General features: G+C 41.1%; 2 protein-coding genes across 4 annotated transcripts; both read left to right on the top strand.

Moving 5' to 3' along the window:
* Nucleotides 1–31741: 31741 nt before the first annotated feature.
* IBSP (integrin binding sialoprotein) lies at nt 31742–45058 on the top strand. The gene is made up of 7 exons (XM_072126608.1): nt 31742–31821; nt 34712–34772; nt 35213–35263; nt 37895–37975; nt 39913–39951; nt 43222–43368; nt 44066–45058. The coding sequence occupies exons 2-7, from the start codon at nt 34719–34721 to the stop codon at nt 44456–44458; spliced, it is 765 nt and encodes a 254-aa protein (XP_071982709.1). The 5' UTR covers nt 31742–31821; nt 34712–34718; the 3' UTR covers nt 44459–45058.
* Nucleotides 45059–51185: 6127 nt separating this feature from the next.
* Nucleotides 51186–71600, top strand: LOC140070429 (uncharacterized). Of its 3 annotated transcripts, XM_072116954.1 has the most exons (5): nt 51186–51235; nt 53116–53180; nt 53821–53853; nt 63927–64007; nt 69772–71600. In XM_072116954.1, the coding sequence occupies exons 1-5, from the start codon at nt 51229–51231 to the stop codon at nt 70555–70557; spliced, it is 972 nt and encodes a 323-aa protein (XP_071973055.1). In that variant the 5' UTR covers nt 51186–51228; the 3' UTR covers nt 70558–71600. The 3 variants fall into 3 exon arrangements, with proteins under 3 accessions (XP_071973055.1, XP_071973064.1, XP_071973072.1); XM_072116963.1 differs by lacking the exon at nt 63927–64007 and having other exon boundaries at nt 51198–51235; XM_072116971.1 differs by lacking the exons at nt 53821–53853; nt 63927–64007 and having other exon boundaries at nt 51198–51235.
* Nucleotides 71601–72089: the final 489 nt, after the last annotated feature.

Here is a 72089-nt window from a genome sequence, read left to right as displayed (position 1 = left end):
CTGTCATTTTTATAATCCCTGTAAATCCCTTTACTTTTTATTCTTTTTGTTCGAGATTCCTAGACCCATTGGCTTTTTTCACTTTTAATAAAATTGTCAAACAGGGATCTGGGGGAGTTTTTATTTCAATAAAATTATTTTTGTCTGTGTGTGTATTATTTTTTTAACCACTTTGTAATGGTGAAGGGCAAAATAGGGGGGCTCCTACACTTATTTAACAATTATTTATTTAACAGAACGGATGTGTGCCCCCTATTCTCTAATGTGTGCTGGGTCTATACAATGAAGGAGGAGAATGCTATGTAAAGCAGTCTAAACCTGCTGGAGCCCTGATATCTAGCACTAGGACATGCTCTATTTCCTAAGGGATCAAATAAACTGATGTGTACATGAGCCCTGTGCAATATTTCCATTAAATTTTGGAGTGTATGTTGTAAACAATCCATTTATCACAGGTTCAAACATCCTGAGGGCTAGAAAAAATTGAAGGAATAAAAATAACCCACCGTTCCTCATTTCATAAATAATAATGTAAAAATTTTTTAAAAATCATGTATCCTATCCATTTCTCATCTAATATTGTTTTAACTAAGTTTATATAACACCATTCAATTATTATGGCAAACGATCTGACCGAAAAAACCCTGCAAGAATAGCCATTTCTTGGTCCCTTTACCTCTCAAACAAAACTATATAAAAAGGCATCAACAAGTAATAAGTACCTAAAAATGGTATTATTTAACTATAGGAGGTCCCCTACTTAAGGACACCTGACTTACAGATGGGCCCCAGTTAAAGACAGACACCTCTGCCCACTGTGACACCTGGTGAAGCTCTCTGGATGCTTTACTATAGTCCCAGGCTGCAATGATCAGCTGTAATGTGTCTGTAATGAAGCTTTATTGATAATCCTTGGTCCAAATACAACAAAAAATTTTGAAACTCCAATTGTCACTGGGGCAAAAAAAAATTTGTTTGGAGCTACACTTATAAACTATACAGTTTCGATTTACATACCAATTCAACTTAAGAACAAACCTAAGGAACCTATCTTGTATGTAACCCAGGAAATGCCTGTACAGATAATCCCACAAAACTTAACCCTACACATCTTTATAGATGGAAAATTGTAAAAAAAAATCTTGGTGATGTGAATACCATTTTTTATATTAAAATATAAGAAACATTATTTATATTTTGATATTGCAGTAATCAATAGTAACCTGCAAAATATAGGTAATGCGCCATCATTAAAGTACAGTTAATGCTAGAAAAAGTAAAGCATACAAGAACATGCAATTACATATTTTGCCAATTACAGCTACACTTTTTTACAACTACACATTTTTTTAGCTTTTAAAAAATTTGTATAGAATATTATGAAAAACTTAATGATGTTATAAAACATTATATTGTTTTCCCCAAATCCCTCATCAAATGTACTATATTTATCAGATAAATATAAAATAATAAATATAATAGTCCAATTGCCTTTCACAATGGGTTTTCACAGGAAGGTTTGTTTAACTTTGATAAACCCTATTGATGCATTCTCCTGACTGTTCTTCATAGAAGGCCAGGGCGATAGAGTGCTTGATTTGATGAATTTGCCAAAAAGCATAATTAAACTGTACAGTTCTTTGGAAAGTAGCCCATTGAGTAATGCCATGCCAGGAAGCAAACAATGGAAATGATTAGTACGTACAATGTGCTGCTCTGACTGGACTATAACAATGCTTAACAAGCCAATGGGATTGGTGGATGGGGAGATTACACTGAGTTTAAATCTTCAGTCCTACCTGTAGAAAACCAGAGTGTATCTAGCACTGCAAATGAGTAGAGCCAGCACCGCCTGTAGTGTTGGGTGATCAGGTATGTAGATCATAACTTTCTAGCTACTGAATGCACTGTTATATGTGGAGTTTTTAATTACAGACAGGTTTTTTTTTCAGACTACCATACTTATCTAGCAATAATGAATATTTCTTAGATATTGTTACTAGCAAGGTTATATAGAGCAGCTAAAATAAAGCATATTTGCACAAGATTATACTAGATAAAGGGTTGGTGGGTTGAAAGTGGTTATTTAGGCTAAGTAAACAGGTTGTTGATTAAGATCAGAGGTGGATCACAATATAGGCTATTTGAGCAGTAGCCCGGGACCCAAAGCTTCCAGGGGACCCATTTGGCTAACCAAACGTTATACTGAGGTGGGCCTTCACCCATGAAATCCTCATACATCTGTTCCTGCTCTCAATACACCTGTATACAAGAGCCATTTCAGGACCTTTGAAGGTCCTCCAAGGAGAGGTAGTGGTAGGTTCAAGTAAAGGTTTCATATAGAATTATTCTTACCTGGTGATCTGGAGCCACTTTGTCACCATTTATGGTCTTGCAGTGGTTAAGGCACCTCACAGTAGTCCAAGTATCATGGAAAATACATTGCGACCAAACAGGGTGAGCATGTGACAGTTTGTCAACTTTTGTCATGTGTGCAAAACCACTGGACATAAAGAGCACATATACACCAATGAGCCAAGGTGTAGCTATATTTTCTATATCATAATTAATAATTTTAAAGCATCCAGTTCTGAAATTCATTTTAATATTTTTATACTGACATCTGAACTTCCCAGAGAACTGGAATTTTAGTTTCAGGAATACCAATATATTAGGAGTGTAAACATATATTTCAATGGCTTTATGATTACACCAAGTGGTCAAGTAATTGGTGGCATTGCCCTATAATAGTCTTGACAGTGCCACACACAAAGTAGTTGTTGTGTAGTTCTAAGGATAGTCACTGTAATTACAGACCTCTCTGTACTAGTTCTTAAAGAGACAAAAGTTAAAGTGTGCATATAAACAACAAGATCTTTGATGTTGTATATCATATAATTTTAAGAATCATCTCTGATTCCAATAAGGAGTATACAAAAAAAGTGACTGTAAAGAGGACTTAATATTATACATTGGATTCAGAAGTATACACAGGATTTTGTCCAATGTGTCCAAAAAGGATTACTACAAAAATTTTTTAGTAAAATGTAGCAAAATCATTGTTAAAACATAACAATTATTGTAAAAATTATGCAATATATAATACTATATGTGGTAAAAGTATGAAATATGTCCATGACTAATTGAGTGAAATGCACGCGACCACTTCCTATTCAGGCGCACAAAGTGGTCGCGCGCATGGCGTGCCGAGCGCAGACCACTGTGCGGTGAAGCTTCTTATATATAAAGATTACTAAAGCGTTTAAACACTTTACATCTGTTTAAAAACATAACAAAAATAAGCGCCGGCACCAGCTCACCCTGAGCTGGTGCACGCCATTTGCAGCTTATAACCAGCATCGGAAGTGGTAGGTTTCCTTTAAAAGATCATGACCATGGCCCCTGCATGTGAACACATTATATTAATGTTGCTAGACAGCAATCTCATAAATATGTCTGTATACCTAGTGGTCTGGGTAGTAAACATATATGTGTCAAAATACCTTGTGATGTAAGGTAGCGAAAAACTTTATGTCAGTATAAAAACTGTTCTAGGACAGTGAATGGTTAATGCCTGTATACCTGAAGCTGTAGGGAAGTGATTGTGTTAGCTTAACCATACTTAGAGGTCAAGGTAATGAAGGGTTTAATGTAAGAATTCTTAGTGGGAGGTAGTAGAAGGATAAACTTCTTTCAGGTGTAGTGCATAGTGGAGATATGACTTTTTATAAATTAAAGAGAAAGAAGAAAAAAATCTCAGTTCTCAGTTATTGTAATAAATCATTTATTTATTTATTTACAAAATGTAATTGTTAAATATTTTTTAGATTCCTATTTCAAAGATGAAAACCTTTTTCATTTATGGATTTGTCCTTGGTTTAACATTTGCTTCGCCAGTAAGTATAAAAATTAAAACCAAATAAGTAAACATTCCAATATTGCAAAGGTTGAATTCCACCTAAAGAATCTGTAGTAATAAGATACGATTATTATGCTGTAGATTCTTTTTTTAAATGTAGTATGTAGATTGTAGTAATTTTATTAATCCCATCCACTGTGACTGTGAATTAAATGCGGGTTAGTTGATGGAGATTTAGCTGCGATTTGCTCACAGGGATTATGCCACTTGTGCCCTCTGCCTAATGTATCAGTTTACGTGACAATATTGATAATTTTACCTACTAAATCACCCTGTTCAGATAATGCAGATTTATAGGCGATGGTAAAAAATAAAAATAAAATAGATACAGCGGTTATTGCACCATTTACACCAATTTTCTGGCACACAAAGCATGAAAAAGTTGCAATTCCTGGCCCTTGGTCAGGAATTTGCGACTTTTCCCTCTTTGCGTCCTTGCAAGGCACATACTATAGCTAGAATCTTTGTCAGGCAGAACTTGTGTGCCAGTGCGGGAATTATCAAGACTTGCGCACAGTATATTCTGTTTGTCAATATTTTAGTCTAGGTAATATATATCTATCCAATTTTATTTTAAAGATCACAAGTTTTCAAGAATGCAAAGAATGCCTAAAGAAGGTTGGTTATGCTGAGAATAATGGAGATCAACAAGAAAAAATGTCTTACATACAAATTCCACGTACTGCAGAGACAGCTAAAGTCAATTCAGCAAAGCAGCAATTAATTAATAATACTGTAAAGAAATACGAGTCAGTGGTTAAAAAACAATCATCGAACATTGAGATAAAGCACCATTATAGACGAGATTTAAATCTCTTCAGAAAAAAGCATAACGGTGGAAAGAAACATAGGCCAAAAAAAATTATTCAAAGTAGCAGTGTTTATAACAGATCACGTAAAATACAAGACCTTGACACTTCTAAACACAGTTTTGTGAAAGGAAGAATCATGAAACACTTACAGAAAAGAAGCATTGACTATGAAGATACTGCCAAAGATCCATACCATTCTCCAGACATTTCGTATGAATGGGATACACAAGAAGACTTTAGTGAGAATGATCATTCCCAAGAATCTAATGATTCTGCAGGCTTAACCAAAAATACTGATGATTTTACCCCAAGTTCCATTGGTGAAAATAATGATCCAAATGACTCAAGTCAATCCAAAAACACTAGTTCAATTGAGTCAAGAAACTCCAATGGTTCCCTAGAATCCAGCAGTCCTGATGAACCAACTGATTCCAATGGTTCAAATGAATCAAGCGAATCCAACGGTTCCCCAGAATATAGAAGTCATGTGGGTCCAATTGAAGCTGATAGTTTGCATGATTCCACCTACAATAATGAAGGGGAAGAATCCATCAGCAATGTCACGAATGAAGCAAGAGATTCTCCAGAATCTCTAGCTTTTACAACTCCAGGACCCCAATGGGGAAATGACCTAAGTGAATCTAGGCTATTAAATGAGTCATGGAATCAAGATAACTCAAGTCAACATAATGAATCTCGTAATTCAGGAGACTCTAGTTCCAATGAGTCTGATGACTCATGTAATTCAGACACCTCTTGCCATTCTCCAGAGTCTACCATACCCTCCCAAAACAGCACAGAAATAAGTAGTCAATACATAAAAAGGCCAGTGATTACAGATGACATTGAAGAAAATGAGATACATTTTTAACTTGCTACCTGTGTTATCAATATTACTTTAAGTCAATGGGTTAAGAAAACAAAGTAACAACCCTATACTGGATGATTGGTTTGTAGTAGGTCATAATTATGTAATTAATAAAAAATTCTCTGACACTACTGTAATATATCTGACATAATATCACTATTAATAAACGCATTTCATAAAGTTAATACATTTTCAGGCAATACTGAATTTTTTGCATACTATTACTCACCTGGAAATATACTTCTGCTTTTTTCCAGTTTAGTGGCTCTTAGTCCTTTACATAGTATAAGAATTTCCAGCTCACCCAATTAACCACCACTGATGGTCAAACATGGACCGAGTTCCCTAGCTGAACTCCCTTGACAGATTCCACAATAGAAAAATTGGATCCGGCTTGTTCAAAGTCAGAATGCTTCTTTATTCAAGTTATCACATATGACATTGGATACATCAAGTGTAAAAAGGCCAATGTGTTTCCGGTGAACTATACACCATTACTCATGGCTGAAAAAGCTGGATCCTATTTTTCTATTGTTGGCTCTCCTAGTCATCCATCCAACTGCAAAACACCTCCAGGTATGATAACTGGGGCTGTGTTCTTGATTCCTGTTCCTTAGGTTGATGGAGGCACAATGACTAGTATTGTAGCCGGTACAATAAAAACAACATCAGAGGTGAGCTGAAATTTTTAAGGACACATGATCCACCACTTTATACAGGCCACAACAGAATGGCCTTCAACTAGTACAGAAGTGTTTATTAGCCCTTAACATCTCAATTAAATCAGTTATTTTAGAGGCCATTTTGTTCCCTACCTTTGATAATAGCTCTGTTCTATGTCAAATGGTAGGTAAGCCTTTAACCAGGCTCACCACGACACAGAAAATTAAGCTGTTTTCTAGCTTTATTCTCCGTGTCTCTTTCAGTGCCAGGGGCGGAAGTAATCAACTGACCAGTTGAAACCAATTGGTCTGATATTGATGATGTATCCTGTGGTAATCAAGTAATCAATATCATTAAGCTGTATTATATTCAATTAAATTAGAACACCCATTTCCTTTTCAGCCAAAACTGCCTCAACTCTTCTGGTAAAGCTTTCTACCAAATATTGGACTTTACCTTTCGGAATTCTAGAGCATTTCTCAGATTGGCTTGCAATCTTCATTCTTTAAAGATTAACCCCATCAACACTGGGCAAGAATGTATGAAAAGGGCTCACAGGCCCGGCCCTCTTTATACATACCATTTGCTTTCTGCATAATGCAGCAAACACCCATCAGTAACACCTATGGTTGGTGTTTTGTCATAAAAATAAACAAACAAAAAAATCAGTCCCAAAATGGTGATCTTTAAAAATAAAAAAAAAGTTATTCCTGGTGGTGATGCCCATAATGGAAAATAGCACCACATGTCTAAATTGCAACTTTTTGTCAGTTTGCAACACATAAAATTTGGAATGAAAAGTGATCAAAAGGTTGTACAGTCCAAAAAATGGTAGCAATGAAAACATCATCTTTCCTTTCAAAAAATTGGTCTGTACACTGAAGTATGAAGAAGTTATTGACATCAGAGTATAATGAAATGAAAAAATGTACAAAAGGTTTTAATTAGAGATGAGCGAACATACTCGTCCGAGCTTGATGCCCGTTCGAGCATTAGCGTACTCGAAACTGCTCGTTGCTCGGACGAATACTTCGCCCGCTCGAGAAAATGGCAGCTCCCGCCGTTTTGCTTTTTGGCGGCCAGAAACAGAGCCAATCACAAGACAGGAGACTCTGCACTCCACCCAGCATGACGAGGTACCCTTACACGTCGATAGCAGTGGTTGGCTGGCCAGATCAGGTGACCCTGGGATAGACTAGCCGCTGCCCGCACTGCTCGGATCATTCTGTGTCTGGATGCCGCTAGGGAGAGAGCTGCTGCTGGTCAGGGAAAGCGTTAGGGTGTTCTATTAGAATAGTGTTAGGCAGGAGTGATTCAACAAGAACCCAACAGCCCTTCTTAGGGCTACAATAACGTTATACTTTTTTTTTGTTTGTTTGCTTGTGGCTGGGCTTGCTGGCACTAGTAGTGCAGCTAGTACCATATTGTGAGGAATTTGCAGGGGGACTTGCTACCGTTGTGTTTAGCTCTTAGTGACACACATATCCACCACAAACACCAAAGTGGGAAAATTTATTAGGGGTTGGATTTCAATTAGGCACAGTCTGGCAGTTTCTTTTTATTTTACGTTTATTTTTTCATAACTCAGCGTCATCTCATCAGGGTGCTTTCATACTTGGCTAGAAAATAGCCAAAGGAGAATCCAAACGGCTTACTTACGCCTACAATAGCGTTATATATATTTTATTTCTGGTTGATCTGCTGGTGGCTGTCCTTGCTGCAGTGCATATACTAGCCAATTGTGAGGAATTTGGAGTGAGACTTGCGACCGCTGTGTTTAGCGCTTAGTGACGCACATATCCATCGCAAAAACCGAAGTGGGAAAATTTATTAGGGGTTGGATTTCAATTAGGCACAGTCTGGCAGTTTCTTTTTATTTTATGTTTATTTTTTCATAACTCAGCGTCATCTCATCAGTGTGCTTTCATACTTGGCTAGAAAATAGCCAAAGGAGAATCCAAACGGCTTACTTACGCCTACAATAGCGTTATATATATTTTATTTCTGGTTGATCTGCTGGTGGCTGTCCTTGCTGCAGTGCATATACTAGCCAATTGTGAGGAATTTGGAGTGAGACTTGCGACCGCTGTGTTTAGCGCTTAGTGACGCACATATCCATCGCAAAGACCGAAGTGGGAAAATTTATTAGGGGTTGGATTTCAATTAGGCACAGTCTGGCAGTTTCTTTTTATTTTACGTTTATTTTTTCATAACTCAGCGTCATCTCATCAGTGTGCTTTCATACTTGGCTAGAAAATAGCCAAAGGAGAATCCAAACGGCTTACTTACGCCTACAATAGCGTTATATATATTTTATTTCTGGTTGATCTGCTGGTGGCTGTCCTTGCTGCAGTGCATATACTAGCCAATTGTGAGGAATATGGAGTGAGACTTGCGACCGCTGTGTTTAGCGCTTAGTGACGCACATATCCATCGCAAAGACCGAAGTGGGAAAATTTATTAGGGGTTGGATTTCAATTAGGCACAGTCTGCCATTTCCTTTTTATTTTACGTTTATTTTTTCATAACTCAGCGTCATCTCATCTGGCATAGCAGTGTGCTTTCATACTTGGCTAGAATATAGCCATAGCAATAGGATAGCATTGTTTGGTTTTAAAAACTAAAAAACACAAAAAAAAACTAAAAAACACAAAAAAACACAAAAAAAAGTTAAAAAAAAAATTAAAGTTATATAACTTTCATTTTCAAAATGTTTAACCCGAGGGCTAGGGGTAGAGGACGAGGGCGGGGACGTGGGCGTCCAACTACTGCAGGGGTCAGAGGCCGTGGTCCTGGGTGGGGTAAGACACCACCTGCTGATGAGGGAGCAGGGGAACGCCGCAGAGCTACACTCCCTAGGTTCATGTCTGAAGTTACTGGGACTCGTGGTAGAGCACTGTTGAGGCCAGAACAGTGCGAACAGGTGATGTCGTGGATTGCCGACAATGCTTCGAGCAATTTGTCCACCAGTCAGTCTTCCACGCAGTCCACCCATGTCACCGAAATCGGCACTCCTCCAGCTCCTGCACCTCAGCCTCCTCCCCCCCAGTCTGCCCCCTCCCATGAAAATTTGGCATTTGAACCGGCATACTCTGAGGAACTTTTTTCTGGACCCTTCCCACAGTCACAAACCACTTGTCCGGTTGCTGCTGAGCAATTTTCCGATGCCCAGGTTTTCCACCAGTCGCAGTCTGTGGGTGATGATGACCTTCTTGACGTAGTGGAAGAAGTGTGTAAAGAGGTGTCCGACGATGAGGAGACACGGTTGTCAGACAGTGGTGAAGTTGTTGTCAGGGCAGGAAGTCCGAGGGGGGAGCAGACTGAGGGATCGGAGGATGATGAGGTGACAGACCCAAGCTGGGTTGAGAGGCCGGGTGAACACAGTGCTTCTGAGACGGAGGAGAGTCCTCGACCAGAACAGGTTGGAAGAGGCAGTGGTGGGGCCAGACGGAGAGGCAGGGCCAGAGCAGGTGCATCAGCGCCAAATGTGTCACGTAGTGAAGCTCCCGTGGCGAGGGCTCCCGCGGCGAGGGCTAGATTTTCAGAAGTCTGGAGGTTCTTTAAGGAAACACCGGATGACTGACGGACTGTGGTGTGCAACCTTTGCCAAACCAGGATCAGCAGGGGTTCCACCACTACTAGCTTAACTACCACCAGTATGCGCAGGCATATGAATGCTAAACACCCCACTCAGTGGCACCAAGCCCGTTCACCTCCGGCCGTGCACACCACTGCTCCTTCCCCTGTGTCAGCTGATAGTCAGCCCCCTGCCCAGGACCCTGGCACAAAAACCCCATCGTCGCCTCCACGATCCTCCACAGCATCCACCAGCGTTCAGCTCTCCATACCCCAGACGCTGGAGCGGAAACGGAAATATAGTGCAACCCACCCGCACGCCCAAGCCCTTAATGTCCACATCTCCAGATTGCTTAGCCTGGAGATGCTGCCCTATAGGCTAGTAGAGACCGAGGCCTTTCGCAACCTCATGGCGGCGGCCGCCCCTCGGTATTCGGTCCCCAGCCGCCACTACTTTTCCCGATATGCCGTCCCAGCCCTGCACCAGCACGTGTCAGACAACATCATCCGTGCCCTGACCAACGCCGTTTCTGACAAGGTCCACCTGACCACGGACACGTAGACGAGTGCTGCCGGGCAGGGCCACTATATATCGCTGACGGCACATTGGGTTAACTTGGTGGAGGCTGGGACCGAGTCTGACCCTGGGGCTGGTCATATACTGCCGACGCCGAGGATTGCGGGGCCTACCTCGGTCCAGGTCTTTTAGGCCTACTATGCCTCCTCCTCCTCCCACCCCTCCTCCACCTCCTCCTCCGAACTACCATCCGTGGGCATGGCGCCATCAGTCGCTAGCTCTAGGCACAGCAGCAGTGCCGTCGCTAAGCGACAGCAGGCGGTGCTCAAACTGCTGAGCCTAGGCGATAAAAGGCACACCGCCCAAGAGCTATTACAGGGCATCACGGCGCAGACTGATCTGTGGCTGGCACCGCTGAACCTGAAGCCAGGCATGGTTGTGTGTGACAACGGCCGTAACCTGGTGGCGGCTCTGCAACTCGGCAGACTGACACATGTGCCATGCCTGGCCCATGTGTTAAATCTGATAGTTCAGAGTTTCCTCAAGACATACCCCAATCTGTCTGATTTGCTCACGAAGGTGCGCCGCATCTGTGCGCATTTCAGGAAGTCCAGCACAGATGCTGCCACTCTCAGGGCAGCGCAGCGCCGCCTCCAACTGCCCGCTCACCGACTGTTGTGCGACGTGCCCACGAGGTGGAATTCAACATTAACCATGTTATCCAGAGTTTACCAGCAGCGCAGAGCGATTGTAGACTGCCAGATGTCAACTTCCACCAGAACTGGTAGTCAGGTCAGTCAGCTTCCTCAAGTCTACAATGAGGAGTGGACGTGGATGTCTGATATCTGTCAGGTGCTGAGTAACTTTGAGGAGTCAACACAGATGGTCAGTGGCGATGCCGCCATCATCAGCCTCACCATCCCGCTGCTTGGCCTGTTGAAAAACTCTCTGATCAGCATGAAGTCGGAAGCTTTGCGCTCGTCACAAGAGACAGGGGAAGAAGATTCCCTTGTTGATAGCCAAAGCACCCTTAGGTCTGTTTCTCAGCGCATATCGGAGGAGGTGGAGGAGGATGAGGAGGAACAGGAGGAGAATGTTGGCGAGACACAAGAGGGGACCATTGTTGAGTCCTTCACTGTTCAGCGTGTGTGGGCAGAAGAAGAGGAGTTGGAGGAGTTGGAGGAGGAGGAAATGGACAGTCAGGCCAGTGAGGGGAGTGAATTCTTACGCGTTGGTACTGTGGCGCATTTGGCAGATTTCATGCTAGGCTGCCTATCCCATGACCCTCGCGTTCAAAGAATTTATTCCAGCACCGATTACTGGGTATTCACTCTCCTGGACCCACGGTACAAGCAAAATCTTTCCACTCTCATCCCTGGAGAGGAAAGGAGTGTGAGAATGCATGAATACCAGCAGGCCCTGGTGCACAAGCTGAAACACTATTTCCCTTCTGACAGCGCTAGCGGCAGAGTGCGTAGTTCTGCGGGACAAGTAGCGAGGGAGAGTAGGCGAGCAGGCAGCTTGTCCAGCACTGGCAAGGGTACGCTTTACAAGGCTTTTGCCAGCTTTATGTCACCCCAGCAAGACACTGTCACCTGTCCCCAGTCTCGGCAGAGTAGGGCTGATCTTTACAGAAAGATGGTGAGGGAGTACGTAGCTGACCATACCATCGTCCTAAATGATCACACAGCTCCCTACAACTACTGGGTTTCAAAGCTGGACATGTGGCACGAACTGGCGCTGTACGCCTTGGAGGTTCTTGCCTGCCCTGCCGCTAGCGTCTTGTCCGAGCGGGTTTTCAGTGCAGCTGGTGGCATCATCACTGATAAGCGTACACGCCTGTCGACTGACAGCGCTGACAGGCTGACGCTTATTAAGATGAATAAAGCCTGGATTTCTCATAATTTCCAATCTCCACCAGGTGAAGGAAGCTCAACCTGAATAATTTATCCACTCCTCCTCCTCCTCATTTTCCTCCTTCTCCTCCTCTTTGTACACTAAAGCAGAGGAAACTGGCTATTTTTTGACAGGGCCCACTGGCTCTAGCTATAGTACTTTATGCATTTAATTTTTCTGGAGGGCCACCTACCCGGTCCTCTGTTTTAAACAATTTTTGGGAGTGCCACATACAGGCACTCAATCTATTCAATTTTTCTGGAGGGCCACCTACCTGCTCCTCTGGTTTGAAAACTTTTTTGGACTGCCATATACAGGCACTCAATCTATTTCATTTTTCTGGAGGGCCACCTACCTGCTCCTCTGGTTTGAAAACTTTTTTGGACTGCCACATACAGGCACTCAATCTATTTCATTTTTCTGGAGGGCCACCTACCTGCTCCTCTGGTTTGAAAACTTTTTTGGACTGCCACATACAGGCACTATCCAAATTAAATTGTCTCCATAGCAGCCTCCACACGTTGTCTCCATTGCTACCTCCAAAAGTCGTCCATATAGCTGCCTCCATACATCGTCCCCTTATCAAACGAGGTGTGTCAGGCAGAAATTTGGGTTGTTTTCATGGATTCCACATCAAAGTTGTTAACTTTGTCGCCACCCTGCTGTGTTATCCACAAAATATACTGGCAAACTTTTACCATTTACGGATATTATTTCAGCGCTTCTTGCGCATCTGTTTACATTCCCCTCACCCGCCATATCCCAAACTTATAAGAACGCTACTACACTTAACTTGGTGCAGGCTGGGACCGAGTCTGACCCTGGGGCTGGTCATATACTGCCGACGCAGAGGATTGCGGGGCCTACCTCGGTCCAGGTCTCAAAGGCCTACTATACCTCCTCCTCCTCCCACCCCTCCTCCACCTCCTCCTCCTCCGAATTACCATCCGTGGCCATGGCGCCATCAGTCGGTAGCTCTAGGCACAGCAGCAGTGCCGTCGCTAAGCGACAGCAGGCGGTGCTCAAACTGCTGAGCCTAGGCGATAAAAGGCACACTGCCCAAGAGCTATTGCAGGCCATTCCACATCAAACTTGTTAACTTTGTCGCCACCCTGCTGTGTAATCCACAAAATATACTGCCAAACTTTTATCATTTACCGATATTATTTCAGCGCTTCTTGCGCATCTGTTTACATTCCCCTCCCCCGCCATATCCCAAACTTATAAGAACGCTACTACACTTGATCTTATACAAAAGGTTCTTAGAAGTGCTGTTTGGGGAGTAGCCTAGAGACAGGGGCTTGGATTGGCGAAAGCTCGCCTGGCAGCGGAGCGCCAGCTCCATGCCAAGATCCAACTAACATAGTTTTAACTGCAGCACCTTTAATCTACTACTAGTTCACTGCCTCCATACATGGTCCCCTTATCAAACGAGCTGTGTCAGGCAGAATTTTGGGTTGTTTTCATGGCTTCCACAACAAACTTGTTAACTTTGTCGCCACCCTGCTGTGTAATCCACAAAATATACTGGCAAACTTTTATCATTTACCAATATTATTTCAGCGCTTCTTGCGCATCTGTTTACATTCCCCTCACCCGCCATATCCTAAACTTATAAGAACGCTACTACACTTGATCTTATACAAAAGGTTCTTAGAAGTGCTGTTTGGGGAGTAGCCTAGAGACAGGGGCTTGGATTGGCGAAAGCTCGCCTGGCAGCGGAGCGCCAGCTCCATCCCAAGATCCAACTAACATAGTTTTAACTGCAGCACCTTTAATCTACTACTAGTTCACTGCCTCCATACATGGTCCCCTTATCAAACGAGCTGTGTCAGGCAGAATTTTGGGTTGTTTTCATGGCTTCCATGTTAACTTTGTCGCCACCCTGCTGTGTAATCCACAAAATATACTGGCAAACTTTTATCATGTACCGATATTATTTGAGCGCTTCTTGCTCACCTCCTTTGGTTCCTCTCTGCCACCCATTGGTTTGAAGCCTGAGTCCATTTAGGGTATGTCGCCATGCCACTCTCTAGCCTGCCACTGCTGCCGCTGCCTCTGCATGCCGTCCCCTATAGTGTCAGGGTCAATTATTGGATGTTTTAGATGCTATCTAGCTTCATTCTGTCACTCTGTCATGGCCATGTTGTTGCCCATAATTTTGGCATAATGGTGCGATTAAGCAGCCTCAGAGGCATCCATGCATGCTGCCCCTGCTGTTTCCTGTCCATTTCCGTGGTGTTTCCATCCTTTTCTGAGGTTCCCAGGTGTTTGGCCAAGCTTCCCTGTGCAGAGCCTTGGTCCCCTTGAAAAATGCTCGAGTCTCCCATTGACTTCAATGGGGCTCGTTATTCGAGACGAGCACACGAGCATCGGGAAAAGTTCGTCTCGAATAACGAGTACCCGAGCATTTTAGTGCTCGCTCATCTCTAGTTTTAATATTTAAAAATCCATTAACAAAACAACATAATAAAACTTGGTATACCTGCCATTCTACTAATGCGCCCACAAGAAAACTGCAAATTCTTTTTTTCATCAATTTGGCAGCATTGGGAATTTTTTCCATCTTCCCTGTACACAGCAAATATTATTTAATATTGTTACTTGTAAGTACACATTTTTACACAGGAAATAAGCCCTCACACAGCTCTTTACAGAAAAATAAAAAACTTATGGATTTTTGAAGGTGGGGAGTCAAAAATGTAAACTCAATAGCAAAAACAGGCTGTATGCCTGAGGGGTTAAAAGGATAAAGTGCCAACCACTATATAGTACTACACAACCAGTCTTCTACAGTAAAAAGCTTGATAATGATAGTGCTTCTAGTAAATATAGATTTAACAGTGTAACGTATGGACAGTATGTTAAGGAGGTCACACTTGTTTCGGACGCCATCTTGACTACTGTCCGCCATCTTAGATACAGCGGCCATGTTCCCTGACCATTGTCAAGTTAATGTCATGATTCAAACTTCATTTTATGTAACCTGTTTGCTGGCCTGTCAGCTAATACCCTTTGACATTTAATGAGAAGCCAGTCTGTCCTCGAAGCTGCATAATAATATGATTCTGGAGCCACTTATCATCTTCTTCTCAGCAAACTAGTATAAACAATATCTGTGTACAAGGTCTCTGAGAACTGAGCACAATTAATTCACTTTTTTCCCAGAATATGCTGATGTCCAATAGCTTTGCAGTATACTATTCACACCCCTTTGATGACTCTTCTGTCTGATATATATTATGCATTTTGATTATTAAAGGGGAGAAGATCTTGACTAAGAGATTGACGTGTGTGGCTTAGTCTTTATGTTCAATCATGAAAGGGTTAATTAGGACTCACCTTACAAAAGTCAAGAGGGCTGTTGGGGCCCTGCATAAAAATCCCTAACAATATTTGGCGTCCTTTCCTGGGTGGGCTTAGAAGTAAACAACAACAACACCGAGACAGCCTCCGTGAAGTGTCCCCGCCGGCTTGGTGAACAGAACTGACCAGAGCGCTCTCAGGGTAAGATATTAATTTTTTCTTGTCTACCTTAATATATCACTTCTGGTTCACTGGTTGGACGGACCGGGTAAGACTGTCTCTGTGTTATGTATTTGCCACTGTTGTTCACTGTAACCTAAGCTCATAGTTTTTGGCAAAGAACCACTTTGTAAGGTGATGGACAGAGACTGGACAGAGACTGATGGTCAGACAGTCTGTGATGTTAGCTGAAACTGTGGGACGGGAGGGAGTAGCCCTTAGAGGTCCGCACTGCTAAAGTAGGAGATACTTTGTTGTGATTGTCAGATTATCATAGTGTCTATAGTACTGTTTGACTAGTGTCAATAGGGTTACCCATAGAGGTATAGAGCTCAATTTGTGCACGTGCAGCGGAGACCCACTCTGATCAAGTGTGCGTTTAGCTTCATTTTGGAGTCTGAACGACTTTGTGGATGACTGTAAGTACTAGAAGTGACTTGGTAAAGAGTCAGTAAGAGAGTTGACTTGGTAAAGAGTCAAGGAGAGAGTAGTTCAGTAAAGAGAGTTGACTTGGTAAAGAGTCAATAAGGGAGACTTGGTAAAGAGTCCTCTGTGGAAGTCTGGTATCTAGTTTCTTTGGGGTCGGTCACACAAGGTGTCGGATTCGTTGTATCTGTGGGGGACAGGTTTGGCAGTGTTGCAGTTGTAGACATTTGTGATGGGAAGTAAGCAAAGTAAAGTAAGCCAAGGGTGCGGACCTAGAAAAGCTACTCAGATTGTGTCCCACATGAAAGGGAAAGATGCACAGAGACAGGTTGTTGAGTTAAGTAGGACTGATGGAAAAGTGCAAGTTGACATGATCGGACATAAGGGCTGGTAGTTTTGTGTTGAAATGAAAAGTAATATTGAAGGTTTGAAGGTTTTGGGATGTGTCAGATGATCTGATGATTGTACAAGTGGGAAAACTTGATTTGCAAACAGACACTTATAGCCTCTGACTGACGGACGGACCAGGACAGAGTGACAGGAATCCTTCAGAGTGCCCAATGAAGAAAGAGACAGGCGATAAGGGACATTTCAAAGTTTTTGATGTGGAAAGAATTTGAGAAAAAGAGATTTTATTATATTTTCCTTGGAGTGAAAAATGGCCCCTGTAACCCAGACTCCACCCCTGTAGCTGGTGGTTAGAGAAGATGACACGCCCTACCGTCCTTCAGTGGCGGCCATCTTAAGTCAGTTTATTTTTCAGTGGCGGCCATTTTAAGTTATATTCCCTTCAAGTCGATGAAAGTTGATTGCTGTTGGCAGCCATAAAAGCTGTTGTGGGGCTTTGTAGGATAACAGCTGACCATGCTTGGGGCGTCTGCTAGAGGTCTTGGAGTGAGGGATGGAGGTTGTTTGAGTATTATTCAAATTTATTGATCCCGACAATTAGAGAAAAATTACTATGAAAAAGTGTTACAATGTCTCCGGTACCTGCTTTCTGGCATTTAAGGGGTTAACAGAAGGGTGGGGGCTGTTGGAGCTGCGTTTTGTTTTGTGAAGAACTGACATGTGCTGTGTCTGTCTTATCTATGACAGAGACGATAGTGACCTTGATGTTCACGGAAAACTGAATTTCTCCATATTGAGTTGCTTGGAATCTGTGTTCTGTTATCTCGTGGTTTACAGGCTAGTGAGAACATTTACCTTTGGGAGGGGTAGATCGCTGCGTTTAGACTTCTCCCTGACAATCTAAAAAAAACTTGAAGGAATTTATTTGATTGTGGAACAGGGATACAGTATGATGTGATGTCCTCCTGTGTACCCCATGAACAGACTAAGCAAGAACGAGCCCCCCAACTGTATTACAGAGCCTATGACTGACTTTTGTTCCTTTTTGATTAACAATCAACACAAGTGTACCTGGATTTTATTGAGACGTTGGAGTCTGGCCAGAACTTTATAGGAAGCACAGAACACTGGGCTGGAGATGTGGTGGAGGGACTCTGACACATTGACGTACAGAGGGAATAGAGGATGTTTCACAGACCACGCCAAAGTGAGATTGACAACATCTCCGGAAGTCTCAACCGGCCAACCCAAGTGGGCGTTGCGGGGAGGAGACATTACTGTAGTGAGTGGCGGAGACGGCCCCCACAGGGCAAGACAAGGGGTGGTTACGGACAAGGATGTTAGCGAGAACAGTCCCCCTCCTGAACGCCCCCCCAAAAAGAGTTATCGTCTTTCATTGTAGAACTCTCCCCTGCTAGTCCGATGATGATTTTAGCCCATTCCCGGTCAAGAAAGAACAGCCGGATACATGTAGGATGGTCCATGATCTCTAAGCTGCCAATGAGTGCACTGAAGCCCAGTGGTCCCTAGCCCAAACTGGCAGCAGTTCCTGAGAGTGACATATTATTCACTGTTATTGATTTGGCAAATGTTTTCCTCTCTGTGCCCCTACATGAAAATTGCCAGGACCTATTTGCCTTTACCAGTCCAGTATTCCAGTACACCTGATGTAGATTCCCACAAGGCGGGGGGGTAAAACTCACCCAGCCAATACCCCACGGCCCTACAGGGAGTAGACTGGCAGACTAGCCCCTTACTGGATGTTCTCCTCTTCAGTATGCGGATGACCTACTGTTTTTGTTTGCCAGGATGCATTTATTGATCTTATGTGTTTTCTGTTCCAGAAGGGTTACAAGGTTTCCAGAGACAAACTCCAGTACCGCCAGGAGAAGGTGGTCTTCCTAGGTCACTGCTTCTCAGCCACAGGCAGATACCTGACAGAGGGAAGAAAGCTGGCAGTCCAGAATGTGCCCCTGCCCTGAGGCCCTAAGCCTCTTCACATGTTTCTAGCACTGGCCAGCTCCTGCAGGCCTGGGATAAGGTCTGCTGCCCCTTTCTGACTGAATTGCCTCTTCCCCATTTGCCCTTAGTCAGGAGGCAATTGAGGCAATTGATGCATTCCATAGCCCTAAACTGGCAAATCCTGTCTGCCCCGGCCCTAGGCACATGCCACTGAACCAGACCTTTTGTTTTATTTTGCACGGAGTATCTAGGAGACGGGTGTATTAGCCCAGGAACGTGGTGGCCTCCCCAGTGGCCCAACTATTAGGCCCGGTTAGACTCAGTCGTGTTGGGAGCCCCTCATGTGTTAGTAGCTGCAGCCAGCAATCTGCTCAGCAAGGCCAGTGAGTTGATCCTAAGAGACCCTAGATCACTCAGTTGCAGTGCAAACCCCACATACCTTGCACAGTGTCCTCACCCAAGTACAGCCCAAGCATCTGAGCCAAGGCCAGACAGCTCAGACTCCAGTGTGCACTCCTGATGCCCCAGGATACACTGATAAGGTGCACAGCTCTGAATCCTTCATTCTATCGCCAGTCTTCCAGGATTCAGAGAGGGGGGAGAGAAGGGTGATTAATGCAGATGTTGAGTTTTTTCTCATAGGTGGCTCCAGGTCTGCAGGAGAAGACAGACGGTTCTACACTGGATATACAGTGGTCAGTGGTGCACATGAGGTAGTACAAGCAGAACCATTCCCTCCACACAGGTCAGCGCAGGAGGTGAAGTGATGGCACTCAGGGAAGTGCTACAGCTGGTGGAAGGTAAAAGGGCGAACATCTATACTCAAGGTATAGTTCTGGGGTCTTAACACGACTATGAACCCTTATGGAAGGCTAGAGATTTCCTCACCTCTGCAGGGACCCCCTCTAAGCATGGCACGCTGGTTAAAGAGCTCATGGATGCTCTCTTACTTCCACGAGAGGTGGGGATAATAAAAGTAAAAGCACACACAATTTGGTAACTCCACAAGCCAAGGGCAAGTATGTGGCTGACGGGATGGCGAAGGCAGCTGCACAGATGGAGCCCAGAGACTGTCCTGAAGTCTCAGAAGTGAGTTCTGAGCTAAAAGTTTGATCCACAGGTGTTCCAGTCCCTGGTGGCCCGAGTGTCATCAGAAGTGAAGGAGGAGTGTGGAGGAAAGCTGGAGCCCAGATGCCGATGAGACCTGGATGCTGGGAGAGAGGGTGTGCCTGCCCAGAGCCCTGCACCCGACAGTAAGTCAAGTAGCCCACGGACACACACACATATTCCAAATGGCCATGCTAGTGCTCATAAACCACCAGTGGTTTGCCCCGGGTATTACTACCCCTGTCACTAGACTAGTGAAAGCCTGTATAGTCTGTGGCCGCCACAACCCGGGTAAGGTGGTAAAGACCCCACGGAAGGTGACACCCAAGCTGCTGTATCCCTTCCAGAGACTGCAGATGGATTTTATCCAGCTACCAAAAAATGGTACGTAGGAGTACGTGCCTGTGTGCATTGATCTCTTTCCAGGGTGGCAAGAAGCTTCTCCCATGACCAAGGCTACTGCCAGAGCTGCAGCCAAGAAGTTGGTGAGTGAGATTTTTCTGCAGGTTTGGACTTCCAGAGACCATAGAGTCGGGTCGCAGAACCCACTTCACTGGACAGGAAAAGACCTGAAACCTTGTCCCTCCTGGGTGTAGAACAGGCCCTGAACACCCCATACCCTTCCCAAGTTGGTGGTGCGTTTGAGATACTTTAAACGGCACTCTTAAGTTAGAGATCCAGAAGGCCATGGAAGAAACAGGGAAACCATTGCGGACCACACCCAACAGAAAGATGGGATTGTCCTCCTTTGAAGTACTTTTTGGCTGTGCACCCAGACCAGGCCCCTACTTTCCACAGACCCTAGAGATCATGGCAGGAAACCAGGTGGAACGTGCCACACAGTTGAGCCAGGCCTTGGAAAAGGTCAGCAAAAGTGTTTCTGATTCCTTTTTCAGATTCAGACAGAGACCTCAGGATGCATAACCTGAAGCCTGGAGACTACGTGGTGGTGAAGAGAGACACCAGAGAGAGAGTCTGGAGCCTCGCTACGACGGTCCTTTCCAAGTCCTGCTGACCGGTGCCACGTCTGAATCTAGAGGGAAGCCAGCATGCTTCCACGCTTTCTATTGCAAACTTACTTATTCTTCTTGCTAGCTGGTCTCTTCTGACTGACTGTATGCTCAGGGACACCCCAACCATGACTATCACTGTATCTATAGGGCTGACCAGGATGCCCCCAGGGTAGGAGACTTTACCTACGGTTGGTGCAACACGACAATGACCTTCTTTAACATTGAGAGCACAGGTAACCCTGTATTAGCAGTGTCTGATGTGTACTGGATTTGTGGGGATAGGAGAGTCAGGTCAGGCCTAGAGGCTGGGAAGGTGAGTGTACGGTGATAAGGTTTGTGCATTCCTTCCTCGTGATCCCCAGGGATAAGGTTGATCAGACACATAAGAAAAGGTATAGAATCCCAAAGGATTCTGGAGGTCTGAGAGAAGCACCTAGATGACAACGTTTATATGGATACAGTGGGAGCACCAAGGGGGGGGGGTCCCAGATGAGTACAAGGCCCACAATCAGATATGGGCAGGTCTAGAGCCAATTTTTACCCAGAGAGCTATGAGCAAAGATGTTGGTTGGGTAACTGTTTTTTATTGTAATCAACAGAGATTTGGGAATATATTCGAGATGCTTCCCAGAACCGCATGGCTTTGGACATGACCCTTGCTGAGAAGGGAGGAGTCTGTAAGATGGTGGGAGTGGCTTGTCGCATATACATCCCAGATGACATCGCCCCCTATGGATCCATTACCCATGCTCGTGAAAAGATTGTAGGACTGTCCAGGGACCTCAAGAGAAACTCTGGGGTGGACACTTTGTCCTTCATTTTGTGGTTGGGGGAGTGGAAGGGTTTCCTTTAAGTGGGGGTGATATTGGGGATTGTGATTTTGCTCTTGTCACTTATTGCGTGCTGTGTGGTCCCCCTCATCAAGTCCACCATGTCCCAGATGTCCGTCCACGACAGGAGAAGTGCCCGGAGAGGAGGATGATGCTGCCTGTTTACAAACCTATGGACTATGGGGACTCAGTGATGTGATTTGAGTGTGCGGGCCTGTAGCCCCTGAGTGACCAGCCTCCAGGGGATCTGGTGAAGAGTTAACAAGTCCAGCAGGTACGGGCTTAGCCTATCTGTGGGTACCTGGAGCTTGAGGAGGTCGCTCAGGATGGAGTTACAGGCCAGCAAAGCTCAAAGGGGGGAATTGTTAAGGAGGTCACGCTTGTTTCGGACGCCATCTTGACTACTGTCCGCCATCTTAGATACAGCGGCCATGTTCTCTGACCATTGTCAAGTTAATGTCATGATTCAAACTTCATTTTATGTAACCTGTTTGCTGGCCTGTCAGCTAATACCCTTTGACATTTAATGAGAAGCCAGTCTGTCCTCGAAGCTGCATAATAATATGATTCTGGAGCCACTTATCATCTTCTTCTCAGCAAACTAGTATAAACAATATCTGTGTACAAGGTCTCTGAGAACTGAGCACAATTAATTCACTTTTTTCCCAGAATATGCTGATGTCCAATAGCTTTGCAATATACTATTCACACCCCTTTGATGACTCTTCTGTCTGATATATATTATGCATTTTGATTATTAAAGGGGAGAAGATCTTGACTAAGAGATTGACGTGTGTGGCTTAGTCTTTATGTTCAATCATGAAAGGGTTAATTAGGACTCACCTTACAAAAGTCAAGAGGGCTGTTGGGGCCCTGCATAAAAATCCCTAACACAGTACAATGCTATTTGTCTTAAATAAAGATGTAAAATAAATTGAGCCCTATGTAAATCTGTGGCACAATAAATGAAGCAATCAGAACGAAACAAGGGCTATATGCCGCCCATGGTTGGCACTATTTCTTTTCCTATATTGACAATCTCTATAGAGAAAATGGGACAAATTGACAGCTTCTGTTTATTAATCACTTTCAGCGTACAGAGAGTGTACAACCGGACACACTAAGTGGGACAGGATGTTTGGCATTACACATGCTTCATTTAGCCTTGTTTCTATGTGTCATGTGATACCACTAGTGAGGTGGCTCGGCGCAATCCGAATCAAGACCAGAACGTCTGAATGGAAGCCTAACTCAGTGTGCGGTAGGAAAAAAAATACTGACATTTCTTTACGATTATTCAAACCCAAATTACCTAAAGCTTCTGTTCTAAGAATCCATTTGGCTCCACATTGATGCAATTCTTTGGGGGAGATTTATCTGTCATGGTTCAGGGTCTGTGAACCCCCTGGACCACCGAGAGAGATGGTACTAGCCAATACCCTGGACCGGAATCTAAGTGGCACCTGGTTTTCATCAGTGCCCGCCGCAAAGCAAGATGGTCTTGTTGTGCCACCAGGTCATTCCACAGGTGTGACCAGCCCAAGGTGTCAGCCAAGGTTGCGGAACAGAAACTAGGTCAGGAACAGGCACGGAGTCAGCGCAGGCGGCAGAGATGCAGACGTCAGGTCTGAGGTCACAACAGGAATACAGGCAGAACAGCACAGAGAACAACGCAGGGACAAGGAAGCTTTCTCAATGGCAAAAGAGCTCAAAGATCTGGCAGGGAATCCTGGGAACAGCCAGCCTCCTAAGAAAACCCGGGAGTGCCAGCACCAATCGGATTAGCACTGGCCCTTTAAATCCTAGAGTGCCAGCACACGCGCGCCCTAGGGAGTGAGGACGCACGCATGGACCAGGCCAGATGGGAGCAAGAGCATGGAGAGGACAGTGTACTGCTGAGGCCCGGAGGGCAGCGCCACGGAGAGGGGCATGGGTGTCCCTGCGATCCGAGACATGGATTGCGGGGGCACCCATGACAGTACCCCTTCCCCTTCGGCCTCCTCCTCTTCTTCTCAGTCCCAAGAAACCTCTTCCGAAGAGCAGGTTGTACAGAACAGATGATATGCCGAAGAACTGGCCCTTCTCCAACAGCATCCGAAGACGTCAGGACAGATGGAGGTAACGCCATGCAGCGTGAGTGGCAATCTGGTTCCCAACGCAGGATCTCACCTGTCTCCCAGTAGAGGATCATGGGAGACTCAGAAGGGCAGGTGAAACCAGTGTACAGTTGAGTCTCCTTGGTGCAGGTCCAGCGGCACCGTTTCAGCTGAGGAAGCTCGCGCAGGTTCCTCAAACCTGAATTGATGTATCTGAGAATTTCCTGTGCAAAAATATTGCAAAAAAGCTGAAATTTAGCTGATGTTAAACGTATGTGCGACTGGTGCAGTCTATTCACCTACAGTCACATCAGAAGGCATTTAACACTGCACATACACCGGACTATAAATCCGACTGTTGGAAACCTGCCAGTCTAACACATAGACAACTGCTCAAAATCCTGCCTAATGATAAATCTCCCCCTTTATGTTGATCTCCTCCTATCATAGGAGTCACTCTTTCTATACCTGCAAACTAAGCATATCTGGGTTTTCTGTACGTTCCTGTCTTATGTGTGCTGTGAGTCTGTGTGATCCTTGTCCTGTTGTTATAGATTGCCGATGTTCTCTAAACCTGATGTACAGTTGTCTAATTATCTTGCCGATCTATTTTCTAAATTTAAATAAAAACACACTTATGTATTTTTTTATGTAAAAGGAATTCACGCTTGACTGATCTTGCTTTGTTTAAAGCCTTATCTAATTCTTTCTCTGGATAGCCTCTTTCTAGAAGTCGATTATTGAGATCCAATGCCTGAACAAAGAAATTTATTTCTGTACAGTTTATTCTTTTCAGATGTAAAATGTGTCCATAAGGGACAACTTGCTTAACATGTGTAGGGTATGAACTATCAAAATGCAGTAAAGAATTTGTTGCTGTAAGTTTAGGGTAACCTTTCATTTTAATTTCATCATTCTTTACATATACCTCTACATCCTAAAATTCTAGAACCGAACCACTAAATTTAAAGGTAAACTTCATGTTCTTAGTATTCTCTTTGTTTAAATAAACCTTACGAATTCTTCCGCACTGCCGGTCAAAGCTATTAATATCTCTTCGATATACCTAAGATACTTAAAGATATACCATATAAACAGATTCTTTACTGTCATGATATATCAAGCTTCAAAAACTGTCAAAAATAGATTAACAAGGGTACAAGCCACGGGGCAGCCCATAGCTGTCCCGGTTTCCAGCCTATACCACCTGTCATTAAACATAAATGCATTATATGTAGGAATTAAATCTAGAGCTCCGCATATAAACTCAACATATGATGGACTCTTTATAATGCTATTAAGCACCCTCCAAACTGCTTGTATCCTTCATGATGCCTTATATGAGTATATAAATTTTCTACATCTACATATGCCAGACTACAGTTCTTATGCCAAGGTATCTCATCTATTGCCCTTAGGAATGAGTTACCGTATATACTCGAGTATAAGCCGAGACCCCTAATTTTACCATCTAAAACTGGGAAAAACTACTGACTTGAGTATAAGCCGAGGGTGGTAAATGCATTGGTCAAGCCCCCCCCAATAGTATACAGCCTGCCAGCTCCCAGTAGTATACAGCCTGCCAGCCCCCAGTAGTATACAGCCTGCCAGCCCCCATGTAGTATTTAGCAGCCCCTAGTAGTATACAGCAAGCCCCTAGTACTATACATCAGCCACCAGTAGTATACAGCAGCCCCTTGTAGTATACAGCAGCCCTAGTAGTATACAGCAGCCCCTAGTAGTATACAGCCTGCCCCCAGTAGTATACAGCAGCCCCTAATAGTATACAGCAGCCCCTAATAGTATACAGCAAGCCCCTAGTAGTATACAGCAGCCCCTAGTAGTATACAGCAGCCCCTAATAGTATACAGCAAGCCCCTAGTAGTATACAGCAGCCCCTAGTAGTATACAGCAGCCCCCAGTGGTATACAGCAACCCCCAGTAGTATACAGCAGCCCCTAGTAGAATACAGCAGCCTGCCCCCACGGACCTTAAAAAAATAAACTTAAATACTCACCCTCCGATGTCAGCGCGGCTCCCCGATTTCGGCGCGGCTTACCGATGTCCCCAATGTCAGCGCGTCCTGTCTTTTTTCTTCTCCGCGGCTCCTCTTCTTTCTTCCGGCATGCACGCGGCCATGTTTTCTTCTAGCATGCGCATACTGTGACGCGGCCGCTGCTGACGTCATAGTATGCGCGGCCGCGTCCATGCCGGAAGAAAGAAGAGAGAAGAGGAGCCGCGGAGAGGAAAGAAGACAGGACGCACTGACATCGGGGACATCGGTAAGCCGTGCCGACATCGGGGAGTCGCGCTGACATCGGAGGGTGGGTATTTAAGTTTTTTTTTTAACTGGGAAATTTTTTTTAATAATAGACTCGTGTATAAGCCAAGGGGACGTTTTTCAGCACATTTTTTGTGCTGAAAAACTCGGCTTATACACGAGTAGTATATACAGGTAGTATCTTTGAGATATGAAGAGATATCTGCTGGAAGGGGTTACAATAGAGATAGTCAGTCATTGTATTGGGATAAAGATTCAGTCCCTGAGCCAATCCTGGTGACAATAGGCCGAGCAGGGGGTAGACTCAGGAACTTTTGAATCTTAGGTGGAAAATACTAGCATGGGTTTTTAGAGAATTCTAGTAATAATTTAATGGCTCTTTTTTCAGATAGCACCTTTTTGCAACCATGTGTTGTAGAAATGTATGCAGATTTGTATTTTTGCATCGGTTGAATTTTTGTAAAGAACACATCTCAAAGTTCTTAAGTTGCCTTTCAGCCTTCTGAATATAATATTCTTTAGTCAAGACCAAACCATCTCAAAGCTCTCCAATCTTTTTGTGTAAGGTTGTTAACTTTTTCAGGTTATACAAGAGCTTTTTCTTTGTGGCACACCTGATCAAAGAAAATATCTATGGGTGATCGACGGGTGGGCATGGGAGGGGGCAATAAGTGGACTTATTACCACCTTGAAATTCACCAATCTCTATCTCTTGAAACTCAATTTAGTTCTTTCTCATCTGTGAGCTAGATAATTAATGCAGGGGAGATGTGAAATACTAGGAGGACTGTCTACATAAAAGCCCAAGGGTCCCTACACACTGGGAATCTTGCCTTCAGCGAAAGTCCTGGGGTTCAGTTTTATATTGCTAAACATCTTATGGAGACCTCACTTCAAATTGAACAATGTCAAAATTCTCAGGTATACCAAAATTAAATATTTTAGAAAGTAGTGCTAAAAAATAAACTGAGCTTAATTGGTGTTAAATTTACTACATTAGATTTTGTATTGCTGTCAGTGATGTCTGTTAGCGCCATGACACCCCATTTCTCTTTTGGCTCTTCTTCCAACCTCTTCCTGCTAGTCCTTACCTTCCTGATGTAATGTCTAAAGGAATCCTGTACTCTGATTATTTTCTCAGTATTGGGTATGGATAATTTCTCTGAAGCGCTGGAATTTGTGTATGTGGTCCAGAAATCAGATGATTTAGGTTTATTAGGCTTATTATATATCTTCCGTCTGACCTGTTTCTCCTGACGCCAATTGAATATACGTCCAGACTCAAAGTCAATTTTATCCCTAAGAGATTTGTCTAAAAATGAGATGAAAATTGAATACTAATTATACTTATTCCTGGAATACCCAGAAATACAGAGTAACTGCTGTAAGTGAAGGATTTGGATAGTGGATAGTGTTTTGAAACGCATTGCACAAAATGCTTAATCACATTTAAATATATTTTCTATGCTTGTGTGACATTCTTATTTAACACTCATGTTAAAAGTCAAATCACATGTTGCTATTTACATAACACATATACTGTATGTGTTTGACGGGTTTTTCCCAATGCATTTGAATTGCAAACACGCCATAAGAATGCGGTTTCTGGCTGTGTAACACTCGGCACTTGAATTAAGTTTAGGAAAGCAATTCCAGGACAGTGGGGAGGAGTTTCTCCCGATAGCAGCTGCATTTGCACTGGGATTGTGCACCATGTGATTTGCGTGGTGCACATTTGATTGGGAGACACTCGCCCCCCCACTGTGCATGAATTGTGTTCCTATATATAATTCTAACGCAGCATGTTAACATAACCACTGGGGACCTAAACGTGCCTTTCATTACTGAGGTATACATACATATTACATTTTATGAGCAACAATTTGTGCAAAAGTCAGTATGATGTCCAATTCAGTAAACCATGAAAATATGAAATATGGATTGAACGACCAAATGAGGTCAACAGCTACTGCGTGACCTGAGAACAACACAAACAGACATATGGGGAAGGGAGGGAGGGTTAAGGGTGTGAAAAGGGTAAATTTTTGTTTGAGTGGGTTCAGATATAGAGTTATGTAGGAATGGCCAGTGCAGGTACCCACCTCAGATCAGGAGCTGCCACCAGTCAACCAAGCAACACCAGCCAGGGGTACCAGATCATGTGAAATGCCGCTAATGTGCCGTCATCGCTAGCCCTCAGCTCCTCCATGCGTCGGATTGAGTCGAGGGCTTCTATTAATTGAGCTTTAGTGGGGGCTTCAGGCGATATTTTGCAATAGGACCTGAAAATATAGATAGAATTGCCAATTCCGGAGATTGGATAGTATTTCTACAGCATATGTCATTATATAGTTTGAAAATCGCCTGCCAGAGCTCCTGGACACGTCTACATTCCCACCATATGTGGAGTATGGAATCCTCAACTTCCTCACAACGTCTGGTCCTTCAAGGTACATTTTGTGAAGCTTTCTGTACCATTAAGTATTTTATAGTTTAATTCTTGAAGGCGGCAAGAAATAATCTAATGAGTTAGAAGGAAGGCTTTTTACCACTGTTCTGGAGTAAAGGATTTACTAAGATCTCTTTCCCAGTTGCTAGCAAAGTCGGGCAGTGAATCTGCCATCCCCCCCCATCACAGGTCGCCATAGAGAGTCAAAGACCACATCGCCCCCCATCGCATTGGAGTCCTCTGTGAGGGGTCAGTCAATGCAAGGTTAGGTACGTCAGGGTTTCAAAGTAATGGGGATAGCGGGTCAGGAACCCCGAATAAAGGGCCACAGGATCATGCAAACTGGCACCAAGATTTAAACAACATCCCCAGTAGTGGCAACAGGTCAACATCCTGGTGAGTTCTTAGTGGTGACCACTAGAATGATCCCAGGGTTTTGGCACTATTAAATTCCAACTCCATCTCCATCCACAACTTAGAATTACGTTGGTGAAAGATGTCAAGAAGATAAGTGGAAATTGTGTCTCTGTGGTATGAGCAGAGGTCACAGAGGCTTGTACCACCTTCAGACTTGGGTAGAGTCAAGACTACTCATCTGATTTGGTGCCCAGATGAGTGCCAGACAAAGGACTGAGTTTGGGGGTTGAGACTGCCAATGTAGGACCTTGGAAGTGGCATTGGAATGGTTTGGAATAAGTATAGGAGGCATGGCAGAATATCCATTTATAGTATGTTTATTCTACCAAAAGATGATAAACATAAATGTGACCAACTGTCCAGGTCCTTCTCTATGAAAGTTGAGACTGCACAGGACAATTAACTTATCAGGAATAGAAGTTCCCAGGTATCTGATGGCAGGGAAGGGAAGACCGATTGGACGTGTAGTTGCTCGGATGTGGGGTGGTTGACATTGAGTAGTTCGTATTTGTGAGTATTGACTTTAAAGTTACTGACCTTTCTTTATATGTAAATTTTTTTCAAAATAGATGGCATAGAGGTCCTGGATGAAATCACATATAACAGTAAGTCATTGGCAAACAGGGACAACTTACATGTTCTACTGCCCCACGGGATTCCATGAACATCTGTCTTGGCTCTTAGGGCATTTGCCAGTCGTTCCATTGCTACTAAATATAGGAAAGGGGATAGATGGCAACCTTGTCTCGTCCCATTATTAATTAGAATGGCTCTGAAAGATTACCACTAACTCGCACTTCTGCCGATTTGGGCCTAGTCTTATCCATCATAGTATAGCTTCTAATAATTCCCATCTGACCCTGTCAAAAGCCTTCTCAGCATCAACATTGAGAAGGCATAGTTGGTCTGCTGAGATCTGGGCTGGCTCAGAGAAATAATTTTTCCCATGTTATCTCTAGCCTCCCACCCTGGTACAAACCCCACTTGGTTACAGTGGATTATCTCTGGAATAGCTGGCTATAGTCGAAGAGCCATAATTTAAATAGTTTCATATCTACATTTTAAAGCAAGATTGGTCTAAAGTCTCTGCATGAAGTTAAATCTTTACCCAGTTAGAAGAATACTAAAATATTTGCCTTAGGAAGGGGGTCCCTTTTGCTATCCAACTTCAGGTTTGAGGAAGCACAGGTACTAGCTCTTCCTTTAATTGCTTAAAGAAACGTGATGTAAACCTATCTGGTCCAGGTCTTTTTCCTAACTTAAGATCTATAATGACCTACCCAAATTCCTGTTCTGTGTAGTCCTGCTCAAGGGCTTCGATCATAACTGGCTCCAAGGATTGCAGGGGGATTAGTGGAACAGGCACTTATTTATACCTTTAAATTGGGGCAAGGTAACTGGTTGGAGGGGCTTTGAAGGGTTTACAATTGTTCATAATAGGAACAGAATTCATCACCTGTGGGGAGTGGAGAACACCTCTGTTTGGGGGGTTGACTGTAAATGACTTTGATGGGTTAGATGGGGTGGCCTTGTTAAGGTTCTCCAATCAGTTCAGGTCAGTTAGCTTGCGGAGGTAGATGGCACATGTGGAGGCGCCATGTTGGAAGTCGGGGCATCCGACAGAGCAGTTTGCAGTGTGTTCAGGTACTGGACAATGGAGCCCCAAACTGCCTCACGCAGTCTTTCCTGCTTCCTCGGACCCATGGGTGCTCTGTGGAACGTCGATGTGCCCTGTGACAGGCCTTTTCATCAAGGTGGGTGCTGGTGCTCATTGGCAAAGCAGCTTCACGTGGCAACTGGTAAACCATGCCCTGGAACCTGTTTATTTAATTATGTCCCCTTGTGGAAAGGCTATGTGCATGTCGTTTCATAACAAATAATCCTTTGTGATGATGCTCAAAATCACAGAACAACACAACGATTACCAGTACTAACAATAACAGAGGTCACTTAAGACCTAATCATAAAGGTGACTCCACTATGCCAGAGTGGTCAGAGGTGGCCCTCACAATTATTGAATAAATACCAAAAAATAGACGAAAAAAAAGGGAAATCCATGCCAATAATAATCTTATAAAATAGAGAAACTTTATTAATAACAAATTAATTCTTTAAAATGTACTAAAAAATTCCAGGAGAGACAACGCATGAAAAACCCAGGTAAGGTTGCACAGCTGTATATAGAGTAGTGCAAAGGGAGCGCTGCTCCTGATGGCAGTAATGTGTACTGCACCACATAACAAAAAATTCATGCCCAAAAACAGAAGTTAAGCATATAAATACTACAGATAAATATGCAGTTATTTGAAAAAATATCAGACCAAACAAGGATGAAAATCTGTGAAAGGGAGATCCTGTGGACCACAGTACCTGGTGTTGAGCCCCCGACGCAAGTTTCAACCCTTTGTGATGATGCCTAGAGGCAACAGAAAGGTGTGTGCTTCCCTGGGGGGCACTATAAGATCTGAATGAAAGGAAAAATTTGGCATTGTATGTGCTTAAGCATGAATACACTATGGATAGTAGAGTAGGAAGTCTACTGTCCCCAGCTTTTACATAGATTTCAACTGTATTTGCATTCTTAAGACACCAATAAAGTCTACGAACCAATCCCCTGTATGGATAACGTTAAAGTCACTCCTGATGTTATGTACAGTACATATGTAGAATAAGACATTTTACTCAGACTCTGGATATACAGAACACAAGATTCTATTAAATTCTCTTTGTATGTAAACCTGGCTCTTAAATGTTCCTTACTTAAAATAGTATTGGAGGGAAAACTAGATGAAAGACTTTTTATGGCGCTCCACTATACTCTGAAACATCATTATATGTTGGCATTGCTGACCAAACCCTTCCAGTAAACTTAGACCTTCAATTATATGGAATGAAACAAACATGCTGGCATTGTAGGGACATTTTTGTAAACTGTGTGGCCATGGCAAGTGTTGACATTGCAGGTTCTTACGGTGAGAACGCACTTGGTGATGTCACTACTGTGGTTTGATTGGCTAGCGGGGAACAAAGAGGGAGTTTATATTGCAATATGTCCAACAAACCCAACAAGTTAAATCTGTGCTCTTCACTCGTAGCTTCAGAACATTCTGAAAAAGGTAAGCAAAACTTTTCTTCTCTAGCATTCATTCTCCTCCACTCTATTTGTCTTTTACATGTTATTTATTTTATCACTACTAAAATGTTTACTATGAAGTGTTTAAGAGGAACTAGTATTAAATAAGTAGATTATTATGGAATGCTCCTCGGTCTGTATTAAAGTTCTCTAATGTTTGCCTTTAACCTCTAATAGCCTGATGGAAATGTCAGCATTAAATGTCTGAAATATAGAATCTGCCACTCCTTTAATTAAATCAAAAATGTGTGTTTTTATTTCTGAATGTTATGAAAATCCTAATTACGTTCTGAAGGAAAATTAATTGAATGCTTCTCAAGGCCCAAAGGCTTTGGGATTATTTCAGGCAACCTAGTACCACTCGGGAAGGTATGAGAGCCTGTGTATATCATTGTTGTAGCTCTATTAACAGTGAATAGTATTAGTAGTGTGGCGTTGGGGGTACACATTTAATGTTTATATTTAACTACAATAAAACACCTGGTTTAAAAACAAACTTGAAAGTGAAAATATACCATCAATGTAGATCAAACTCTTCTGATCTACCATAGTTTTGGAAGGATTGTGCAGCAAGGATCCCTACATTTCCATGATAGCTTGTTCGGAATATTGTATCATGCCTATTTATTAACACAAATATCAAAGTGGTGCTAAGCAGGCTTTGGGTAATTATGAGAGGTGCATGATTACAGTCTGAATAATGAGAAAACATCTTTCTATCAAAGATGCATTTTTTCTGCAGTTCTCTTAAAACGGTTTATATTGGTAATGTACATATGTTTATACATTTAATATAGTTCCTAAATATTCTTTTATCAGGTGGACAAAAAGCTTTTACTTAAAAGTTAAGATAAGCGAAAGTGTGGTTTTCCTAACATCCAACAGGGTACTTAAACTTTGCCCACACTAAAGGTTATAGAGTCAAAAGGGGTTATTTATCAACGGCTTTCCTGGGCTTTTTTTGCTGTGAAAAAGTCTCAAAAAAGTTGCATTCAGGATTTTTGGGACTTTTCACAGCCAGAAATTCTCACAAGACAATTTACACGCCTTGATTAATCTGGCATAACATAAAACTACTGGTAATGCAAGGCTTTGCATCACAGTGCAAAGCTAGATTCATGACTTAGGACTCTTGCAAAAAAAAAAAAAAAAAAGGCTCCTCACAGTTACTCCAGTCCCCTGCTGGTGCATGTGCTGGGAATTTTTATTTAATTTTGGGATTTTTTTATTAAATAATCCCAGACAGAAAGTAGACGATTTATTAAAGGGCCAAAGACACTGTGACTGTGATGGGCACTGGACTGTGACTGTGATGGGCACTGGAGCTCCAAAAATTGACATAGAATTGTCCGAAGGAGCTGCATAATGATAAATAACCCATTAAGTCTCTGTCCTTCCTAATTTATGTATACTGTAGTATAAGCTTAATCCCCTTAAACAAATATAGAGTATAAATGAATACGTAGCCAGTGGCAAAATGACTTACTGATGCTCAAGTGCAGGTACATATCTCTAACAACAACCTATTAAGGATATAAAAGCATTCAGCCTAGATTATTTAAAAAATCCAATCTTTTCTTCTCAACATAAGAAATGTTTCTGACACGTCATATTTTTAGGTACTAAATGGTGCGTTTTTCCCTGTAATAATATCACTTTTTAGATATGTTTTGTATTTACACGATTTGTTGTTGTACTGGGTAAAGAAATGTCAAATTGTAAATTTTCATTTTTTAATGGATTTGCCTACACATTAAATAGACTGCCTGTAAAAAAAAATGCAGAAGACATCAGGTAACATGTAAAAGTAGCACTCATATCTTAAATTGTCAAAATGTAGAAAAAAACATATTAACTTAAAATAATTACAATTTCTGCTAGTTTTACTCTTAGTTTTACGCTAGTTTTAGACTTAAAAGATAGTGTTCCTGTTTTGGTACCATGCAAATGCCCAATATATATCACTTATTTACTGCAGTACAGTAATGAGTACAATGGCAGTGCCATAGACATTGAATGGAGTGGCGGGATGCATACATGAACATTGTTTTCTTAAAACTCCCCATGGTCTCTAACAATCTATGTAATGTATAGTGGATACATAATTCTCACTGGAAGTTTAATTTAAGACCAGATGCATAACAATACCATAATGTTAATATAAGGTCTGGTGGTAGTCCTAATAGAAAAAATATGTTTTTAGGCACCCCAATCACATGGCCTTCAGCTTGTATATGCAAACTCAATGTGAAATGTCTATGTAAACTAGACTTTTTTTATATTTTGATCCATAAGTTGATTTTTTAACCAGAAATGCTTTACAATTAAAGGGGTTGTCTACGATTATATATATTATTCCTTTTACTGAGGGCCCAAGTGGCATGAAAATAACAAACAGGGTATATTTACCTCTTTCTGGGGGACCGAAGCAGCGCGGCACGTCCCATCACCCCAGCTTCTGATCATATACAGAGGCTCAGCAGTGATGTCATGTGTCCGCTACACAAACCGGCATTGACAGGAAGTCATGCACTAACAGAATGCCAGAGAGAGGTCAGCATACCTACTAGGGTGGCACGGTGGTACGGTGGCTGAGTGGGTAGCACTTCCTCTTTGAAGCACTGGGGTCCTGGGTTCAAATCCCAACCAGGTCAACATCTGCAAAGAGTTTGTATGTATGCTGCGTAATCTGTGTGCGCTATATAAATAAATAATTATTAGTTTGACATTTTGGACAGCCCCTTTAATCCTAATCCTACTGTCAGGTTCCCAGCTGTACAAGATCCATTTCCAGACTATGTAATGTTATATTTTTATCATAACCTTTTTTAAGAACTATAATCTTCCTAAGCAAATGTATTTCTTTTCATTAGGAGAAAAATGAAGGTGACACTCATATTTATCTTTCTTTGGGGTATCAGCAGTGCATTTTATGTGAGTATATAACATCTAGCAGAATAAAATCTTGTTTTACCATTTTAGTGCTATGAAAATATAGAAAATAAATGATATTACTGTTTAAAGCATTTTGATTTACTTGTAAAATGTGTACATTTATAGTCTAATAGACATAATATAATCCCCTACCCCCGACAAAAAATAAGAGAATAGTCAGCGGAACCTTAAACAGCTATTATAAGCTTAAACCTCCCCTGAAACAAGTCAATGGTCAACAATAGTCAACTGAGCCCTAAACCGCTAGTATAGGACATTAGTAGTTGATCATGGTGGATGGTCATGGGTCTGCATCACCAGGTGGTTTTGGTGCACTTCTACACTACCATTAGAACAGGTAGCAGACTGAATGACTGTTCTATAGAAGCTACTAAAGGTGTATGGATTTGATGAATATGTACTTAAATTTTGTCTTTAAGATAAACCGTTTCCAAAGGAAGTGGAAAGGAGATGATTCAGACGAAAAAGGGGTAAGTAAAAAAAGTGTTTCTATTACAGTGCAAATGACAATATAAATTCTAAAGCTGTGCTTAGATGTAACCCTTTAACATCCAAAACACAGTAGATTCTAATAACATTAATACAGGCGCAGCATTGAGTGAAAGACAGCAAAACCTAGGCCAGTATCTGCAAATTTTAACGGTGCCCAGGCAAAACAATCTTTTAAAGTGTTCGGAACAAACGCAGGGAGTTTGAATATGTGTGGGATTACCATCTATATATGTATTGGCAGAGAATACCTACAATTATATAATTATAGAGGAATACCACAGGCACCTCCTGTACTTTGGAAGTTGCACAGTAAATGATCATTAAATAAAATACATAGCCCAGTAAAAATGTGATGGTACAAATTTTAGAGAAATGCCAAATCTATATTAAAGCAAAGCCTTTTTTTGATGGACTAGCCCTTAGTTTGACCTCTGACCACTGCTTTTTCTTCTTTGTAACTTGTGTATGTAATATGGTTAGATAAATATCCCTTCCTCTTCAGAGACTGCATCAGTTGGTGTTATAATCACTGAACCACGGCAGTTCCTCCATGCCTCTTTGTTCTTTCATACAAAGATGCATGGATTGTTATTGTTGTTTCTGATAAAAGATCAAACTGTGATTTTTTAACTCTCCCAAATGTCTACAAATGGCAGAAGAGTTGGAAAGCTCCATAAATGGGAAGTCATTCAGATTCAGCCAATATCCATCTGTCATGGCTAGCTTTAGCTCACACGTCATAAAAAAACAAGTCTAAAATATTAAAGGAAATATACCATCAAAATGAAGTATGATAAACCTAGGACACTTACTCATAGATCCAGGCAAGGTGCCTATGGTAATCTTCTTATTTTGTTATCCATAGCCTTCTTCAAAATAAAATTTAAAAATTGAGCTAATGGGTCTGAAAATTATGCTAATGAACTAGTGGGGCCCACCCGGGCCCTGTATGAAGATCCACCATCAATCTTAAAAAAAAAATCTATACTTACCTTTGGCTTCTTCTCCACGCGACTCCATCTTCTCCTTTCTGCCTGGAAGTATACACTATGGCCGCAATATTTCATAGTGTGTATGCAGGGGCAGAAAGAGGAGAAGACTGAGCCGCAGAGAGAAGAAGAAGTGTAGAGCGTTTTTTCAAGAGAGGCTCTTCTGTGGACAATTTATTAATGGGGGAAATCTCTGCATGGACATTCTGTAAAAGAGGCGCCCTGCTGTGGACATTTATGTAAAGGGGGCATCTGATGTGGAGATTTCTTTAAAGGGGGGCATCTGATGTGGGCATTTCATTAAAAAGGGGCTTTGTGGTTTACATTTCATTCAAGAGGGCATCTTATGTAAACATTTCTTCAAAGGAAGCATCTGATGTTGACAATTAAAGATAATAATATTTACTTATATAGCAATATCAAATTCTGTAGCACTTTCATTAGAGGGGGCATCTGCTGTGGACATTCCATTAAAGGGGGCATCTGCTGTAGACATTTCTGTAAAGGGGGCTCTGTTGTGAACATTTCTTTAAAGGGGGCTCTGCTGCGGACATTACCATAATGAGGTGTGTCTGCTGCTGAACATTTTATTAGAGTAGCAGCTGAATTTTCTAACCTAGAGCTTATACTCAAGTCAATGAAGCTCATTTACTAAAGGTTGCGGTGCTCACTTTCGCCGGACTGTGCGACAGATGTGCACCTTTTTAGGGGATTACACGGCTTGCACAGGTATTTAAAAGTGTCTGCGCTGGGATTGTGTCGCACGCAATCCATTGTTTGGCACAGCTGCACTTGCTTACTTGTCACACAAATCGGGGGGCGTGGCGTTGGATGATCCAACGGATTATGACTGAGCATGGGATTTAACATTCAAGCACGTAAATGCACCACTAAAAAGATGGTGAACTCTGTCAGACCTGAAGCGACACATGCAGGATATTGGGCTACACATGCAGGATATTGGGCGCACAATCTTAGTGAATGGCGGCACAGTGCATTATTGCTGGACAATGCACTTTCTATGAATTCCAACGGCTGTATAAATGTGCCCCAATAACTTTTCCCAGTTTTTTTTTTTTTGTGGTAAAATTAGGAGCCTTGGCTTATATGCAAGTATTTACAGTATGAGTGGGAGTTCAGTTGCAAAGCACATAGGGTGGGCCAGGTGCAGCATCCACATCTCATACACTGTCTGGGAGATCTGGTCTGGACGGTAGTCAGGGTTTATGGTTTCATGCAGTTCGAGAGTGGGATTGGCTTTTGTAAATAGATGGGTTAATTACTTTTATAAACAGTACAAGATTAAAGATCTAGATTATATAGAATAGTATGGATGCTGGGGGGCTCTAGTTGTGTGAACAGTCCAGGGCTCGTGGGACACTTAAACTGGCCACTGACAGAAACCATGCACTATTGCTATTTCTAGTATGTAGCATCTTTAGCTCTCTACATTATAAAGTTTTATCATGGCAATAGCCCCACCGTCTGTGAGCTATTTTTCAACACTGACGCTGAATAAGACAAATTTCGTAATATGTCATATAAAGGGGTTATAAAATGGGCTACTAGTTAAAATTACAGTCTGTAAAAAAACATTTACAATGTTCTTCTTATTTTTAGGCACTAAGACATAGATTCAGCAACAACTTTTTCAGACGTGCATACTTTCAGGCACCTCCAAAATACATAACTTATGCTAAGGTAAGAACAAGCAGCCTCATGTAGCTTTCAAGTTTTCTTTTTAATATTGTATAGTTGTAACCAAAAATGTACATTTTCACTGGGAGACATCTACTGAGATACCGCAATACAATATCCTTAGTGAGGATCACTAAATAATTTAATAATTTAAGAGTGTAGATAATCTAAAACATAACTTTTAAAAGCTTTCTATTTAAGATCAGGTGAATATGTGATATATAATACGGAAAAAGAAAAGCCCATTGGCTATAAAATATGGAGTCTGGCAAACTTTAGATTCTGGGAGGATTAATATCTCATACACAACTTCCTCCTATTTATACCCCTCAGATGGAGATGGAGTATTCCCAATTTATGCTCACAGTGTTAGACCTCATTCAGACGGCCGTCTGTGGGGATGTATATACGGCTGCAAATTTGTGGCCACATATACGTCCCCATAGACGGCAATGGTGGCCTGGCGGTGGTATGTTCTGTGCCGTACATCGGGAAAAGATAGAGCATGCTCTATCTTTCCCAGTGTGTGTGGCCGTGCACCGCTGTTTTCCATGGACGGGTCACCACCTCCTCCCCCTCTCCAGTGCCCAGCGGGCATACCGCCGTGTGAATGTACCCTTAATGTTACTGCAAACAACACAATTTTCAGGGCCATCCATCTAAAGCTCTGCCTATCAATATGTATTGGTTAGAGCTAGGAGCTTCCACAACAATATTACTATAGCTCCTCAAGCAATATTTATTGGAAATGAGCTTAGTGGGTTCTTCAGGAGGAAGTAACAAGGTTTACACTACAGTATGTACTGACTAAATAACAAAGATGCTGGCGTCCTGATGCTGGACGCCAGTGGCATGATAATAACTGCTGCCGCAGCATGAATGCTAGGGCTATGCACTCCCTAACCCCTCCCCCATCCGCCTTTCAGAGGTCTGCCCACCTCACAGTCCTGATGTCAGAGGGTGGGGCAAGTACACAAAGCAAATGGGGAGGAGGAAGTGATGGAGTCATCAACTAATGACACATCAGGGGTAAGCATCAACTTATCTTTTATAGACAGGTCCCTTTTGTTCTGGAACAGGTGGTCTTCCAGCTATTCAGACTGTAAGAATCCACATGGTTAATAATGCCACTGAACAGTACATTCAGGAGAAGCGGCCCACACATTATTGCTATAATAAAACACACGGTGGTAAACAATAAGGTACTTTAGGCATCTGTATAGAAGAAAACATGATAACACTCCTACAAAAGGTGGATATTAGAATGCAAATCTCCAAATATCCCTTAAATCCACCATGAGACAACCTAATTGAAGATCTTAAAGGTGAACACGTTAAGTATACAAGAGGGGTGAGAACCAATGATGGAAAGAGTTCCCCCATGTATGCCCATGCAATGGTATATAAACAGGACGTAGGATATAAAGGGTGAAAAAGAGATTTAAGCCTTATTTAATCCGTTCAGTTTGACAGTTTGTAGAGGAAAGATCCATTGTGATTCTTTTCTTTGGATCTGATTATCCCAGTCACCCCTTCTCGGGCTGGGGAGTAATCTCTCCAGTTTTTAGCCAATGGGCTTTGTGTGTTTCGAATTATATATCACAGATTCACCTGATCTTAAGTAGAATGCTATTAAAAGTTGTGTTTTAAGAATATACATCATGTAAAAATTGGGCTTTTGCCACATTAAAGTATTATAAAGTTGCCACAATATACAGTAAACAATAGCATCAAGTCAAGTCAGTTAACACATGAAACTATTACTTTCCTAATGGATAAGAAAATGGAGATACTTACATGCAAATTAATGCAATATTCTTCCTAACAATTTTGTGGAAGAACACAACTAACCATTCTTGTACTTCTATATAATTTCTACAACAACATTATTATTTTGTTTTTACCATTAAATAAAAATCTCCTGATATTTTATTTTGTAGGCAAGTGATTCTTCAGAGGAGAATGAAGATAGCGATGAGGTATGAAAATATTCTGAAACATGCATTTTTTTAAAAAAAGTTTAAAAAGTTTTTTTTAAAGAGTTACTTTTATAGTATTAGATTCCCACACACCATTGTTTTTTAGTTACAGCTCCTTGTGAATATCACAGTTATTTTTTCAACTTCATGGATTGCAAACACCAACTTTCTATTCATTGCTTTTTATTACAATGTAACATTACAGAACTTCATTACAGAAAGAGATACAAACACATGTTAACTACACAGACTTTTGAAATGGACTTACTTGGATGCTATACTATTAAGGCTCTTTTAGGCACATTTTTTCATCCTAAGGCTACATTCACACAACCGTATGGGGGACGTATATACGGCCATCATATATATACGCCTTATATACGTCCCCCATAGACAGACATGTCCTATCTTTCCCCAGAATACGGCGCCATGCGTCATATAACACTATGGAGAGGGGTAGGAGTGAGCAGCCTTCCTCCTCTCCCCGGTGCTGACATGAGCTACGGTACGGCGGGCACACATTGTGTGAATGTAGCCTTATGCAGTGAAAAAAACACTACTAAGACCCAATTTAGTAATTTAAGCTATTCAATGATCTGTTTTGTTTCACAGACCTAAAGCCTATGAGTAAAAAATCTTTGCACTACACTTCTCATATGTACCTCTTTCTTTCCCATTAAAGCATGTAGGGCTAAATAAAAACTTTAGATGTCATGTCATGTGTTGTCAATGTGCAGTCCATTTATCACTCACGTAATAATTGGAAAGTCAGACAGAGACAAAATTGTATTTTTATATGTTTTTTTATTTGTTTTATTGTCCAAAAAACTGATCTTAAAATCAACCTTAAAGGGAACCTGTCACCACATTTTCAGAAATACAGCTAATAACAGGTTTCCATAGAGGGCTAGTAACCAACAGACACCCTTCTAAAAATAGTTTTCCTTACATCCCCATAAATTAATTTTATCTTATATTACCTGGCCCCTCTCATCTACCATGCCTTAGGCCTCCTTACTATGCAGCAGTTCATGTCATGTGATCAAGATGATGTCATTAAGGTTCTATACTCTATACATTTCCAAAATGTACCCCATGTATGTACCTGAGCACATGAAAACACAGTGTGCCTCAATAGACTTCTACTCCTCTGCATCCTCTATGTAGGCATTCTATGATTTCATGTCCAGGCCAGGATGTTAATTCAATATAATGCACATGAATCAGTCAATAGGAAAAATACAGGGTTTGTCATCCCACAGGGAACATAGTGTTTTGCTCCAATTAGTTGACTGACAATCCTGCAGCGAATTCTAGACGCGTTTCGGGTTGTCTAACCCCTTTCTTTGCAGGATCGTCAGTCAAGCCTTGTGAAAGACACCATTCAGAAGCAGTGACATTATAAGCAGCTATCGGAGACTTAATAAGTTGCAGCCGCCAAGTACTAACAAAAATATTGTGGAAGCCAGCTACCATGCATTGACGTCACTACAATTAAGCATTAGGACCTAGTAGACTCCCTGAAGACACTCCAATACACACTCAGCTGATGGCGCACAGGAACAGAAGAGAAGACGATAGGTTTAGGCGTCCTCTCGCCATAGATGAGGTATCGTTACAATGCTGCATCAGGATCCTCCAGTAGAACATTACATTGAGAGGAAAACACAGGTAACATACCTTTCATTACAAGAACTACATGCTTGCATCATTTGTCCTAAATATAAACAATATACAGGACAGTTCATCTCAATTTGGACATTAGGTGTTTATATGGTATTAATACCAGAGATGTACCTATATTGAGCAGTAGATGTTAAATATAAGTGGAATACCACACTGGTTATTTAAGCTCAACTAATTGGAGCGAAACACTATGCTCCCTATGGGATGACACACTGTATTTTTTCCCATTGACTGACAATGTGCATTATATTGAATTACCATCCTGGCCTGGTTTATTTATCGTTACTTTTAGATATAAGTGTTTTGATTTTTATTATGAATGTACATATATTTTATCACTATTGCACTTTGTTGCCTATTTATGTTTACAATGTAAACTTTATGATACAATACCAGTGATTATTGAGATACAAATTGTTTACATAACCTGGTAGAGCGATACATTTTACTATATTTTATTTATTTTATGTAATAAATACATGTTGGTTAGACAGAATTAAGTAGTGCATGATATTTTCTCTTAAAAATAGGGTATATTTTGCAGCTATAAATGGTATGGGACCTTAGATGGCATTGCCCTGGTCACATGACATGATTGGAACACAAGGCACAGTTTAAAAAAATGAAAACAATATTTCCTACAAATAGAGTTTTATATGTCTGTGGTTGAATATTGCCAGACAGTCCCTAAATACAAGTAGGCAGGGCAGTGATTTGAAGAGATACAGTTCTGTCAGTCAAAATAAAGTGGGGCAGCCCAGGAGAGGAGAAGAGTCATGAGATAAGTGTCAAGAAGGCTAATTTGCACATCAGAAAAATGGCTGTAATTAAGTAACAGGGGCACATTTACTAAGGGCTTTACGCCAGTTTTCTGTCAAACATTGCACGTTCTTTTTAATGGAAACGGCTGTATTTAAGAAGTGGCTGCACCACAAATGTGTCACACCTTCTTTTATAAGATTTACATATCATTTTTAACTGTTTAAAAACTGTATCTACAAAACAAGTTTAAAAACAAAATTGACAAAAGAGTAGCAGAATAGGGTTAAAAGCAAGAAGGAAAATAAAGAGCAAAATGGCAGCCAAAGTTCATCCACTTCTATTATTATGCATTTTACATAATATACTTAATTGTAATAAATTCGTAAGCCCAGAATACAAAACAAAATAGTATGCAATCTTCTATCCTGTTTTTAAATCCTGTGGTTTTATGACTCATTATAAGGATCTTTTCCCAGCAATGTATTCTTGCTTCTAAGCGACCATGGAGGTTAACCTCAAACACAACAGAAGGCAGAGATACGCAGTCCTGGCTCTATACTTCTACTCCACATGACTGTGCTAAAATGAAGACAGAAGTCAATATGACATATTTATTTGGTGGAATAAAGAACTCTCAATAAATAAGCAAATAATAACAGGTTTAAAGGGTCATGGTACATACTCAGCATAACAATGGGTGAAAAAAGAAAGATACAATATGACGTGCCTTATCGGCATATATACAATACTAAACTTGTTTACCGTTTTTTATTATAAATTTTCCTGGTATTATATCAGTTACAGTAACATGTCTTATTACAGCAAGAGGAATCGGTAGATGCTGGCAAGAATGGTAACAACGCTGCATCAGAGGAAACAGGAGCAGAGGAGTCAGAAGGTAATGGGGCAGAGGAAGAGGCCGAATCTGAAGGTGCCGAGGAGGAGAATGGAGGAACTTCTGCTCCAGAGGTAAAAACTGTTCATTAAACCTATTAAGCAGATTTATCAGAACTTGTCCTTCTGCAAAGAGAAACTAGGGTCCATAACAATAAATCTGGTGTTTTACTTCTGATATGCAAATGAATATGATTAGTCTCCAAGGACAACTGCTCAGCATTTTCAATAAATAAATGTTATCACATTAAAGTTTTAAGGACTCACATTTTACTTGTCGCAGACTGGGCCTTTACAAGGGCCTATAAGGCTACTCTATGCCATGGCCTACTATGGAAAACCTCAGCATTGCCTGTGATTAGTATTCACATTTATATTTAATTATTTTTCCTTTTTTTAAAAAAAAAAAAGGAATATTTTTACCTATTGTTTATAAGGTTTATAGAAATGCATAGGCATGGAAGGTAAGTTATATGAATACATAAGGTTCTGGGGTATAATGTAGAAGAAAGAGGTAACAATAAAAGGTTAGTTTTGGAAAAGTGGAAGAGATTAAAGAATGTGAGAGGTCTCCACATAGATATATGTTCTTAGAGAAGTAATGTAGAAGTTAGTGTTAACCTGTTTGCCTGAGGTATGACATTCAAGAAAAGTGGTGCAACTTGAGAGAGTCATTCATTTGAGTCATTTTTATGACAACTATAAGCTGGATCTCAAACTTCGTCAACCAGAGCTGTGACTAAACACAATATATATTTTCTCCTGTAAATAGGTAGAAGATAGTACTGCAAGTCAGAATGAGACAACAACTGATGATGGGCTACAGGCAAGCACAGCCCAGGAAAGTAGTACTGAAGCACAACCTACACAAGTCGCTACCATTGCAGAAACAGTTGGAATACCTACAGAGCTCCCTAAGAATAATGATTATGAAAACCTAGGAACTGAGGAAGGTAGCAATGGTGGCGCTGCAAGCACTGCCCCTATATATGAACCTGAGAATAATGGGTATTATGATGAAAATGGCTATTATTATCATGAGAATGAAGTTGATCCTAGAGGAGTAAAAGGTGATACGTATGGAAGATACGAGGATGATTATCACTATAGAAACCATCTGCATCAGATCTATGCTCAGCAATACTATCAGCATTATTATCAGTAGACACAAACCCTTGAAAAAATCATCACTTTCATTATTTGTTCATGCAGTATGTTTAATTATTGGAGTTCAGCACTCCAGAAAGATCATAGAACAAAACTACTTTGTTATATTGGTAAATATTCATTGGATCAGTCTTATCTGATTGTCCATCTCAGGTATCTCACTTTCCTTATTCTAGAGTGCTACAGGTTCCTCTATCACTGGAAGAGCTCTCAATGGTCATATATTAGAGAAACGTAACTGTATTTGTATGTAAGATGGATAGACAACCTTGGTATATTCATATTTTTTCCTCATAAAATAAATTATTACATTTTTTTTTCATTGGGTCACAGTAAATAAAAAAAAATTTCAAATGGATTATGTATTGTGAAGAAATCTGACAAACCTCTGTGAATTACATATTTGTGATCAATGGCAAATGAACCACTTGATGTTTTGTGGGGAACCTTTATTAGCCATGTGGATGCATATCTGTGAATAACCAAATGCCCAGAGTGACTATTTCTTCACTCCTTTTAAACCTAATAAAGAGATATATATGAACATATAAACCTAAATATGTATTCCATAAAATATGAAAAAAAACGTAATAAAATATTTGCTCTCTATTCAAGTGTTGTCTTTTTGCTCAAGACGTAGATATAATTAAGGTATTGGTTCTTCATTGAAATATTCATGGAAGAAGGTATGCTTCACTTGAAGGGGTTGTTACCAGGAATGAAGGTACTGTGTTTGAATGAACCTTCACTACTATCTTTATATTTGAATGAAGGTTAGCAGTTTCATAAGTGGTGTAATATGCTATACGTTTAAATGCATTTAAAAAGTTCCAATCCCCTCAATGATCCACAGCAGCCATGCTCCTGATGCTTCTTGGACCCCCTTGAATCTGAAAATGCTTCTCAGCAAATGATTGGAGGTGACCTACCTCAACTGGTGACACAACTAAACTTCTTATGGAGGTTTTCCTTGGTGGACCCCCTTAAAAGGCATACAAAGTCTTGAAGCCCACTGGGGATCCCAGGATAAATATATGTAATTACATTTCCAGGACGAGAAAACTATGCCTCAATGCAACCTTTTAAAGGCAGTTCCCTCTACACCTATGTCTGACTTAAGAATCCTACTGACATAATGGGGGTCATTTACTAAGGGTTTTCCCGACATGTTACCCGAATATTTCCGATTTGCGCCGATTTTCCCTGAATTGCCCTGGGATTTTGGCGCACACGAACGGATTGTGGCGCATCGGCGCCAACATGCACGCAACGGAAATCGGGGGCGTGGCCGAACGAAAACCCGACGGATTCGGAAAAAACGCCGCATTTAAAAATAAAAATGTGTTGCGAAAATTGCACTTACCTTCACTCAGCCCGGCTCGGTGTATTTCAGTGAGTTCCGATGCTCTTCAGCACAGCAGCGCCACCTGGTGGACGTCGGAGGAACTACCTTAATAAATCCCGGCTGGACCCGAATCCAGCGCAGAGAACACGCCGCTGGATCGCGAATGGACCGGGTAAGTAAATCTGCCCCAATATGTGATTATATCCAAAGTAAGACTAAATGCACATGTCCACAGCAGTGGAACTATGCCATGAGCTGCAAACCTGGAGAAGAGGGGGAAGGATGAGCGCTGCTTACTCCTCGCCTCACCATTGATTGCTGAGCGCCCGTGCTACAAATCAGGGCAGGAATAAGACCTGTCCTATCTTTTGCAGAGCATCTACACGGCTTGGACACAGTGCAGAGAGACGCAATGGGGGTTATTTACTAAGGCTATTTTTCGCCGGGTTTCCCGAATATCACTGATTTGCGGCGTTCTTCCCTGAATTGCCCCGGGTTTTTGGCGCACACGATTGGATTGTGGCACATCGGCGCCTGCATGCATGCGACGGAAATGGGGGTGTGGCTGTCAGAAAACCCGACGGATTCGGAAAAAACGTGGAATTTAAAAAAAAAATGTGTCGCTTGACACGCACTTACCTGCACCAAGAAATAGAAGGTGAACTCCAGCGGACCTCGGCGCAGCAGCGACACCTAGTGGATATCGATTCGCGTCCGGACCCGAATCAGCGTCGGAGAATCCGCTACTGGATCGCGACTGGACCGGGTAAGTAAATGTGCCCCAATGTGCGGCTGGAGGCTAGCTGTCATCTTTGTGGTTACCTCACGGCCGCTACTTCTGGACGTGTGAATTCACCCTAACATATATTTCCAAAAGGTTCTGATAAGATGCAAACAAAATCAAAGCATTTACAGTTGGAATTCTATTCAATTTGGTAGAAACGAAGCGTTCATAAAGGCAACAAGCACCTTCACCCCGTCTCTTACCACCGTACTTTTAGTCGTACTCCACTGCCTTTACAGGTGCAAATGGACTGGTCCGCAGCCTGACCACACATAGACACTTTTAAGTAATACATCCAATCGTCCAGCACGGCTCGTAAAGCAGTAAAACTATTTATTCTTCTTTATTAAATCTTCATATCATAAAAACATCAGGAACAGTACAGCTAAGCGTCACAGACCGATATTAGCTCCCATCAGGTGATCGGATCCTGTAATTAGTTGGGGGTGGAGCCTCCTTAGTGTGGCTCTTAAAACTGTGTTCTCAATTGCATTTTGTTCAGACCTTGAGAAAGACACGATATGCCGAAACTCTTCGGTCTGTGACGCTTAGCTGTACTGTTCCTTATGTTTTTATGATATGAAGATTTAATAAAGAATAATAAATATTTTTACTACTTTACGAGCTGTGCTGGAGTCTATTCAGTGTCTATTCAATTTGGAACATACACTCACCGGCCACTTTATTAGGTACACCATGCTAGTAACGGGTTGGACCCCCTTTTGCCTTCAGAACTGCCTCAATTCTTCGTGGCATAGATTAAACAAGGTGCTGGAAGCATTCCTCAGAGATTTTGGTCCATATTGACATGATGGCATCACACAGTTGCCGCAGATTTGTTGGCTGCACATCCATGATGCGAATCTCCCGTTCCACCACATCCCAAAGATGCTCTATTAGATTGGGATCTGGTGACTGTGGAGGCCATTTGAGTACAGTGAACTCATTGTCATGTTCAAGAAACCAGTCTGAGATGATTCCAGCTTTATGACATGGCGCATTATCCTGCTGAAAGTAGCCATCAGATGTTGGGTACATTGTGGTCATAAAGGGATAGACATGGTCAGCAACAATACTCAGGTAGGCTGTGGCGTTGCAACAATGCTCAATTGGTACCAAGGGGCCCAAAGAGTGCCAAGAAAATATTCCCCACACCATGACACCACCATCACCATATTTCCGACATTCAGGAATCCCTTCTGAAAGTGGTTTACTTATATTGTATGTGGTATTTTTGAATAAAGTGAATTTGTTTTCTATATTTGCAAGCTCTCTTGTTTTTTTGTTTTTTGGTTTACACCACCACCACCAGCCTGAACCATTGATACAAGGCAGGATGGATCCATGCTTTCATGTTGTTGACGCCAAATTCTGACCCTACCATCCGAATGTCGCAGCAGAAATCGAGATTCATCAGACCAGGCAACGATTTTCCAATCTTCTACTTTCCAATTTCGATGAGCTTGTGCAAATTGTAGCCTCAGTTTCCTGTTCTTAGCTGAAAGGAGTGGCACCCGGTGTAGTCTTCTGCTGCTGTAGCCCATCTGCCTCTAAGTTCAACGTACTGTGCATTCAGAGATGCTATTCTGCCTACCTTGGTTGTAACGAATTGAGTCACTGTTGCCTTTCTATCAGCTAGAACCAGTCTGCCCATTCTCCTCTGACCTCTGGCATCAACAAGGCATTTCCGCCCACAGAACTGCCGCTCACTGGATGTTTTTTCTTTTTCGGACCATTCTCTGTAAACCCTAGAGATGGTTGTGCATGAAAATCCCAGTAGATCAGCAGTTTCGGAAATACTCAGACCAGCCCTTCTGGTACCAACAACCATGCCACGTTCAAAGGCACTCAAATCACCTTTCTTCCCCATACTGATGCTCGGTTTGAACTGCAGGAGATTGTCTTGACCATGTCTACATGCCTAAATGCACTGAGTTGCCACCATGTGATTGGCTGATTAGAAATCAAGTGTTAACAAGCAGTTGGACAGGTGTACCTAATAAAGTGGCCGGTGAGTGTATATAGCGGTTTGTCTATTATGCCACATCATGTAACTTGGCTTCTTGTATGTCAGGTATGGAGGTAGAGAGTGCTGCCTTATTTATGGTGGCAGGGAGAAAAAGTTTAGCTTCTTTCCCAGAATTTTCTTTCCCAGAAACCCCAGCAAAACATTCATCACCTTCAAGTCCTTAAAGTTTTTTACAAAAAACATACTGGCTATTACACTAAATCATGTCACTCGGTTTCTAAGTATAGATGTAGAAATGTCTGCCAGAGCAATGTTTGCACATTATTTCTGGACAGTTATATCATAGGGAGAGCAGAGAAAACCCAGGTACTGGAATATCCAGTTATTTAACTAATCCAGTCAGAAAAATACAGACAATTATAATGCGACTACTCCACCTCCACGCTATGTGGGCACGGATGGAGTGTAGAGGGGCACGAGGACCGCGCCGCCCGATGGATACGGGGGTGTGGTCATTATCATACACACGAGCGCAGGTGTATGATAAATCTCCCCCATATCTCCCCCATGATAAATAATCTTGTTATTTTAGCAATATTGGTAAGGTAAAGTATACTTCATACAGTACAGATTTGTGTGCATCATTTAATAATCATCATATCCTAGTCAAAAACTTACTGTTGAATGTTGGTTGCTAACTTTTCAATTCATTAAGTATGAAGGCAGAAATAAAAAAATAGGTCACAATTCCACAACCCATTCACCAAAAAATAGCAAATTAATGTTGGCAGATATAAAAATATAGGATTAAATACAGCAACAAAATGCAGTATAAGAGGAATATAAAACAAGCGATAACTGGTTGTGCTTAGGGATGTCAAATAAGAGAGAAGGAAGCAGGGAGAATGATGGGAAACAAGTCATACATTGTAATGTGAATCAACAGGGGAACCCTTAAAATAGCAAAACTTTACTCACAGCTCTCCTGAGATAAGGGTAACTGGAGCAACCTTGACAGACATGAATTGCTGATTAGTGAGGAGGCATAAGGTATAGGGAGGAGTAGATGGGAGCACCCCCTTTTTAGCTTATATAAAGGTGGCATTTAGTTAATAGGGCTTTATGGGAACCTGTCACTAGCTAAATTTTTGAAAATATGGTGACATGTTCCCTTTAATTGGCCACTCATTGGTGCAAGTTCATAAGGGGAATGGGGGTTTGACAGGAAGAACTTAAAAGAAGAAAGAAACTAGATGCATCTAATGTTCACAACTAGCAAGCTCATGACTTATTTCTTTGGACAGTCTAGTCCAGAATGTAACTTCTATGACATTGTTATTTCAGCAATTCTGCAGTCAGTCAACAGTCTCATTTCCCTGGTTAGAAGAGAATATGGTGTAAAATAAGTTCTTTAAAGTTTGAAAGCTTTTTAGACTTTGGTCCCTTACATTCCAAGAGAAGATTTGCACTTGCCAAGGCCTTGCAAGGCTGTGAGAAAACTGTGAACTGTGTTATTTTTGCTTATTATTACCATAATAAAAAGGTGGAAGTGGAAATTGGATTTTAGATCTAGAACTGCCTGTAGCTGCAGCAGACACGGAGTGGCTAGAACTTGTGAGATTGCAGGAGTTGCAGTGTTATCCAGTGCAAAAACCAGCTGCATTTAGTTTTATATATTACATGAACAATCCACTGATAGTGTCTGTTTAAAGCTTCATTCAGGCTATGATGAATAGTGGATAAATTGATAAGTCGGGAAAACTCTTTTAAATATGGCTTGAGTGTTTGACCATGTTTGATCTCTGCTTGTTTTACTTGACTTTGTTCCAACCTCTGACCTGCTGACAACCTTTGACAAATCAGGGGTTACTTTTAAGTAAAAGAGAAAGCTCAAAACTTGAAACCACCTTTAAAATACCACTTTTTTGTTTCATCTCAACTTCAGTGGTAGTTCACTCATTTATTAGCCCACTCATGTAATGCACAGTTGAATAACTTGCTTTGTCAAGTGAATACATGCTGTATGCTACCATCCAAAATTCTTAGCAGAAAAACACCATTTGTTTGTGAAGGTGGTTAGTGCGCTAAAAATACTAAACTACAATTAAGTTTTCCAGGAAATGAGAAAAGTTTTTTAAGAATTCATTTCAAAAGGAAAATTGTTGTCACATATTTTATAGCCTTTTAATTAATTAAATGTGACTCAAAAGCAAATGCACAAGAGCCGCACTTTTCTATTGGTTTGAAAGTTCACCCCAATGGCAATTAGTAAATTAATGACTGCAATTTCCATTGTCCTGTGGTGTTCATAAGCTAACCACAATGTATCACTGTGGTCAGGAGCTCTTGTCTTGTCTCATCTCCTGCTGCAGTGCCTCCAAAATGTTACGTAAAGGAAAATTCTTCACTTGATACAGAACACAGAATCTAGGTCTAAAAATATTCCAGTCTTCTGTGCAAGCTGTGAAAATTCTACTTTTTGCTATCAATATGCAGTTTTTTTGTTTTCCTTCTAATTGTTGTTACCACAGAAGTATTTTAAGTATGTAATAATCCGGTCACATTTCTGTTCGCTGGTGACTCCTTGGACACACAAATCTGATTGGCTGTCCCCATCTTTAAATTTCTGAAATAAACAACATTCAGGCTACAAATCCGGAGAAGGAAGAGATGGCAGGTAAAATATATTACAATATATTGTCCCAATGTATTATTTTTAATAAATCCATTTACTATACATTTTACTAAACTATTTACTGCAAAGAGTTTTGTTTTGTTAACATATGTAAATTTAAAGAGCAGAAAAATACTTGGTTTACATAACTATTAGACAAAAATTTCCATGTACAATTTTCTGTGATTATTAGGAATGCATTGGAGGTATAGATTACTACTAAGGGTTGGTATTGTTAAAGCATAAATAATGTTTCAACACAATTGCATAAATCAATAGTACAAATCATAAAAGTAAGCTTTGTAATATACTTTCTTATATTATGTGCCTGTTACCCTTTTCCCCTGCCTTTCTTCCTTGTTTAACTAGTTTGTGTAAATCAACTTTCTACTTTGTACTACACTGACTGCTTAGAGATAAAGGGACCTGATAGTGTTGTTAATGACTTAACTCTTTACAGACAGCCCCTGGATAGTCTAACCCCCATGAGAGCTGAATCATTAAGGAAAATATTTTCTAGGTATTTGGGTGATCTTTAGTCTGCTTATCTGTCTATAAACTCTTCTCTATTCCTTTGACCAGTCCATTATATAGCTATTACCACAAGCAGAGACGTAACTGGGAGAGGTTGGGCCACGTAGCAGACATCTCAATTGGGCCCACTTCCTCTTAAATGAATATACATATATGTACACTCACACATGTTTATACAATCACACACATTTATAAACCCATACATTTATATACACACACATTTATAATTGTATATGCCGGCAGTTACATCCACACAAGATCAGTTCTGTAGGTTTGATCAGATATAATGATGATAGACTCCTATAATGTAGGTGTTGTATTTCTGATTTTTATGCTAATGAGCCAGAGGTGCTCAGTTTTACATCACCTGAGCACCTCCTGACTCCGGGGCATGATAATTTTAGGCACGCCCTCACTGTTCTTTACACAGCCGGGTCCCGCCTTCTGATCATTCAGGCAACCAGTGATGTTAGACAGCAGTCTGAATGATTAGAAGGCTGCCGTGGACTGGCTGTATAAAGAACAGTGGAGGTGTGCATAAACTATCATAAAAACATACGTACATTATAGGAGTCTACCATCAGTACATCTGATGGTAGATGTCCTTTAAGTTGAATTTGTTTGTAAGGTGGTACAGGTATATTTTATGTATAAGACTACGCATTCATGGTCGGAACAGGTATATTTTATAATTGTAACCTCAGACAAGGATGAACACTAAAGCTTTATAGCAGAGGCTTTTTATAACTCCTACAGTTAACCATTGCAACCTGGGGCCAAAGTTCAGTAAATTTCTACAATCACTGTGGGAGAGAAGTCATGCTGTATCTATTAGTGGTTTGTAAGTCGAGTGTTCTTAATTCAGTGACTGCCTGTGAAAGGAGAATATTGGGATCAAGGTCGGTTTAACAGAGTAGGATTTTCCATTATTAATATTTAGGAAGCCAAATTCAGAAATAGATTCAAAAGACAGATATTTAAATATTTTATTATACTTTAAATGTAGGACCCACTCTTGGTTTTGCCTTCCAAATACACATGAAAAAAAATACTGATCAAAATATTACCAAATAAAACTGCCCTAAGACCGCTTAAGTCACTATTAGATGCAATGGGGCCTAATCCCACGACCGCTGAAATCAATGTTAGCCTCAGCCGGTAATTGCATTGTGGGAAGGGGAACCAAAGCAGGGTAAGTACACTTCATTTTTTTTCCTACCGCTGCCCTATGAGGGTTTCCAAAAAAAGCAGGAAACCCTGTTAATATCACATACTACTATGTATATTAACAACATCAACAGTGTATTGCATTAAAGACAGATAGCAATCACTTTACTGTTTTTTTACAGTAAATTTCCAAATGATGCTTATTCTCCTGTGGGTCTGCCTTTTTTCCAAAGGCTTTACACTTCCAGTAAGTATATTTCACACTTTCATTTATCAGAAATGTGTTACCTCATCTATTCAAGATATGTCCTAGTTATCTATTGGTTATCACCCCTTGCGATAACACTACTATAGAGTGTGATTACCTTTTAAATTGCACTCAATAAGGCTCAGTTCACAACTGCATCAGGGTTTCCATTGCACTCTCCATTTTAGGAGAGCGTAACGGAAACTAAAAAGAGGTGGTGAATGAAAAGTCTCTGTTCACCTTCCCTCATTGACTTCCATTTCCAGAAGGTTGCCTTCCATTACAATTTCGCTAAAATACTGGAAAAAAATCATGCTTGCTGTTGCACTATTTTATAATGGAAGGGGGAACAGAGCCTATCGAAAGCAAGTGTGAACTGAACTTAAGGCTATGTTCACACCACCAGCATTCGTGCCCTTTAGTTTGTGCTAGTGGTTTCCATTAGTCTGTCCATTACCAAGAGCGGAAGCGCTTTTGTTTATCATATGTTCCCATTGACTTGCATGTAAGCAATTTTATGAGTCATATTTGTAACACTTAAAATAGTGTCATTAAGATTTTGCCAGCCAATACATTGCATATAATGAAGGCTGTTAACATTATCATCTTTTCACCACTTTTCACTATATTTTATATCAAGACAGAGTCTCCTGATGTGAACGAACAGCCAAAGGTTAGTGATAGACAGGTCTCATTACAAAAGTGGTATGCACATTTTTGTATATAGGGGGGATGTATTTTACCCTGGTACATGATGCACCGGTCTATGGGTCTCCAACCTCCTGATAAATACGCAGTGGCGTGGGCGCAATTTCCATGCATATGTGCATGGCTCAGATATATGCCTGGTCCAGCCGGACGTAGGATTGCACTATAGTCTGTGCTCTATCCTGGCGCTGGCTATAACTAGTGACCTGGCGTGGGGCATCCCCGCCCCCATACCTGCCCCATGCACAACCCGGCATCGCCACCTACACACCCAGCCAGCAAAGAGGGGGGAGTTATCGCAATTCCCAACTCTGCGCCAGGAATTGTGACTATAACATGGTTACTACGTCATTATTCAGGCATACAGGCCATAAATCCTCTCACAGTGCATATCGTAGCTATATTTGAAAAAGTACACACTCTCCAAATGGAGGGCAAAAGATTGTTTTGGTATCTGGGCTGAAAGCATCATTTTCAAATATACAACTCAAATTCAATGCTTTAACTTTTTTTTTTACTTTTTTTTATTTAAAAAAACTTTTTATGTCCCATTAGAGGTTTAAAACTTGAGCACTTCATAACACTTCATCATTGCAGCCTACTTGTCAGTCTAATATTTATCTATAGCAGGCAAACCCAAAAGCCATTGTTAAGCCTGACATGGCAGCTTCTTTGCACCCTCTGATTGTGTCAGACTGGATTTATCACTGATTAGTGTGGTTGCAGGATTGCATCTCAGATATCTTATTCTGATGCTTGAGGCCCAGATAATGAAAGATAACAAGACTCAGGGCCATATTGGCCATTAAATCATGGGCCTTGAGCAGTGATGGCTAACCTATGACACGCGTGTCAGTGCTGACACGCGTAGCCATTTTCACTGACACGCGGCTGCCTGAGAGTTGAGTTTCATCCTACATGACCAGGTGCAGTAGCTGGGAGGCTGAGAGATTGCACTGAGCTTCCAGCACTCCCCCTTCGCCTCCTCCCCCGGGCCGGCCCCTCCCCATGTGTGAGCTGTGCCTAGTGTCTCCAGTCAGCACAGGTATCAGCACAGGGCACAGCAGGAGAGGTGACCCGGCCATAAATCCAGGAGGCTCCTCTGCAGCTCCTGATAGTTGTGTTGGGGGGAGGATGGCAGCACAGTCAGAGGCCACATCGCTGCTGCCTTGTGTGATGTCCCAGCAGCTGCCACCTCTACACTGACCATCTCCACAGCAGGGGCAAGGGAGGACAACCACTCTCATCATATAATAAGTAAGATCAGTGCACTGTATGATAGAAGACAGTCATCAGGGCTTGTGTGTCAGTTTTGTGATGTACAAGCCCTGAAATAATCGCAACGCCTTGCAAATAGCCAGACATTGCGATTATTTTGCTCCTCATGAGGGAGATGCAGACAGCGGCACCTGCGCCCCGCTATAACCTGTGAACTTTCATGACAGAAATTTCACAGGTTACTAAGCATTTCCACACCTGTCTGATTGAAACCAATCTATTACAAGGTGTGATTTGCACATAGTAATAGATGATGTGGAAAATCCCCATATACTGCCATACTGTAGTATGGCAGTACATGGTAGTATCAATCAGACAACCTAGGATTAAAGTACCCTAGAAGTTAAATAATTATACATATTTGTTATTTAAACTATAACATCACAAAATTATGTGTGTTTTTTTGTTAAGGTGACACACCACCCGAGTTATGCTCGGTTTTTTAACGAATTTTGACACGCCAAGCTCAAAAGGTTGCCCATCACTGGCCTAGAGCATGAAGATGTGATGGAGGAGGGATATTTTGTGTTTCCATTTTTTTTAAACTTGTTTTTAAATCTCAGACTGCTGTTAACTGACAATGACGGGGTCCCTAATACTGAAAGACTGTACTTACAAATTAGTCAAATTATACTAAGGCCTCATTCAAATGGACATTTTTGGGGTCTGTGTCTCACAAAGATCTGTAAATAGAAAAATAAAAAAGTTATGACTTTTGGACTGCAGGAAGCAATAAAACTGAAATGCAAAGACTGCATAAGTCTTGGTCTTGAATACATTAAATTGGATGTACCAGGTCACAGATTTTCACATGTAAGGCTACATTCAAAGGACTGTATGGGAGATGTAAGTATGGCTGTTTGTCCCCCATAGACGGCAATGGGCACACTGAGGGATACGGTGCCACACACGTGTGGCACCATACCAGTCCGTACACGGGGAAAGGATAGAACATGTCCTATCTTTCCCCTTGTTACGGCCCGTCTGTCTCTTCCCCTTGTTACGGCCCGTACGCCTCTCCATAGTGCCGCACATATGCCTGTCCGGATATGGACCGGCAATCATTATCGTTCCTCGTACAGGGATTTTCTGGTATACCAAGCTTGAAAAAGTTAAAATTCCTGGTTAAGGGGCAGGAAATTGTGAAATTTTTCCCCGTTCCATCCTCCTTGTGCCACTTTAATAATAATAATAATAATCTTTATTTATATAGCAACATCATATTCCATAGCTATTTACAAATCACAAGGGACATATAGAAATAAAATTATGCATTACAGAGTACAAACAGTCCATCGGAACAAAGGGTGTGGGTCCTGTAAGCAAGAGCTTACAGTGTATTAAGATGAAGGGGTGAGACAAGAGGTATAAGAGCTTGTATAATGGTCCAGCCATTCTTTAAAAGGGAACAGAATAAAATAATTAATAAATAAAATGCTGCTGCTTGAGCCGGCCATCAGTCGCCATCTAATATAGAAAGTCCAAGGTCAATGGAACTGCAGAGAAGCTTGGAGCTTGGTATCTGGTGTTTGTCGGATAACAGATGGGAGGAGGACACAGGATCGGCTAGTAAAGAGAGAGTTGAAGTTTCAAGCATAGTTGCTGCCTCCATCTCACCAGTATATGAAGGATCCACTGAAAAAGACTGGATTAACCTAATTCGCTCACCAGGTTCAACTTCTTGCATCCCTCCTTCACCCTTGCTGAGTGGATACGTCACTCACCTGGAGGGGGGACTCGGGTGATGTCACATATAAGGACATTGACATCACTGTGGTAACACCCTGTAAATTGGCAGCAGCCAATCACTGGGGGGGTGAGAGGAGTCACCGGGCGATGTATCCCACTGTATGCAGGACACGTCTTTTTCATATGTTGTAAGGACAATGTATGGAAAAAACAAAGATCAAAGAGCACGAGTTGGGGGATAGACCGAGATGAGAGAGGAGAGATAGGGAGTTGCAGCATTAGAGCATTGTGGATGAGGGTGATTATTTTAAACTGTATTCAGAAAAAGGGTAACCAGTGCAGTGACTGGCACAGGCTAGAGGAATCCAGGTAGTGTTTGGTCTGAAATCCCAGCTGCTGTGTTAAGAATAGATTGGAAGGAGCTTAGCAAGTCAAAGACCGATTAGTAGGGAGTTACTGTAGTCTAGACGAGAGTGAATTAGAGCACCAATTAGCATTTTTCCGAACAGTGGAATGGGTGATGCACAGGAAGGGCCAGGGCACCAAGGTGCATCATCTTGCGCCAGAACCAAGAGACAGTGACCTCTTTAAAATTCCTGTGTGATGTGTGTGGGTGCAGGGATTAGTAAAACTGCCACATAACGTGTCAGTCTTAATAAATTACCCCAATCTATGAAATGGATCAGGAATCATTTTGGCATGCATACTTTTGGCTAGCATACCCTGAGATGTAAACATAGCATTACAATGCATGATACATTATTATATACATCCAAAAAGCCAACCACACCATACACTTATGTCTAACCATCAAGGAAGTACAGACATTTATACACACATGTTTCTACACATTTTACATATATGTTAACTTTACTAACTTTCAACTTGCAGAAACTCTGTGCAGTGTATCAGTAGCACTTTGCAATAGCTGCAGCAGCTTGATGTTCGAGTACAGACATGGTTAAAACATCCTCTAACCCGACGTATACTCTTAGTGTATACATTGAAAAATAGTGGCAGACAGAGTCATAGTTGTTGCCTCCCTCTGCCGACAGGATGGAAAGACATAGCAAGCTACATCTTTTCATCCTGTCACCTCCGCCTGAGCGACATATGCGCTTAGCAGAGGCAATGGACAGCTATGGGTATCTAATGCAGCGTATTGTATCTCTCCCCACGTCGCTCGCCAGGGGGAAGGACCCGGTCACACGCCCACCCCTCCCCCATCATTCAGGAGGGAGGGGGATCCCTGGGCGACTTCTCCCTCTGTAAGGCATACAGTGGGATATGTCTGTGCCTGACATGTCTATACAACGTATAACACAAAACTTCATGTGAACCAAGCCTTAGCTGCAGCACTGGGCTCTTTCAGATGTTAGAGATTGCAACTGCTGTTTAAAGGGAACCTGTCACCAGGGGCCCATTTTTAGTCTCTCCCATTCCCCCCCTTATCACATTGCTATGTAGTTTGCGTACTTCCTGGCCTGACAACTGCAAGCGTAGTGTGGTGCATGCGCAGATGAAGAACCTGTCCACGGAGCTGTGGGAATTGCCAGATACAAGGGGTGGGCACATAGAGTATGTACATAGTTGAGCCCGAGAGGATAGAAAACACAGGGGAGGAGGGATGAGCGAGATGGGCATTTTTTTTAAATCAGGCTGAGGATGGAGTGGTTTCCCGAGGGCGGGGGGGAAACCACTCCTCAATAGACACACCCCCAGAACGCGGGAGGACTGAAATGCAAGTAAACTTTAATATATGGGAGTAAAGGAAATCCGCACTAGCCACTGTTAAAAAGTAGAAAAAATCTTCAAGTTTATTGGTAACACATTAAAAATGTGACATCACAATGGGAAGGGACAAGTTACAGGTGACGCGTTTCGGACAAAGAGTAGTCCTTAATCATACCTGCTGGAGGAAACATCAAGTTAAACTTATATAATGGAGGAGAACGCCACCGGAAGTGGTGTCGTGGGTGTGTGAGGGGCTTGTGAGGGGCGTGTATTGAGGTTAAGGTCACATGATCTTAGAATGCAGGAAGCGTGAAGGACGGGCCGGAATGAAAAAAATGTAGAAAGAAGAGTTTTAATAAACGAACATAAGATCGTTTCTATAATTCATTCCTTTGGGAAAGCGGGTATCAAGTATCATGATCCAATAGGCTTCTCGCATATGAAGTTTTTTTGTACGATCGCCACCTCGCTTCATGAGTAATGTTTGTTCAATGGCAATAACTGACATGGTTGTCATAGAGCCATTATGAGAGTCTCGAAAATGCTTAGATACTCCGAAAATGTTCCGGGTGCTGGATATGTTTGATGGATTGGATCCAGTAATGTGTTCCGCAATCCGGGCTTTAAGTTTTCTAGTAGTGCAACCTATGTACTGCATTTTACATTGTGTACATAAGACCATATAGACAATATGTGTAGATTCACAATTGAGATGTCTATGGATCTGATAGGTAATATCAGTAACATAGGAAGAGAAGGTAGAAGTTTTATGTAAAAATTTACAGAGATTGCATCTGGTTTTACCGCAGCAGACGCTACCCTTAAAGTTTAGCCAAATATTGGTTTGTTGATCATTAGAAAAGTAATTAGGGGAGAGTATATTACCCAATGTGGGTGCTTTGGTTGACACACATCGAATGCCATTAAGTAAAAGTTTATCCATTGTGGTGTCACAGTATAAAATGGGTAGATATTTTTTTACGATAGTCGTTATGGCAGCATACTGTGTGCTAAATTGTGTAGAAAACACAGGCAAATCGTTGGTTTTAGTTTTAGCTTTGGGGGTAGCTTCAGATAAATAATGAGAGCGATCTCTGCTGTCAGTAATGTTACGTGCTCGTTGACAGAGCTTGTGTTTATAGCCTCTTTTTGATAAACGATTAATAATGATGGCGCATTCATCATTATATGCATCGGGAGTGGAAGACGCTCTTTTGGCTCTAATGAACTCACCAACGGGTAAGTTTTTTATGGAATGTAAGGGATGACAGCTATCCGCTTTCAATGAAGTATTGCCCGATGTGGGTTTACGATAGAGTCTAGTGGAGATAGTAAGATTGAGGTTGTCCCCAGTGAGTAAAATGTCAAGAAAGGGAATACTATTTAGTTGATGCTCATATGTAAACTTCAGGTTGTATGTGTTGTTGTTAAGGTATCGTGTGTACTCGACGACTGTCTCCCCACTGCCAGACCAGATGAGGAGACAGTCGTCGATGTACCTTCCGTACCATGAAATGAGATGACGTAAAGGATTAGCTTCGGAAAAGAGAAATTCCTCTTCCCACATGGCCATATAGAGGTTGGCCAGTGTGGGTGAGAAGCAAGCCCCCATGGGGCAACCCATTTTCTGCAGATAGAACTGATTATTAAAAATGAAAAAGTTATTGTTCAACAAAAACGTAAGACATCAATAATAAAGTCCTGAAGAGTATCAGAGAAATTGCCATATTTGCGTAGATGTGACGCCACGGCCCCACGCGCTCCCGAATGAGGGATGCAAGTGTAAAGGGCCGCTACGTCACAGGTGAGCCAACTGTATTGAGGGGACCAGGTTAAGTCCTTCATGGCACACAGTACTGTCTTAGAGTCCCTGATGTAACCGGGTAGTCTAGTGACAAAGGGCTGCAGAAGATTGTCCAGCCAAGACCCCAATCTCTCTAGTAAGGAGCCCATGCCCGATACAATGGGTTGAAATTTGGGTGGAAAAGACTCTTTATGGGTCTTTGGTAAAAGATAAAAGTTCGGACATATGGGGTTGGCCGGAATAAGAAAGTCTGCAGTCGGTTGATCAAAGACGCCAAGGGCGACTCCTTCTTCTAGGAGTTTTTTGAGATCCTTGGTGATGTCGTCAGTTGGATTAATCCGAAGTTTATGGTATGTAGCTGAATCGCTTAACATTTTTTGAGCCTCAATTAGGTAGAGTTCTTTATCCAAAATGACTATCGAACCCCCCTTGTCAGAGGGTCGTATTTCAATATATGGGTTCTGTTTGAGAGAGTTGATGGCTTTTCAACAAACATTACTCATGAAGCGAGGTGGCGATCGTACAAAAAAACTTCATATGCGAGAAGCCTATTGGATCATGATACTTGATACCCGCTTTCCCAAAGGAATGAATTATAGAAACGATCTTATGTTCGTTTATTAAAACTCTTCTTTCTACATTTTTTTCATTCCGGCCCGTCCTTCACGCTTCCTGCATTCTAAGATCATGTGACCTTAACCTCAATACACGCCCCTCACACACCCACGACACCACTTCCGGTGGCGTTCTCCTCCATTATATAAGTTTAACTTGATGTTTCCTCCAGCAGGTATGATTAAGGACTACTCTTTGTCCGAAACGCGTCACCTGTAACTTGTCCCTTCCCATTATGATGTCACATTTTTAATGTGTTACCAATAAACTTGAAGATTTTTTCTACTTTTTAACAGTGACTAGTGCGGATTTCCTTTACTCCCACATTTTTTCTCCTCATCTTACCTTGGATCCGGACCAAGCGCTATCTACCATCCAGCACAGCCTACAATCAAGACTAACTTTGGAGGGGTGAGCACACACAATTTTGTTTTTCTCTTTTTTTCTAAACTTTAATATAACTTTTCTTTTAATCTCAAAAACTCTAATTAATTTTAAAAACTGTTTGGGAATGTGCTAAGCATTGGCTACGGGGGCATGGGGGACACTAAAATGGGCTCCTGGTGACAGGTTCCCTTTAAATCCACAGAAGCAAATGCAGTCTAGTGAGACCCTGGCAGGGGGGTTCCCTCGTGGAAGCTTTTGACTTTGGGCAATTGTCCAGTCTGCCAACATCCCCCCGGCTTTACTGAAAGCTAGCCCTGGCTGATAATACATAATAATATTTACTTTATATGTGAGCATACTGTTGCAGGATGGTGGTGATATTCTTTCACAGCATGATGCCAATTATAAAATGTCAATAGTGGCATTTACAGCATTACAATTGATGATTATTTTTAAGCGATGGTTTTATAGTTACTATTCTTACTAACTTAAAGGGAATGTGTCACCAGAGACCTCATTTTCACTAAAGACAGGTTGCAGAAGCCAACCTAAAGTGCATCTATGCCTTTCGCTTTTTCTAAGTATTTGCATTACAATATAATTGTGTGTTATAACTTACCTTGCACCCTGACAAAATCCTCACAGGGGCAGGGCTTTGGTTTAAATGCATTTCAAAAAACAACATGTGACTTGTCTGTGTTACTCACTCCTCAGCTCTTGGCCCCTCCTTTGTGCTCCTGTAAAGTTCCTCCCTCCTGAGTCCTGCTCCTTCACAGAGGTCACAGTCTGGTGAGCTGAGATCAGTGGGAGAGGGAGTTGTTTTTTTTAATGCAGCCAAACCAAAGCCCAACCCCTGGGACTATAGAGAGGATTCTGTCAGGGTGCAAGGTAAGCTATAACACACAATTATATTGTAATGCAAACACTTAGAAAAGGCAAAAAGGCATATATGCACTATAGGTGTGATGGGCTTCTGCAACCTGTCTTTAGTGAAAATGAGGTCCATGGTGACAGGTTCCCTTTAAATGGAGTCTATCCATTTGACCTTACAAAGATGAAGACAGTGGATGAATTAATAGGCCAATATTGTAGATAGACAGGAAGAATCTCTTAAAACTAGCGTGTTGTGAGTTTTCTGCATTTAAAACTAAGCTTCTAGGTTTACTTCCAGTGGACAGAAATCTGACCATGGTCACACAGGTGCATGACTCGTTATGTCACAGAGAGTAATCAGAGCTGTGTGATATAACGAGCTGTGCACTTGTGTGACCATGGTCAGATTTCTGTCCACCTGAAACAAACAATGAAATTTCCTATAGAATGACAGCAAGCAGAGATCTAGAAAACAGTGCCGAATTAATTCAGAAAGTATATTGGAAAATTGTATAGCTTTTAATTATCTAAACAATAACATTAATTTGCTGAAATGGGAATACCCCTTTAATGGGATAGGGTTAAAGAGAACCCGTCATGCAAAATAACCCCCTAAAGTAAATATATTTTCATAAACTGCCATTAGAGAGCATTGCCTCTATCCCTTCATTGTCCCTCTACATGCCTGTAAACCTAAGCAATGAGGTCCTAAAGCTGTATGCAAATGACCTGTGAAATGTCCAATGAAGCATTAGCATATTCAAGCTGTCCACTCTATTCATGAGTGGGAGCCACAGCCACACCCCCAGTGACTGACTGACAGCCTGTATAATGACGTGAGGCTGTATAATGATGTGCTGGTGGCCACACCCCCTGCAGCCTGTGTGTGCATGTGTGTGTGTTTAGGAGAGATACAGCAGCTCCAGGCAGCCATGTTACAGCAGAACATGTCAGATTCATGTGTAGCTGATGTCTGTGTCTCTCACCTGTATATTAGGAGGATGCAGCATGTCAGCAGATACAGCACACACTAGCCATACTTTACTATACATTACACACAGACATGAGCAGGGGGAGGAGAGGGGAGGGGGAACAGGGGTGACATCACTGCCTCTGACCATGTGACCAGCCTCATTTACATGATAAAGAATAGATGATTTTACATTGAATAATGTATGAAATAACTAGATAAAGGCTGGGATGGGATCCTTGTGAGCTGCTCCAACAGGTAGTGGTGACAGGACTAGTGACACAGCCCTGATGACAGGTGTCCTTTAAGTGAGCCATTAACTCTCTGCCAGGAGCTGACTCATGTCATTAATCTGAAAGATCCAGCTTGTTCAAGAACGAAACATCACTAACTAGTTTGACTATTATCCCACTACATATATTTAGGCATTCAATGAAGATATTATTAATACAGACTACAGAGTTTTAACATCTAGGAAGAGATCATTATTACCAGTATCTCCTCTCTACCGTACATTGCATTACAAATTAGTTGCTCATACACCTCTGGGCTCCCAATACTCTGATGGCCAACTATTCTTAATGGGAATAATTGGTCTCTATTATATGTCTAATTATTTTTTTAAATTCTTTATCACTGGTTTTGAAATAATTTAATTCTTTCATTTTGGTCCATTTCTTATGTTTAGCTAATTTATGAAGGACATGATTCCAACAGTGGCATAAATGTCTATGTGTTTGAATTTCTACCACAAAGCAAGGAAACTAAGGTAAAGTATTTTCCAACCCGTTTACTAAGAATCACACATATGCATTTATGGCATTTTATAAAGCAGCTTTTCTTGAGCCAAAGCCAGAGGTGAATTGAATCGAAATGGGAAATATAAATTAAACTTTTGGTTTAGCTAAAATAGAGTGGACCCCAAACTACCACAAAAATTGTTAGTCCTACAAAAAGTCCTTAAGTTCATTTTATACTTATAAACCAACCACAGTTGGACAACACATTCGTTCTTCTGGCAAACTTCCTGGATAACAGATTCCTGGATCAAAACTCTACTTTAAGAGTAGCACTATACAAGAAATACTTTGAAGGATCTGTGAAGTGCTGTGGAGTATGATGGAGCTACTGTATATAAATAAATATTTACTATTTACTAAGGACGCAGCGAGCTTATAGCTTAACCCCTAGGGGACACAGCCTATTTTGGCCTTAAGGACGCGGCCCCATTCTTCAAATCTGACCTGTGTCACTATAAGTGGTTATAGTTTTGGAACGCTATGAGATATCCAGAGGATTTTGAGATTGTTTTCTCGTGAAACATTGTACTTCAAATTAGTTTAAAAATTTGGATGATATCTTTTGTGTTTAGTTATGAAAAAAAACTAAATTTGGCAAAAATTTGGAAAAATTCTTTATTTTCAACGTTCTAAATTCTCTACTTTTGATGCAGATAGTCATAGCTCCCAAATAAATTCATAACTTACATTTCCCAAATGTCTGCTTTATGTTGGCATGGTTTTTTAAGATTCCACATATTTTACTAGAATGTTATGAGGCTCAGAATTTAGGTATCATTTTTCAAATTTTTTGTAAAATCACCAAAACCCGTATTTAGATGGACCTGCTCAACTTCTAATTGACACTGAGAGGCCTAAATAATAGTGGGACTCGTAAAATACCCCATTGTGGAAACTACACACCTCAACGTATGAAAAACCACTTTTAAGAAGTTTGTTAACGCTTTACGTGTTTTATAGGGGTTAAAACAAAATGGAGGTGCAGTCTGCAAATTGTAATATTTTTTCACAATACACTCATTTTGGGTGGAAAATTAAACATTTACAATGGATTAAATGAATAAAGGCTCCACAAAGTTTGTTACCCAATCTCTCCCGAGTACACGGATACTCTATATGTGGTGGTAACCTGCTGTATGGGCGCCATCCAGATCAGAAGGAGGCGCCATCCAGATCAGATTTGCTATGTCACATTGTACAGGCTATAATTTTTTTCTTTTTTTAATGTGGACCTATAGGGGCTTATTTCTTTTGCCACATGAGATGCACTTTTCTGGTACGTAATTTGGGGGAATCTATAGGCTAATTGGTGAGATTTTATTAACTCTTTGTTGGTGGAGGAAATGAAAATCATCACTTTTCAGGAAGATTTTTATGGGGTTTTTTTTTTGGCTGTTTACCATACCATAAAAATAGTATATTATTTTTATTCTATGGGTCGCCACGATTACAAAAAGACCTCATTTATATAGATTTTTTATTTTTTTCCCATTTTTAGTGCATAAAAAGTAATTTGGCAAAAATGTTGTTACTTTTAGCATCACCGTCTTTCATATGCATAACTTTTTTATTTTTCGCCTCACAAATCTGTTTAAGGGCTTATTTTTTGCGAGAAGGATTGTTCTTTTTAGTGGTCTTATTTTAGAGTGCATAACATTTTTTAAATCCCTTTTTAGAGCATTTTTATAGGGTATTAATTGAAAATTATCTTTTTTCTGGAGCTTTTTTTGTTTTGTTTTTTTACGGGGTTAACTTTGCGGATCTAATAACGATTCTGTTTTATTATACAGATTGTTACGGACGCAGGGATACCAAATATGTGGGGGCTTTGTGTATTTTATTCAATTGTACTGAATAAAAACCAATTTGGAGAAAATCTTGTTCATTTTAGCATCATCATCTTTTCATATGCATAACTTTTTTATTTTTCGGCTGACAAATCTAGTTAGGGGCTTATTTTTTGCGAGAAGAGTTGTTCTTTTTAGCGGGCTTATTTTGGAGTGCATAACATTTTTTAAATTACTTTTTAGAGCATTTTTTTTATAGGGTATTAATTAAAAATTATCTTTTTTCGGAACGTTTTTGCGTTTTTTTTTCTACGGCGTGTACCGTGCGGGTCCAGTAACGATTCTGTTTTATTATACAGATTGTTACGGACGCGGCAATACCAAATATGCAGGGTTTTTTGTGGTTTTGTGTTTTTTATACTTTATTAAGTGTTTTTATGGGAAAGTGACATTTTAGGGGCTTATATTTTTATGTATTTATTTTTTATTTATTATAATGTGTAGTGTTAAGTGTTTTTGCATATTTTTACTTATACATACTTGAACTTGAACCAGTGATGCTCTGATCACTGGTTTAAGTTCAATACACTGCTCTACAATACTATTTTATTGTAGAGCAGTGTAAACTGTCTGAGCAAGCTTGCGCATGCTCAGACAGTTTACAGTCAGACCCGGAAGGGGTCTGACTGCCATGGAAACCGGGCAGCTCCGGGGCACATGCCAGTCCTCGGAGCTGCCCAGAAGTGGATCGGATCCCCCGGTAAGCGGCACGGGGGATCCGATCCACAGCGCAAATACCCTTACACGCCGCGGTCATGTTTGACCGCGGCGTGTAAGGGGTTAACACCCGCGATCGGAGCCGGCTCCGATCGCGGGTGTTAGCGCAGGCTGTCAGCTGTACTAGACAGCTGACAGCCGCTGCTTCTGGTACCGGCTCCGTTCGTGAGCCGGTGCCAGAAGCAGGACGTTATAGAACGTCCCCGTGCGCTAAGCATCTAGCCCCGGGGACGTACTATAACATCCTGGTGCGCCTAGGGGTTAAGGCTCAGCCCCATTTTTTGTGGTCTGACATGAGTCGCTTTATATGGTTATAACTTTTGAACACTGTCACACTTTAAAAACGATTCTGTGAATGTTTTTTCCTCACATGTTGTACTTCATTTTAGTGGAAAATTTTGGCTGATAAGTTTTGCGGTTATTTACAAAAAAAAGAAAAAATTATGAATTGTTTTAAAAATTTGCCATTTTTGAAATTCTAAATCATTGCGTTTTCAGGCAGATAGATTTACCACCTAAATAAGTTACTGAATAACATTTCCCATGTCTACTTTACATTTTCATAATTTTTGAAATGTCTGGATAATTTATTTTGATGTCACGCGGCTTACAATTCGAATATCGGTTTTCTGTATTTTCAGAATTTACTATTTTGGGGATAAATACAGTTTTGAATGAAATTTTAAATATTTAGCATTTAAAAAACCCCATATAATCAACCCATTTTCAAATCTGCACCCCCCAAACTATCAGAAACAGCATTTAGGAAGATTGTTAACCCCTTGAGATCTTCATAGTAAATAAATAAAAATGGAGGCGAAATTTAGAATGGTCTGTTATATGTTTATTTAGCCCTAAAATTTACACATTTCCAAAAGATAAAAATAGAAAACCCATCTTACAATTTGTTATGCAACTTCACACGAGTACAGAGACCCCCCACATGTGGCTGTTACTTGTTATATGGGCGCACAGCGAGGCACAGAAGGGAAGGAGCGCCCTGCAGCTGCATGGATTTTAGTTTTCTCATTGGCCCCTTTTGTAGGCTATAAAATTTTAACTTTTTCATAATTGGGGCCATGTGACGGCATTTTTATTTTGCGGGATGAAATGCTTTTTCCAGTGTTACCATTTTGGGGTTGGTATCCCCTATTGTTGAAAATTTATGAACTTTTTTTTGATGACAGGAGTGGAAAAGTATTAATTCTGTACTGGATCTTTTACTTTCTTTTTTCTTCATGTTCAATGTATAGCCTAATAATCATGTTATCTTTATTCTATGGGTCAATGTGATTAAGGGGATTCCAGACTTGAATATTTTTCTTACGTTTTACTAAGTTTGCCAAATAAAACCCTAATGTGGGGAAAAAATCTATCATTTTGGCATAACATTTTTGGCTACGGAGATGGTTGATGGCTTGTTTTTTGCAGGACGTGTTGTACTTTGCAACTGTATCATTCTGAAGTACATATTTTTAAATCACTTTTTATTGCTTTTTTGTGGGATTGAATAGGCAAAATCATAATTTTTGGTGGGTTTTAACAGCTTTTTTACGGCGTTCATCGTTCAGGTTCAGTAGTTATTTACTTTTATTCTACGAATGTTACGGACGCGGTAATACTATACTATACTTGGGATTTGTGTTATTATTTAGACTTTTTTTTTGCGTTATATGTCTCTTTATAAGTTATAGGGCTTATGGGCATTTTTATTGATTTATTACTTTATTTTTTAGTGAATAACATTTTTTTTCCTGTGCTGTCTGTCATGACCTACCACTACGTCCCTGACTCTGATCCTGTGCTTCCTGTCTCGACCTCCTGCCTGTCCCCGACCATGCTTTTGCCTTAGGACTCTGTACTATGCTTTGGCTGCCACCGAGGACAAAATTGCACCTGTGGAGGGACCTGGTGGTACCACACTGCAGCTAGTCCAGAGCGGTGGGCTCTGGTGAAAACTGGGTACCACTTAGACTCCGCTCCCAGGTGTCGGCTTATGTCATCGTCCATGGGGATCCAGTGGGTCCACTACCCCTGGTGCCTGACAGTTATAGCCACTTATAATGACACAGGGCAGAAAATCCGTCTTTGTCCTAAAGCACCAGAATCATGTGGTTTGTTTTGGTTTGGATGCATTTAAAAAAAAATATGTGTCTTGTCTGTGCTGCTCAATCACTCCTCAGCTCTCAGCCCTCACCTTTCTGCTGGTGTACAACTCTTCCCTCCCCCACTGATGTTAGTTCATCAAGCGGTGAGCTCTGTATGAGTGAAGGAGCAGGAGGGAGGAGTTGTACACCAGCAGAAAGGTGGGGGCTGAGAGCTGATGAGTGATTGAGAGCTGATGAGTGATTGAGCTTCAGAGACAAGGCACATATTTTAATTTTTAAATGCATCCAAACCAAATCAAACTCTGTGACTTAGCAAAGGATTCTGGCAGGGACCTAGGTAAGTTAAAACACACAATTATATTGTAATGAAAATGCTTAGAGAAGGCAGAAAGGCATCCATCTGTAATGGGTTACTGTAGCCTGTCTTTACTGAATTAAAGTTCCCTTTAAGTCACCACATCCTGCAAGCGCATGTTCTTGCAGGATTAAATGTTTTAAACACTTTCAGTGTTTTTCCTGAGGTTTGGCAGTGTGTGTGTAGGGTGGGAGGTTATCTTGCATCATAATTTTGGCACATTTTGACACATACTTACAGATGGTATAAACTTAGACTGGTCACACAAAACATATGCCAAATGCATTAACCACTTTGATAAATCTGGGTCAGTAAAATATATAACTCTGGCGTTTTAGACAACCATCCCAAATGTACATCTTAATCTTTGGTGGTTGAGTGTGAAAATTTGCGCTTTTTAAAACATCAACATCTGGAATAAGATTAATCAGGCTGGAAACACAGGCACAGCAAACTTTGCTGGTCAGATGAAAAGTGTTGTGTCATATTTACCAATAAGCCCAAAAAAGTTTCAAATATAACAGAAAAAAGTGACACATGAGCACCTTAGTGTCCCAAAGACTTGTTTGTCAAATATCATTTTCATGGGATTTGTTGATCAGGACACATTACTGTTCTTGCCAAACTAGAAATTTGTGGTGTCATTTAAGAACTTTTTTAGCTATTTTTTTCCCTAAATGTTGTGTTTTATTTCATCTACTTGAAGGAAGAAAGATTTGAAGACACAACAATGATGAATGAGTTGCAAAGTAACGGAAATTCTCTTAAAGACACAGAAAATGGTTTAAATGGTGAAGATCCAATCATTCCAACCAACAGACCTGCAAACATTTATGGCAGTAACAAGCCAACTGACACTGCTAGTAGCCTCACTACCCAAAAGCCTGATCTGAAGTTTGATAATATTGATAATACAGCAAGTACAGCTAAAAATTACATAGAAATGTATGGTTTACTCTCTAATGACACAGAGGGATCACAGACAGGAATGCCACCCACTAAAGATGCGCAGAAGACCAGTGGACATGGCAATGAAGATGACTACTATGGTACTGAAGGTAGCACATTTGTTGACATACCAGGCTACAATGACACTGATAATAGTAACCAAGGTTGCTCTGAATATGGGGAACAATGTGGGAATCCATTCAAAACCAAAGGACAAATTTTTGTGACACAACCAACAACACACAAGGACTATTCCAAAGGAAGGACAGATGAGCCTAATGGAATTGCTAATAAGGAGGGCAATACCACGATTCCCACAGTCAATAAGAGCATGAAACCAACAAAAACAAGCAAGCATAAAAGCAAAGCTAAAACCAATGCTAATCTTAAAACAAAAGTCATTCCAAGAAGGCGCAATAGCGGAAAAACATTCCAATACAGTGGTGGAAAAAGAAGAATATCTGGTGGCAACCGATACTATGCAAAGTATCACAGTGACAGTTCTTCAGAAAGTCGGAGTGACAGTAGCCAGGAATTTGATTAATTGTTTGGATTACAGAATATTTAGTGATGGAAGGCAGTTCTTCAGTTGGTGAGCTTATAAAAATGAAATATACATTCTGAGTATTTTTTTCAACAAACAACCTGTATGAGTGGGGTATAGCATTTAAAGGAAACCTACCATCAAAATCAGCCATAATAACCCAGGGACACTTACTCATAGATGGCCACCTTCCTTCTCCAATCAACTTTTAAAATTATGCTTAAGAGTCTAAGGGGCTACCATAGCCACTCTGTTAACTATCTTTACTGTAGGTTACACTGTCTCACACTCTCTCAACATTGAGATTACAGAAATAAGTGATAGAAAAAGGTGTAGTCCAACTTCCAAAGATCACATCCACCATGGAAATAGAGTAAAACTTTTACATACTTTAATTCAGTTCGAGTAAAAAACTTTTTATCAGGATGCAAAGAACATAGCATATCGACTCCCGCCCAATAAGTGCTCACTGCACAAGTGCTGAGGAAGCAGGGGGAGGATGAGATAGTGTAACAGCTTGTGAAGCTGCAAAATGGAGGAGAACTGGGAACACCACCAGAGCCCCTTCTGCCTATATAATATATGTATATATAATAATAGGCAGTGCTCAAGTATTTGTGAAAAAAAACAGATGAATTTATTCCAGTGCTTTGTTTCAGCCTTCAGTTTTTTTTTTTATTGGAACTTTTGCCATCAATACATTAATAATTCCTTTATACTGCACTGGAGAGCATGGCCAGCATCTCTCTGAGCCACCACCTCTGCTAATTGTCTAATGTTTATATGTGTTCCTAAATGTCAAACTTATCAGTAAAGTATGAATAATGAAAATGTTCAAGGAAAAAAATTTTGCTTAAAGAGGTGTTCCCAAATAAATGTTATTGTCTGTATGAGGAGCACACCTGTGTGACATCACATGTACCATTTAATTGATATACAAAGTATATTGGAAGATTCAAGAATTTTCATAATACAAACAATAGCATTTATTTATGTAAACTTTTCTTACTCTCATCAGATCGAGTGAGTGATGCTCAAACTTTTTTAACCTGTTTGCAAAGGGAAAATCACTATACAAACCCGACATATAAGGTATTGCTATATACATAATGAACTTTATAATAAAATAAAATCATTATTAAACCCACAATGAACGGGGTAAAAAAAAAAAAAGATGTTGAAATCCCACCAAAAATTAAGATTTTTACCAATCCGACATAAAATGCAATAAAAAGAGAAACAACTTATCTATACAAAAATTATACTGATATGACAGGTCCTCTTTAAACTATAACCCATTTTTGGGGGTATTAAAAGTTCAACAATATGCCTTGTCCTCCATGAACCTGGAGAAAAGCACAGGCTGAGACACTCTGAGATATTCTAAGAGACTTTAGGGTGGTTTAGAACTGTTCTTTGTTGGTGGGAACTTGGGAAATGACATTCATTGTTGTTTTTTATATTGGTGGATACTAGTTAGTGGCACCAAAGGAGGTGCATTCCTGTGTCAGAAGCTACTGAACTGTTCAGTA

This window comes from Engystomops pustulosus, chromosome 1 (genome assembly GCF_040894005.1).
Source record: "Engystomops pustulosus chromosome 1, aEngPut4.maternal, whole genome shotgun sequence".
Lineage (NCBI taxonomy): Eukaryota > Metazoa > Chordata > Amphibia > Anura > Leptodactylidae > Engystomops > Engystomops pustulosus.
This window is presented reverse-complemented; position numbering and strand designations above follow the sequence as displayed.

Coding starts and splice junctions, on each gene's coding strand:
- IBSP (XM_072126608.1), top strand. CDS start 34,719: ATGAAGGTGACACTCATATTTATCTTTCTTTGGGGTATCAGCAGTGCA. Junction 35,264..37,894: donor ATGATTCAGACGAAAAAGGG/GTAAGTAAAAAA, acceptor TCTTATTTTTAG/GCACTAAGACATAGATTCAG. Junction 43,369..44,065: donor GAGGAACTTCTGCTCCAGAG/GTAAAAACTGTT, acceptor TCCTGTAAATAG/GTAGAAGATAGTACTGCAAG.
- LOC140070429 (XM_072116954.1), top strand. Junction 53,181..53,820: donor CCAAAGGCTTTACACTTCCA/GTAAGTATATTT, acceptor TTTTATATCAAG/ACAGAGTCTCCTGATGTGAA. Junction 53,854..63,926: donor ATGTGAACGAACAGCCAAAG/GTTAGTGATAGA, acceptor TCTTATGTTTAG/CTAATTTATGAAGGACATGA.